We start from the raw sequence: 54,308 nt of genomic DNA, 5'->3' as shown, positions 1-54,308 counted from the left end.
AAATTTCCTGTAACTGTTGATGTCTGTAATTTACTTTGGCTTCCAGTAAAGTTTACATTACATCTCGCTTCCAGTACCACCAAAGTGCGTGAACTTTTCTAATATTCATATCAAGCCCAGCTTGAGTTTGATTCGAGCCCAAGACTAAATTACACTGGATGTCCATCCAAAAAAAGAAATATAATTACAATCACTACCTTTGGACCTGAAGGACCTGGTTTCAAATCCCACCTCCTGCTACTATTCTCTTCATCAAAGTACTTATACTGAACTGAAACAGTAAAAAATACATTTTGTATAAAAAGGTAATTCAGTGTAAGTAGCTTAACAGTAAAAGTGACTTTGGTAGAAAAGTGTCATGAATAAATGTAATTAAGTTTAATCATTTAACATCTCCTTTGCTTACTTTCTGTAAAAGGTAAATGTGTAAAAGCCTTAAATTTATTCAAGTTTTCGAAAGATTGTTGTATAGGGCTTATTACTGGTCCAGAAAAGGATGGTGTGAAAACCTTAGTGGGACCGGCTAAGAAATCATCTGACCGTAGCAAACCGAGCAGAGCGGGAAGCGCGTTGGACGTTTCGCAATTTCTTGTAAACTTAAGGTGCCCACAGTCGGTGCCACAGGTCAGAACCCTTTTTGATGCTTCAGTCACATCAAACTCATGGTTGTGTCAGAAACGTGGCAGGATCATCAAGAAGTACTCCTATCCGTGGGACAAAGCAGAATAATCATCTCCATCACGGTGATGCCCAGCTGTGTGTTTCCTCAATAGGTCAGAGTCGTCAGCCTCTATGCCTTAAAGTGAGTGTGTGTGTGAGAGAGAGGCTGGAACACACTCACCTCAAAGTTCCTATGGCAGCGAAGGGTTCAAGCTTTGAGTACACACACACACACACACACACACATTTTCAGAACCGCTTGTCCCATATGGGGTCACGGGGAACCGGAGCCTACCCGGCAACACAGGGCATAAGGCTGGAGGGGGAGGGGACACACCCAGGACAGGGCGCCAGTCCGTCGCAAGGCACCCCAAGCGGGACTTGAACCCCAGACCCACTGGAGAGCAGGACTGTGGTCCAACCCACTGCGCCACCGCACCCCCTGAGCTTTGAGTACTTATGTAAATAGCATGTTTCAATTTAAAATGTTCTTTTTTTCCAATTTCCTTAATTAAAAGTGTTTTCTAATAAATTTTAAAATAATTGATTTCAAAATAAATTCTAATAAGAATGTCACCTTAAATAGTTTAAGTGTTTTTTTAGATGAACTATCAAAGAGAACAAAAAATTAAAGAATTGGTTAACAGCGCGAATACTGTTCCAAGGCTCTATATACTGTATATAATCTGGCCAAGTTATCACTGAAAATCGGGCAACGTACACAGAAAATGGGCGGGCAGCAAACATCTATTCGGAGCATTGTGCAGTAAAAGAACTGAACCAAACACCACATTGTCATCATTTTATCAAGTTGCAGTTTTATCATGTGTTTCTTTCCTGATATGGAGGTATGGAATTCCACCATATGTTCCCACAGAGCATCTTTGGTTATCGGTTCCCTGGTGACGAGCATCCAGCACACAGAAGGGCCTCTTCCCTCCCTTATTCGTGTGAACATTTACATTTATTTAGCAGACACTTTTCTTCAAAGCAACTTCCAATGAACTCTGTGTAGTGTTAGCAGCCCTCACACCTTATTCACCATGGTGACTTACACTGCTAGATACACTACTTCCGCTGGGTCACTCATCCATACATCAGTGGAACACTCTCTCTCTGTCACTCACACACTGTGGGGGAACCTGAACAACATGTCTTTGGACTGTGGGAGGAAACCAGAGCATCCAGAAGAAACCCATACATACACAGACAGAACATGCAAACTCCACACAGACTGAGCAGGGATCGAACCCACGTCCTCTCGCACCACCCAGGTGCTGTGAGACAGCAGCACTACTCACTGCACCACCATGCTGACCTATGAAAACATTCTCAAGAACATGGTGCTGGTACACCTTTCCCAGTTACATTGTGTTCAGGTATCACTGAACATTTTTACCGAGGACCTTATGAAAAGTGTCACAGTTGTAAACTACTTAAGAGTAACAGCAGACAATAATGTCTTAAACATGGTAGATCTAGACACAGTCCACTATCTGCTGAATGGGTACCATCCTATATTTGTACCATGTATTAAATTAGGTATTTATACGAGGTCTTCGGATTGTTTTTCGCACAAGGGACGTGTGGGTTTGTCTTCTAGCTTCTCGGCTTTTATGCTATTTTTAATAAGCAGGGAAGAAAGGTGATAAAGGAGGAGTCGGGCAGGACTTGGGGGCTCGGCGGTTCGTCCCTCTCCGCCCTCGAACCTTTCCGTCTCCTGCAGGTTCCTCGAGGGTGCGGATATCCACCTTGGGAGCCTCTATCGCAGTTTCTCCCAGCAAGCTGACGCTTCCTGAAGTCACCCGGTGACCGAAAACACGTGCGGGTCCGATCGCCTTTTCGCTAACATTGACACATTTTACAATTGTGCCACCGAGCTCATGAGCGACATTTCTATTTACTCTTGCTGAAGATGCTGTGTTATATCCTTTCAAGCTTAAACTCACCTGGGCTCATGCTCATGTGAAGCTTCTTGGTTGTGAGATGAACTTAAATATGGAAATATGAATTGCGCTTTAAACATAATTTGAATTTTATCGCCTTGGTTGTGTCTCTTGATGCTGAAAAAGGACCTGAGATGTTTGATGGAGCTTCTTATTTCCTCTTACTATCTTTATTGGCCTAGTTAAGCTCTTATACTCAGCCAAATGGCTCACATAGTATATTATGATTCATACAGTATGTTCCTGGTAGGAAGAGCTTTTGAGTCTGCAGGTCCCCTTTCTCCGTTATTATTTACGCTCATGTCTGCAGCTCTGGCAGAAGCTCTTTGGAGGGATTAGGCCATATCCTCTCTTCGCAGATAATACCACACACCATTACGTTCATCTTCCTCATTTTCCAGAGAATGGGTTGAGCAGCAGCCTTGCGCAATATTTCTTTAATTACTGTATGACACGTAAACTTCGTTGTGATGGAAGGGCAACGAGGTGTGAGCTTCGGCAGAAGTTTTATTGCGGCACCTCAAGGATGAGCGGCCAGGACTGGTCTAAAAAACACTCGTAGTGTTGGAAACATATCGGAGTAGCTTTGCACGGCAGCTCGAGCTCAGCAAGAGTCACGCGTCGTGAGAATACTGCTGATTTACGTTGCTTTCACTCCCTTTCCTTAGCCGCTCCTCCTTGTCTGGGTCGCAGCGGTCCGGAGCCTGTCACGGAGTTGCTGTGCACTAGGCTAGGACAGGGCACAAGACAGTCCATCACAGGGTTATCGCTCTCACACACACACAATGGAGCATACTAGTACACCTGAAACTTGTCTTTGGACTGTGGGAGGAAACAAGAGCACCTGGAAGAAACCAACACGGACCGAGTGCCATTTGAACCTGAACCCAAGCAGCCCAGGTGCTGCGAGGCAGTAGCGCTACCCACTGCACCACCATGCCGCTCGCTACTCTTTTACATCTCCACAAAAACAGAACGATCAGTTTTGCTCTAGACGAATCGTGAGACGTCCTCTTGGCGAAACTCTCAGTTCCCCTGAAACAACAGCCACGGTCGGGCAACAGGAAGGGCGGCTCAGCTCCGGCTTCCAAATTTGCCCCCTGTCCTGCGGAGTGCAGTCACCTAGAGACAGAGTTCAGAATAAGCAGGTCAGAACCTTGTCTGCTGCCCTTGTGTCCATCTTCTGTCCCCTATATGGACACCTTTAGCAGCACAAACATTGTAGATACAAGTTGACAGTTTTTTTACACTTATTGAGTTAACTGACACTTTTCTCCAAAGGGACTTACAACAGCAAACAATTACTATTTTTTTTTTTTTTACGGGAGCAATTTAAGGGTTAGTACATTGATCAAGGACACTGCAGATGGGAATCAAACCTGTGGGTCTAAAGGCAACAGCTCTAATCACTACGCTAACAACTGTATTATACTTACATAAATTCATTTAGCAGACCCTTTTCTCCAAAGCAACGTACATCTCATAGAAAATACAAAGTGTGCATTACATTAGGAGAAAGAGAAATATCGACGCAGACGTGTGATTCTTAAGTACAGTTAGTTTCTTACCACCATATGCGCCAATGTTCATCGCACGAGTAGCTGCATAAAGGTGATCCAACTAATCGACAATTCCTGAACATGGTTTTTTTCAAACAAACATTTACATCACAAGTACGTACACGAAAGTCTATCTGTTATTCAGCTGTCATGATCTCAAAGTTATAGAGCATAAGCATTTACACATTAACATGAACATAAGAGATCATGGGAGAAGTGAGTGTGGAAGAGGTGAGTTTTAAGACCCTTCTTAAATTTTTTTATTGTGCTATTGGGGGCCTGCGTTTAATTTGTCATCTAATCTTTTGGGGTTGTTTTTTTTTTTTTTCTGAAACAGTGTTTCAGCATGTTTTCTTGTTCCCTTTTTCAAGTAGAAACTAATTATATTAGCCAATCCAGGTCCCAGCAGGAGGGCCCAATAAAGGGCTGCGAATTGCACAGACAGAAGAGAAGAGAAGAGAAGAGAAGAGAAGAGAAGAGAAGAGCTGCGCACGAAATGAGTGCGGTGACATTGAGAGCTGTGGGACTTCTGCTCGCTGTTCTTTATTCTGTCACAGGTGAGAGGAAGAAACACTGTGAGTTAAATGACAAATGTGCAGGGTGATGCGCTTTTCCTAACCACCTTTACATATGTGTCTTAAATGAATGCGGGTCCTCGCCAAACTCGAATGAGACTTTTTTTAAAAAAAAATATTCAGTGCTCTCGTTCTTTTCCCATACAGCTCCTTTGCACCAATTCTTCTCCTGCCGTACAGTTGATGTACGATTCTTGGAACACGCTCTCTGAAACCGCAACTTCTCCTCTTGCGGTGTCCGCACTCGTCTCACTCTACGTTTACTGTAACGGGGCGAAGATCCTAGAGCAGTGGCTGCTGTGCGCTTCTTAACTTTGCTCACTGTAAAAACTTTCAAAACTCAGATACATTATACGATGTAACAGTGTATGAAAAACTGCTATTTACACAATATTTTGTAACAGCACTAGAGGGAGGGGCTGATGTACAGTAGATTAATGTAAATAGTTAGTGTCTATTTATGTACATAGTTTTGTGTTCCGTTTTGATTGGCTGTTATGTGGCTTCTATGCAGTTTTCCACAGGGGGATTCTGGGAGGTTCGAGGGGCAACCTCCTAACCATTGTGTGGAGTGGAGGGGCTTAGAGTGAACTGGGGGAGCGCTGGGGGGTGCAATGATTGCCTTGTACTGTGAGTGGTGTGATTAATAAAGAACATGACAAAAACTCTCATGTTAATTCCAATATTGGCTATAATGATTAAATACATATTTGAAACAGCACAGCAATGCCATTGAAATTAAAGGAAAGTATTGTGCTGGGCCGTCAGCTGTAGAAGGACTGTAATGTAAAGAGTATAACATAAGCAATAAAGTGTTTATATGAAAACATTATTAACATTTTTCCCTTAAAGTACAACAGGTCGTTGCGTTTCTGGGCGCATTTCCAGATTGTTCACCCTCCAGTGAGGGGTTTGGTGAGCCAAGTGCTGAACTGCACACATATATATGTGTGTGTGGCAAGCAGAGAGCAAACAGGACCCGCTTCCAGCTGTTTTACCTGCCTCTGTGACCGACGCCCACTTTTCACCTGTTTTTCTACTGATCTCAATAACGAAACGCTCGTGTCTCTAGGCCTCTTTCGAGCTGAATGTGCTCGGTTTGCTGCATTCGGCTGTTTTCTCTCTCGCAGGCGCTGTTGCGGACAAAACGGTATACTCCAGCGTCGGCAGCGGCGTTACGCTGCCGTGTACCCAAGTCCCTCATGCGAACTGCTCCTCAACTACTTGGCTGTATTCCGAGGATTTTCGGACAACTCGTACCGTGTTTGAAGATGGGACGATGAAACTGAGAAAAGAGAGACTGAGTGTGGACAGCGCCTGTTCTCTGCGCATTGCTAATGTGAGCGTGGAAGACCGAGGAAAGTACACCTGTCGGAAGTTTGTCAACGGAGAGCGGCGTGGAGCTGATACCCGGGTTCTCCTTTGTGTTTTGTCCGGTACGTTTCCCTCGGTGATGTCTGCTTGAAATGCTTTCGCAGCCTCACGAAGGTGATCGTTATGACAGTTTACTACACGGCCATGTTGAGCGAAGTATGAGAAATTCACGAAGCATGATGAATGACTAGAACTGCGCCGGAGCTGCTGTGTTAACGGTGATGTTTTGTGACTGTCTCAGTGTCCCGGGTGGCACGGCCGAGCGCCGACAAGACCCTTTCGGCGCTGCAGTGCGTCCTGCTGCCCTGTGGTGGCCCTGCGTCCTGTAGCGGGCACAACACAATGAGTCTGAGGTGGGTGGACGGCACAGGGACCGAGATACAGAACGACTTGAGGTACGAGGAACAGAAATCCTCCTGTAACATCACCCTGTCAGTCAAGCAGAAGCGGGCAGACAGCAACGGGGAACGGACATGTCAGCTGGTCGATGGGTCCGAAGTGAAGACGTCACGCAGCTACCCTGGTAAGATCATTTGGGCTCCTCTTGGCAGAAACGGTGCAAGAAAGCAACACGTTTTGAAAGATGTAGCTCAAGAGATGTTTATTTCCAGGTTATTGTCAGTTTATGACAGCTGGTAGTGTAGCGGTTAGAGCTGCTGCCTCTGGACCCACAGGTTCAAGCCTCACCTCTGGCTGTAGTACCCTTGAGCAAGGTACTTACCTTGAATTGCTCCGGTAAAATTACCCAGCTGTATAAATAGGTAAATAATTGTAACCTTAACATTATAAGTCACTTTAGAGAAAAGCATCAGCTAAATGAATACATGTGATGACATGAGTAGAATATTCAAAGTACAATAATATGTTGCGGTAAGGGAGCTCTAGGGCTGGTTGTACCTGTGTTGTCTACAAAGATTGAAGACACAGACAACAATCGCAGTTTTTTTTCTCCAAACAGACATACTGTTTTTTCTTATGTTGTGTAGACAAAATAAACATTTGAATGAAGTGCACAAAGAGCTGTCTTTCCATACTGAATCCGTGAGTTGTTTTTTGTCCCGTGGATTTGGAGGCTTGTTGTAACATGAAGAAAGGAAAGGATACAAAGATCGACTAACAAACCATTTCCAGATCAGTCAGACAAATGACGAACTTGATCAAAATTGGATGGAAGAGGCTTTTAAAACAGGTGAAAGGAGGAGGAACGCCAAAATTAGCTTTCCGAAGACCGAGAGGGCTTCAGAGAAGTGAAATGGGAACGAGGAATGCTTTCGCATCATATCCAAAGAACCTTTTTTTATATGCTCCATTAATATGCACTAATTAATCATGCATAAATTCATATCTTAGAATAAATTCATTATTTAGAAATTATGAGTTCTCAGACTTTCATCTGGTATTAATCAAAGCTGTGTATGAAATGGCTAGAAAGTGTGAAAACCACTCTTGACCTTCCATACACTCTGGTAGAGAGTGATTAATAAAGTTTATTGTCTATGCAAGCAGTGTAAGCTATACTCTTTTAACATGCTTCAAATGAGCCAACTAACACTGTATGTGGTGGACACGCTCACCACTGATACCGCTTCTTTTCATGTGTACAGGATAGTTTACATCATGCATAATAAATCTCCAAACACCATGAAAAGTCGTGATTTGTTCATATTAACCTCAAAACATGGTTGCCTCAGTCACAGTTTTGCTCTTTTCCCTGAGACACCCGTGTTTAGTGACACTTCCTTCTTCTTTGGACCGACAGATGACGAGGGCAGCGGTTGCCATGACGAGGAAACCACAGGTACTTCTCTGTCAGCGGTGCATCCTCCGGTCACTTTCGGGAAAACTGGGTGTTGCCCGTCTCATCTCTGTGTCACGCAAATTCTAATGACTCTGGTTTCTGGAGAGTAAAACACCAGCACCTTTATGTGATGCTTTTCTCTAAAGCGACTTACAATCATTTGCCTATTGATACAGCTGAACAAGTTGGAGTAAATATCTTTCTCAAGGGTTTTACAGCTGGAGGTGGCATTCAAACCTGTGACCTTTAGCTCCAAAGGCAGAAGCTCTAACCACTATGCTACCAGCTGCCTGAAAAAAATCTGCTGCAGTCAGCAAATTTTCTATTTTTTCACACTACATCCCAAACATTATGAACACAGCTTTGAAATCGATATGTCCCCCCTCCCCAGCTGTGTTAAGTACGTGTGTTACATCTGCGCTCCCCTGCCCATGGTGATGTGGTAGCAGAGCCACTTCACGCACGCCGTACCTACGTCCCTGAAACTCTCCACCCTGGAGGCTCATAGGAAATTGTGCAGGGCTCAGGCTTCGATATCACCTGCAGTCCAGTGTGTCTCAAATCACTGTAGCTATTATAATAGTTATTATAGTTATGATTCTCTCTGTACACCGAGTGCTCTGTCTGTGGACTACATGTGGACTATATTTACATGGCTACACTGTGGCAGCCAAACACTGTATAAATGTCTCTCAGCAGTTGTCCTCGCTGCCTTTCCCTCTCCTCCAGGTATAGTAACTGGTGTAGTAACTGGTGTAGTATCCGGAGTGGCTGTGCTTGCTGCTGTGCTTGTCGCTCTCGTTGTTGTGGCGATGCGATGCCGAAGAACAGGTGAGCCCCGTCTCACTCTTCACTGGCTCACAGTATTAGCTGTCACTCGACAGCTGCTGCATCTCTTCTTAAAATACCATCTATAATTTAACATCAGTTACCTTATACCTTTTTTTCCCCATTAGAACAAATTCAGGTTGTTGTCTTATTTGAAATATAAATATATAACAGGAGGGGGGTGTGGTGGCACAGCGGGTTAGGCCTGTGCCTGCTCTCTGTTGGGTCTGGGGTTCGAGTCCTGCTTGGGGTGTCTTGTGATGGACTGGTGTCCCCTCCTGGGTATGACCCCTCTCCCTCCATCCTCATGCCCTGCGTTGCCGGATTAGGCTCCGACTCCACTCAGGAGAAGCAGTTTGAGCCTCTGTGTGTGTGATGTGCAACAGGTCATGTTTAGCCTTGCATTAAAGGAAATCGGTGAATCGTGTCGGCAGTGCTGCTGTTTTCATGCAACAGTTCCTGTTTCATAAGACATACAGAACTAAATTAAGATGCTAAATGAAAGTAATGTAAATGCAAATCACTCACCTCACTGATGCATGGGCGTATACTTTGAGTGGAAAAAATATCGTGAAAACTCCTAAATGTAGTCTCATTTCATAAGCAGGCATTTAAAAGACTTCTGTGAAGCCTCCCTGAGATGTATTTTCTTCACACTTATCATTATGTTCTCGAGCTCCTCTATACCATTTCTTCACAGTTGTTTTAAGTGTGTTATTCTGTGGGCCAAGCTGTTTTAAATCATTATTCAGTGTATATATTACTCAGATTTATCATTTTAGGAGTCGTAAGATGTTGCTTAATAGATGCTGCTCAACAGTGTTATAAATCATTTGGGTTTGTATGAAAATAATCATTTTATTTATTACATAACTTAGCACATATTTTTTTTTGTCTGTCACCTGAACATATTCCAGCCTCTGAGCAGCGTGAATCCGGGAAAACAACCACTCCTCCCAGCTATGAATACGAAACAGTCGGTGTGAGTAAAGGAGCAGTAATATGAGTAACATTATCACATATGAAATTATCTTTTTCTTACAGTAGTTTTTGTGTCTGTAGGAAAAGAGTGCAGATGCTGTGATTTACTTGGAGGTGGGCCACACCGTACTGTCGAAAATGGAGCAAACGGGAGACACTTCCAGGATCAGGACAGAGTACGTCGTCATCAGAGCAGTACCCAGAGCACAGCCACATACAGTATCCGATTTCACACAGTGATCAGTGTCCCCTGGCTCTCAGATACCCCACGAGACCTCGGTAACATGAAAATAGTTGTCAGTTGTGGTACATTGTGTATTTTCATTATTGTTGGATGAAAAATGTACTTCTATATTTTGAACTGTTATGTTTTTGATGTTTTGTGCAGGGTGATTGTTGCAAATACATATATGTATATAAAACCTATTTTCTCTGTTATTATTGTGAGATGGTTGATGATCTGGAGGGCGATGGGAACAGCAGTGCTTCTTTTGTCCTCTGAACTTGTGGAAGATCATTTTATTGATCCTGTTGCCCTTTGTTATGGGAATGGTTTTAATATTATGTTTTAATTGTGCAATGTTTTTTTATGTGGAGTTGTGTACTTGGTGTTTTCTAAAAACTTCCTCAAACTTAATTAGACGAAAAATGACAATAGTTGCTGATGGGCTGGAAGAGCGACACATAACAAACAAGGGCTGGCGGAGCTCTTTGCTCCAGTGTGAAACTAGTGTCTGGTAACTTCACGTGCGCTGGACACTGCTCTCTAAAACATGTCTTCAAGTGATGGCGATAGACTCAGAAGACACACAGTTATTCAGAACAATTAAAAGACACATCATGATTACATCATCAACAATTCATGGCCTAATGTAAAGAATGAATGTTGCTGCAATACACAGAATTTACTCCTGGCAGTAAATCACATCTCATTGCCCCTGACTAATATGGCTTTTAAAAAGGCACGACCAGAGTTGCACCTGAAATTCTTGTTTCTCCACTTCAAGCGACACGTTACACTTCACAGAAGTTTAATGACAAAACAACTCGATCAAGCTCGACATCGCCGCTAGAGCCCTCGGTGTGCGCGTGCACGTGTGACGTAGGACGCTCTGCGTCGCTTCCGTCTGAACGCAGTGACGTTGAACGCACGCTTTGTTCCTGAAGCGATAGCTGGCTGGGTAAGAGACACGGGGAGGATTGTTTCGTTGCGAATAAATAACGTTACGTGCTATCGCTGTTCGACGTGAAACGATGAAATTGTTCATATGTATGTATTCTTGTATGGGCCTTTAGATGAGCTCTGCCAGTAGGCGGGCTCGCTGCGCAGGAACGTGGGCCGGCGTCTGTGTGTGAGCGCGGCAGAGAGAGGCCTGCGCTTCGCTGGCCAACATCATCATGTACCCCTCCTGGGGAAACTATGGCGGGGGGCATCATCACCCTCCGCCGCCACCTCACAGCTTCGGCATGAGACCTCCTCCGCCGCTGCGCGGCCCGCCGCCGCCCGGAGGGGTGTTCGGGGGCTACGGCCCTCCGCCTTCGGCGCCCCCTTCCAACTTTTCCAGCCTGCGAGAGCAGCACCTTCAGCAGATGCAACAGCTTCAGCAGCTGCACCAGAAGCAGCTGCAGTCGGTGCTGCACCACAACAGCGCTCCGTACGGCAGCTCGTGGCACGGCGGCCCGGGGGGTCCTCCGGCCGGCTACCAGGTCCAGGACCAGCAGCAGCAGCAGCCCCCGAGATCCGCGCCGCCCCCTGGGCACCGCGACGTGCAGCAGCAGCACCCGCCGCCACCGCCGCCGCCGCCGCCGCCTGAGCCCGCCCAGCCTCCGGGGCACAAGAGTGGCTCCAGTGCGGCGCTACCACGGCCCGGCGAAAAGCAGGAGGGCGGCGCGAAAGGTGGTTCTGGTGGCTCTAGTGGTTCGGCGGCGGGAGAGAAGCCCGATTTCTCCACGATGACGCTGCAGGTGAGTGTGTGTGAGAGAGAGAGAGAGAGGGTGAGTGAGAGTGTGTGTGTGCGCGCATCTAATTCATAAGCCCGTTTCCTTACACTAATTCACTAAACGGACGCTTTCGCCAAAACCACTTGTACTGTTAAGCTGCTCATGAAAGCACTTAAAAAGTAACGTGACAGAACACAGTAAATTCGCTTAATTGCAGAGAAATGATTTACGCGCAGCGCAAGGCAACATGGGAGAAGCGAGTCCTGCTTCCGGTCGCAGTGACTGACGGTCTCAACCAATGAGAGCCGTCTGTTGTCCCGCGTGAAGTCATTAATGCGTCTCCGAGGCCGGGAGCACCTTGTATTGTGGGGGGGACTAATTAGTGCGCTGAATTACGTACAGCTTTCCATTCACACACTCAATTAGGTAAAAACACCAAATACAACATAATACAAAAAAAAAAACAAAACACAAAGACCTTTAACTAATAATCCATTCACTTAAAATACAAGAGATTCAAGGCGCACAGGAAATTTCGCACCTGATCTTATTGTACACGGTAAATTTCAGTCTTTTACTGAATGTTGTCTGTCTGGACATCTAGGTGCATGATAACTTCCTAAGGGAAACTGCATGAGGCTACAGTGCCCACATATGACAGGGTTGTTACAGAAGACAAAAATAGACACACACAAACGTTGGCTGAAACCACTTGTCCCAAGTGGGGTCGCAGCAAACCGGAGCCTAACCCGGCAACACAGGGCGAAAGGCCGGAGGGGGAGGGGACACACCCAGGACGGGATGCCAGTCCATCGCAAGGAAACCCAAGCAGGACTCGAACCCCAGACCCACCGGAGAGCAGGACCCAGCTCAACCCGCTGCGCCACTGCACCCCCCTTCAAGACAGAAATAATTCAATTCAGAAAAAGTTCAATTATAAGAAATATTTTAAAAAAGATTTGTCGGAACACCCTAAAACAACATGAACAGAAACTAATTCTGTAGAGTAAAAGTTTGGTATTTTTGTTTCGGATAACTTACAGAGAGAGATATCAATTTTTATCTGCTGCTACCTCAGTTATGTAATGTCATATAGATTGGTTGATATGAGTAGCGAAAGGAAACCTGATTTTTTCATGCTGTGGGTTACTAGGAGCAGCAGCAGTATTGGTATAGACAGCACCTTCAGAACCTGCAGAGGCTGAAAACTCAGAAGACAGCACTGAATCAGAATCAAGGGGCAAGCCAGCAGGCACCCAAGAATGACAGCTCAGGTGCCCCTCCGCCTCCAGTGGAACCTCCCCGAAACGCACCACCTCCTCCACCCCCCACTGAGCAACCCCCGCCTCCTCCACCCCCAGAGGATTCAAAGGTTAGAGAAGGCAGCCCTAACTGGACGTGAAGATGCTTTCCTATGTCGTTATTCAACATTAATAAGTTTTGAAAATGCATCTGTTCCTTCGAAAACAGGGTTAATTTGTTCCGTGAAATCACCATTGGGCGAAGTCTATTTGTGAAGGGGGGAAAAAAGCTTTTTCTGGAGACAACTTGTTCTATAAAATTAATCAAAATATTAAAATAAAAGGTGGAAGGTAGTGATTTTGTGAACGTTAGTCCCTTGCATCATTAACACCCACAAGCCAAATAATCAAAACATCTCTTAGAAAATGAGAAAGCAAAATGCAGAATGCAATTTGAAAGGCTGCAAAAGGCAGAGGAAAAATATTGAAAAGGTAAAAATTAACACTGTTCCTTGCAGTACTGTGGTGCCACGTGGCCTGTGCTTCTGGGATGGGGCTGGATGACTGTGACCTTGCATTGCACAAGCAGTTTGACAGTGAATGATTTAATGGAAATAAAACAGCTGAAAAGCTAGATAGAAATAATTGTTGTTAGAAATATTATGAAGTATATTGGTGTTGTAATGGCCATTCAGAAATATCTTATTTTTGTAATTTGTGTATTGATACAACTTAATTGATTTTGAGTGTCATTTTTTGTTCAGGAATCAGTTTTTCTCACTATGAAAATAGGGGTAATGAGACCTCCCTACAGTGGGAAGCAGCTTAATAGGGTGATTTCACAGGTCAAATGAATGTCATTACCTGAGGAACAGGTACAGTACTGAGCTTTGTTGGAGGGGAAAGGCCTTCCATGCATTGGGTGCCCTCTGATTTCTTGTTTTGGTGCTCTGTCGTGCACAGTCATCCATCATCTCTTCCTCTGGAGATCCGGTGGAGGCGGCCCGTCTGCAGCAGCTGCAAGCGGCAGCGGCACAGTGGCAGCAGGCCCAGCAGCAGAGAGCTGGTCTCCAGTACCAGGCCCTAATGCAGCAGCATGCGCAGCTCCAGCAGATTCTTCAGCAGTACCAGCAATTTGTTCAGCAGCCCACACACTTGCAGGTATCTTTTACCCCATTGCTTATGATTCATTGTTTCTTGACCTTCCTACGGAAATGTTGGAAAAGCAAGAAGATGCACTGTAATGCTCTGGTTTCCTCTCCCTCGCTGCAGACGATGCCTGTGGAGATGCAGCTGCGACACTATGAGCTACAGCAGCAGCAGTTTGGCCCAGTCTACCAGGAGTGGGAGCGCCAGTTCAAGCTGTGGCAGGAGCAATTCCAGGCTTACCCTCACAAGGATCAGCTGCAGGACTATGAGAGCCAGTGGAAGCAGTGGCAGGAGCAGATGAAATCCACATCTGCTCATCTGCAGGAAAGAGTGACCACTCTGCGTGCCATGCAGGTCCAGTACAGTGGTGCTCCCTTTGGGGGTGTGATGGGCGTCACACCCTATGGGCAGTATCAACAGCCCGCGCAGGACCAAGCAACGGCTCCTGCCCTAACGCCTTCAAAAATGGAGCCGGTTCCTTCCTCCGGCCCAGCGGCACAGAGCCCTCAGCCCCCAGTGCCCCTTGGCCCACCACCTCCGCCGCCAACACAAGGCCTATCTTCTGTACTGCGTGTATCATCCCCAGCACCTGTTGAACCTTCCCCAATGGCTTCCCTGCCACCCGGAAAATTTGCTTCTCCAGCTTCAGCTCCAACTTCATCTGTTCCAGCTGGACCACTGCTGCGGGGTTCCCGGCCACCTGGGCCGCACTCCCATTTTGAAGGGCCAAGAGGACCAAGGTACTGTTGTATATTAAATAATATGGTGTATGCTGCCTGTGTGAAGCGGTGTTGTGAACAAGTATTAGCCCCTTTCCAATTTTCTCTGCTTTTGTTGCTCTTTGTCATAACAGTTCATCAGATATTTTTGTCAGTTCTGCATTGAGGGAGTGGATCCTGTGAATTTTTTTATGTGAAAATAAATAGAACTATTGAACACGTATGCTGCTGTTACAGGTTTGAAGGACTTCGAGGAAGTACTGTCACAAGGTTTGAGCAGCAGAGGTTCAGCGCCCCCTCACGGTTTGAGCCACATCCAAGGTTTGGGCCACCAAGGGGAAACCAGCCGGTACGCTTTGGGCCACCAGGAAGATTTGAGCCTCCACCAAGACAGTGTCCCCCATCAAGGTTTGAACGACCCCCTGGACCTCATCAGGCCCAAGTACACGAAGCTCAGTCTACACCCAGTCCTGCCACGGATGTAAAAGCACAGAAGGCTCAAGGTGACGCTCCGTCAGACTCGCAGACTCGTGCCAACCATGTCAAGCCGTCCACTCCTGGACCAGATGGTTCACAGGAACCCGGGAACTTGGCTTCCCAGGAACTAATGTCAGATGACATTTTGGACACGGCTGATGGCTTTTTTGTCCAAAGTGACCCTATTCCTCAGACTACAGTAAAAGTAGAACCTCAGAAAAAACCAGACCAGCCTGTTGAGGACACTGACAAGAAGGAGAGTCCAGCACTGGATTCTGCTAAAGCCCCTATATCTGAAGCAGCCCCAGTTTCCTCACAACAGACCCCTGCCCCTGAACCCAGGGATTCTGTGAGTGAAGTCCAAGCTCCTGTTAAAAACAGCATTGGCACTGGACTGCTTCAGAAGCCAAAGATTCCTGGGCCAGCTCCGCCCAAAGCCGACATGTCCAGACCTCCTGGGTTCCCCTCAATGAACAATGACATGATGCCTCCAGCTGTAGTGCGTGGAAGGGGGAGGGGCCTCTTGCCAGGACCTGGTAGAGGGCGGGGTTGGGGCAGAGGCCAGCCACCAGGACCTCCCCATGGCTTTGTTCCCAGCAACAGTCAGCGGATGGAGGATCCTGAGCTGATGCACCATGGCTACCGGGGGGACAAGGAGGCCCACGAGTGGCGGGTCACAGAAGGGAGTGGGGATGGCCACTTACCTTCACAAGAGGAGGAGTTATGGCCAGGTGAGGACGAGGAGCACTATCGGGATGAGTTCTATGAAGACCCTGGCCGACGTGGGCCTCCCCTGCGAAGAGATCCCCTGGAAGGGCCCCCCAGAGGGAGGCACTGGGACGAGCGTGAACCTGAGTACTATGAAGAAGGAGAACCCTACTGGGGGGACAGGAGGCCCCCACTGCGGCACTGCCCTTCGTTTCCCCCCGAGGAGCACCGGCGCCCTCCTCCTCCACACGGTTTCCTCCACCGTGGCCCGAGACGACCCCCTCCACCTCACGAGGGCATGGATCCGCGAGGGGTGCCTCCCCACCGAGATGTCATGGACAGAGACACCATGGGCCCTCCTCTCCACCGTGACCACGATCCACGGGGTCCACTGCTGCACCATGATATGCTGGAAAGGGATGTAAGGCGACCGCCTCCCCCACCTCGTGAGTTTTTGGAAAGGGACCACAGGGGTCCCCCTCCATTCCACCCCGATGCAGTGGACAGAGAGGCAGGGTGGCCACGTGGGCCTCATGAGCGGGAGATGAGACGGCCCCTGCACTCTCGTGAGATAGCAGAGAGAGACTCGAGGTGGCCACCCCCAGGCCATGATCCCATGGACAGGGATCTGCGTAGAGCCCCGCCCCCTCATCACGAAACACCAGGAGACCGGCGATATGACCAGGGCTATAGGGATGAGTTTGGCCCGGAGCATGAGGACTATGGCCCGTCGCAGGACTACCAGCCGCGTGATTACGAGTCCGAGGAAGACCGCTACCGTCCGACTGGCCAATGGAATGTAGAACACCAGGGTCGCGATTACCCAGCATACCCTCCATACGGCTCACGGGGGCCGCCCGAGCGCTTCCATAAGGGCCAGTGGGCCGAAGAACATGAGCGCCCATACCCCTGCGAGGGGGAGACAGGAGACAGGGGAGACTTGAGGGTGCGAGAGTACCCAGGGGAGCCTGCGTACCGGCGTGATGGACCACCATACACTGCTGCCCCGCCCCAGGTGGCACCAGAATGGGAACGGCCCCCGCCTGAAAGGCCATTCCCTCCAGAAGTAGAGGAGCCGCAGCCCCATTTTGAGGCTGCTTCCGAACCCCGAGCTGAGCTGCTTGCACCTACTGCCCTCCCTGCAGCCAGCAGTGGTGTGACAGAGGCATCGGTGGCACAGACACCACCAGAGCCTGGGAAGGGCATTCTGGCACTTTCCCAGAGGCAGCATGAAATCATCCTGAAAGCTGCCCAGGAACTCAAGATGATTAGGTAGTATTAAGGAGCGTTCTTGCAATTCTAGACCAGACGGAACATGTACAACTGTCACTGGATGTTTTGTTTAAAATATCTAATAGTTGTAAAATAATGTTTTGAATACATGATTTTTAAGGCTTTGTAATAAGTGTTCATGGGATGAAGTGGAAAAAATCTAAAGTAGAAATTCCATTTTCATACTTCCATTGTGCTTTTGAATTGTTTAAACTTTATATTCAACAGAAGCGTCTATGGGAAGGTATTTTACTGATTTAGCAAATTTTGTGCAGGGAGCTTCAGGAGAACAAGAATGCATTGGCTGAGTTTAAGCCGGAGAATGCAGAGGGGCAGACTGAGATTGCGGATGGCCTCATGGGTCTGGAGATCCCACCTGTAGTGAGGAGTGCCCTGCAGGTAAACTATTTATTAACCTTTTGCATTTTCCATATGTTTTATGAAATATTCCACTCTCTTGTGATTTGCTTATTCATGATGTGATTCTTGTATTTTAACCATATGAGCTTTTGTCTGCTATGCAGTGGTATAACTGTGGACCTGGTTTTGTGCCAATTTGATTTTTCATAATGGTTGTCTGCATCAAATCCTTACAGATGTCAAAATTGTAGTAGTTACTAATTGAAAAGTTCAGTGCATTTACTGATGTCCTCACTCTCTGAATACTTCGTAGAGTGCAAGATAAATTGTTTGTACGGCATGGTCGTTTTTACTGGAATAATTCAAAGCGTGTACCTTGATCAGGGGAGTTACAGTAAATGGGGATCAAACATTTGCTGGTAATGCTGTATTCATTGTAGTCATTGTCACAATTAAATTTGTTTTTCTGGTATTTTAATCAAAATTAGATGACTTCTTTGTGCAGGAACAGATTCAGATTTATGTGGGAAGTAATGGTAATTTTACCCCCGCTCACAATGGGAATTTGGATGAACAGAATGGAGCAAATGGGACCCCATTATGTGAGGAATGAATGTGTTATTAGAAATAGCAAACAAGAAAAGTTGAGATGTACTGTATAAAGCTACACCTCACACACACACACTTTATTTTGTTTTTCAGATAAAATAATGAGTACCCTGTTTCTTAACTGGTTGTAGAAATTTGACTATTCTTTTAAATTCTTTGTCAGACTACCAGCCTTATGCCTGATACCAGACAGACCCCTGCAGGCCCAGTGGCATCTTGGGATACTGGACCTCCAGCCTCATCCTCTGATACAGGATTTCTGTTAACGCAGACATCAGCACCAGTACCCTCCAAACCTGCTGTCATCCCTAGGACAGTGGACTATGGACATGGTCATGGTGAGCGCACTGGATTGCTTTTTGCAATGTTCTTAACATGTGAGATTGCTAAGTCCTGTACAATGGCTTTCAGACGCCGGTTCCACGGTGGAGCGCATCTCATATGGAGAGAGGATCATACTGAGACCGGACCCGGTGCCGTCTGACAGGCCGTATGAAAAAGGTTAGTGCGGTTGCATCTCTGAGTTCCCTCTCTCTTTTGTTACACTTCTCTTGTAGCTTTTTGAGTTTTCTCTCAGAAGAATTGGAGAAAGGTGAAGGTTTCAAGTGTAAACTGCCACAGATGGACATTCTTTGCCTTCATAAGTTTTTTTTTTTTTTTTTTTTTTTTTTTTTTTAAATTTGACTGTAATCAGAACCCCTTGGCCCCCGAGACGCTTATGAGCGAGATCCTTACTACGAGCGACGGCCAGATCCATACCTGGAGCGACGGGAGTATGTCCGAGAACGCGATCCGTATTGGGACAAGCCACCGTTGGACTATGAGCGAGAGCGCTACGAACGAGAGCGCTACCCGAGAGACGACAGGTGCTGCTCTTCTTTATTCTTCATTAGGATGGCAGGTGTGGGAGGCTTTATCACCTTGTTTTGGTGTCGTCCAAGCTAGCATTTAATGTTGATTGAAGCCCTGTTTTTTGTGATCTTGTGTAGGAGATTATGGCTCTTTGACATGTTTGTACTCTGTGAGCGCAGGCTGCCTCCAGGGCCCCCACCTAGACCTGGCAGCTTTAGGGAGAGAGATCTGAGGGATGGTCGAGAGGGCCGCAGCAGCCGAGACCGGGAGGAGCATTACGCAAGGCATCCATATGACCGACCGGTCTATGAACGCCCACCGGAGCGACCAGGATTTGAGCACGGTCCCCCAGGATATAGCAGTATGAACTGTTCTGCTCTTCTGTATTGTCACACACTCTTCTACACTTCGAGGCTTAATGAGCTACTTGTAAATACAACAGCAAGACATCTGAGTCTGTGTTCCTGATTGCAGGCACTCTAGTACACCCTTATACAAACATTTACTTATGTGGTCCTTCAAACGGGGTCCTTATCTTAGTCCTTAGGTTCTTCAGTCATACGAACTCCAAGAGCTGCTGACTCAGGTCAGTAACTAGTCCCAGGGTGGATGGGCTGAAGATACCGGAAATGAGTTTGTACATGTGGAAGTGACAATGCGCATTGAGCACAGCGAGAGAAACAGCTGTGATGATACCTGTTTTCACGCTTGTTTTCCGACGTTTCGTCATGGGCCAAGTTCTCACTGAGGCTATTGGTCAAATATTTGTTCCACTGTGTCTGTTTTCCACTAAGATACTTCTGTCACTGTCCACTACAGCCATGCATTCTTTAACACCTGATGATGTTAAAAATTAGTGTCTATTTTCATGTAACAGTGGAAGTTGTCATGTCACTTCGTTAGTGGTATGTTTATAACAACTGTCTCAATCGCACATGTTTTGGATATTTTTTGAGTGCTCTTTTGTCGGTCTCTGACTGGATTGATATTTTTCCATGTAGAAATAATGAGAGCATCTCCTTTGTTCTCCCAACATTAATGGCTTTTAGAAGAACAAAGTAGGTTTGGATACTGGGAGATGGAAGTCAATATTTTGGTTATGTAAAACAGCCTGTGAAGACCACACTTAAGCCCTTTGTTGTAGATGTTCATTCTATCACATAAACATTTGTGCTACTAGTTTTCTTTCCCATCAGCACTATAAACCCCATCACTGGAGGAATAGGATGACCCCGATGCTGCATTTTCAGTTAATTCTGAAGAAAATGCTTCTCCCGTGTGCCTTTGACTGCTTTGGTGTGACCAGTAGTAGTCTCTGTGCTCAGTGTTGCGTGATGTATTCTTTGACACTGCCTCATAATGTTCTCTCTTCTCTTCCAGATGACAGGAGGAGCTACCCTGAAGAGCGGCTTCCTGTTCCTCCCCCTCCGTTGCCGCCTCCACCCCCTGTAGCACCACGGGTCGAGAAGAAACCTGAAACAAAGAATGTGGATGACCTTCTGAAGCCTCCTGGCCGCGAGAGCCGGCCAGAAAGGGTCTGTATTGACGTGGGCCCAAATCTTCATTGTTCCTTCCCCCCCCAGATGTTTCACAGTATACTGTGAACAGTTTTCCTTAAAAACGTTTGTTTGCTCTTCAATGTCTTTTTAGATTGTCATTATAATGAGGGGCTTACCAGGAAGCGGCAAAACCCATGTTGCTAAACTGATTCGAGTAAGTGGCCTGCTCTGTTACCCACTCCTTCCTCTTCATGGTTTTATGTCTCTGGACTAGAAAACTGATCGCTTCGCGCAACAACATCCAAATTATGGCATATCTGCAATTAATGTTTGTATTTAAAGGACAAGGAGGTAGAGTGTGGTGGGGCGCCCCCTCGTGTTCTTGGGTTGGACGACTATTTCATGACTGAGGTAGAAAAAACGGAGAAGGACCCTGACACAGGAAAACGCGTCAAAAAGAAGGTTTGTGCCAAACATTTTCAAAAGTCTAAATGCAGATGTTACCATGAGCCATGGACTGCACAAATTGGAGTTTTACTGTCCATCAGGTTATGGAATATGAATATGAACCAGAGATGGAGGAGACATATCGCAACAGCATGTTGAAGACCTTTCGGAAGACCTTGGATGATGGATTTTTCCCCTTCATCATCATTGACGCAATTAATGACCGTGTGAAATACTTTGATCAGTTCTGGAGTGCTGCGAAGACCAAAGGCTTCGAAGTAAGTTATAAATGGTTTGAGTTTGAATGATCAAAGTATCAGTGAATTTACATTGCATTATTTATTAGCTTTTTCTGAAATACATCCAGAAAATACAGTGACAGTCCCCATTTTTGATGTGAACGTTCAATATTCTCACCTTGCCAAACTGTTAACCTTTATGATGTATTTCATTTTGCATTTTGAAATTGAGCCTACGATTAGATGGCTCATAATATAAAATATTTCACATTCAGGTATATTTGGCTGAAATTACTGCAGACAATCAGACCTGTGCAAAAAGGAACATCCATGGGTGGAAGCTGAAGGATATCACCAAGGTCTGTATCAGATCATAGTTGAAAAATGATAAATATTTGCAGCAGTGGGTTTAAGACAGACTGTATAGCAGTTCTTATTCTTTTATTAGTTTTTTTAGACAATGGAGAAGATTTTGAATGAGAAACTTTTAGAATTTGGAGCTGGTTTAGATGATGATCAGAATTGTGATGTGCTGTTCTGGTGCCTTTCACAGATGGCGAGTAACTGGGAGGCGTCTCCCCGCCACATGGTGCGCCTCGACGTCAGGTCCCTGCTGCAGGATGCTGCTATAGAAGAGGTGCGGGCTTTGAAGGCAGCCTTCAGGCCAGATCCTTACACTGACAGTCTGAAAAATGAGACTTCTTGCAGTGGTAACATGTCGCGAACCCGTCCTTATGTCATGCAGGTTGAGATGGAGGATTTCAACCCATCTGAGGAAGAGGCCAAGGAGGAGCCCCCAGGAGCTGCTGCTGAGGAGGAGGAAGGAGATCTGGTAGGACTGAATCTTGCTCTGCATGTCTTTCCATTTTCATACATCTCCCCAGTGTGTCAGATACTTAAAGTTCTTAGTTCAGAAATTTAGTTTCAAGGTTTTTTCCATTTTTTAATAAATGGCAGTATTTGCATCGTTATGTCTGTTTGTTGATGAATTGTTCTCAAAAAAATTTGGTCAGAAAATTTATAAAGTTTGTTGTGGTGCCAAAAACTTTGATCTTAGTTGTGTCATTGTTACTACAGGAAAGTAAAATTCCTGAAGAGTATTACAATAATTCTTATTGTATCATGAAGATGACATGAAACTATTTTGGAAATATGCTTCAGAGGAAAGGCTAACTGAAGTTATAATTTAAAAAAAATTTCTATAAAAAATGCCTCGCTTGCAGCCATCTTGCTAAAATCTGTGAGGACTCAGTAATTAAAGAAGTGTGATATACAAAATATGAATTCTGTCAAAGTGGTGGTGAAAATACTATTTTGGTAAATGAATCCATTCAGAGGCCTGCTTCTGTTTTACGTATTGAGCTGACACTTTGCTAAAGCAACTTAGTCTTATACCACTTATACTAACTTACCCATTCATACAACTGTATAGTTTTTACTGTGCCAGTTCAGGGTAAGTACCATGCTCAGGAATACTATTGTAGGAGATGAGATTGTAACCTGTGACCTCTGAATCTAAAGAACTTAACCACTGCATGACCTGGTCCACTCAGTATTTTGGGTTTGCTGCAGATCTCCACCTTTGTCATTTTCTGATTTGCTGACACTTTGTGTACTTGTTGTCTGTAGTGATACTTGTCCAGTATCTGAATAGCATCGCTGTCATCATTTAAATAAGTCTAAATGTTGTGCTACATTGGATGGATGTAAACATTATTTGACAGTGCAAGTTAAAGGACCGACCTTCAAGGTAGCGGATACACTATGAATCCTCTTTCTGGTGTTTCATGTCATCTTTAAACACTACATTCACAAAATAAGTATGGTAATGCACTAGACCCCTTCTTTATACTATATGTGTCAAAATGTGACCTGGATTTTAAGATATTAGCACAGGGAGTCTACTTTTGTACTGCATAACTGTTTACCATGTATCAGTGCATGAAGTTCTTTTTCCAGTGAAATCAAATTGCACTAGTTTGTTTTAACTGGAAAAAAACTTTTAAGATTACCACCCTAATGTATTATGAGTTGATACACATTTGTTGCTGCTCTTTACATTTTAATATACCTTACAACATATATAACTGATTCCTAAACCATTTGTTTTTTTTAATATATATGTTTTTCACACTCAGCTGTTTTATTCTGCACTGCTAGACTCATTATGAATTAACAGAATTAAACCTTGAGATAGACAGAACCTACAGGAACAAAGCAATAGAAAAAGATTTAGACAATAGTGTTTTCCCATTAATTTCCAACTTTTCACAACATTAACGTAGTGATGAATTAATTGTACTAAACTGTACTCCTGTGACAGCGTAACTCAGTAATCAGTTTTAGTCCATTCTGTAATGCTGACTTCAGACATGTTTTAACTGTATTCGTACTTGAACTGACTTGCATGTCTTCGTGATTTTAATGGAAGTTTACGCACGATCATGCTTTTTAAACATGCACCAAATAAACCCATAGATTGCTTAGTAAGCATGCCAGACAAAGTATTAAAATAGTAGTAGTAGTAGTAGTAGTATTTGAATTATTTGATGCACTTGTAAAGTTTCAACATGATACTGTGTGTAATTTGAATCTGTTTCAGCAAAATTTTATTCTGTAAATATATGGGTACATTTTGAAAAAAACATGCATATTTGATGTTTTCAAGAGATGACACATTTCTGAGTTCATGATAAATTTGTGGTTATTTGTGGGTTGTTTAACAGCACTTTTCATGTAAACTGGTTTTGCCATTTCTGCAGTCAGCACTATGTGCTTTCAGTGGGCAACAGCTCCGCACTGCCGTGGATTCCTTCTTCCGCTCTCCATGAGCGCGAAACCTTTTCTTCCTTCTGCATAGCTCCTGACTCCTCCCTTTTTAAACTTGGCATTGCAGACTGGGATTTTTTATTAAAAGCACATGATACTCAGGTTCAGTTGGAAATTTTAAATCTAAATTAACATCAATCTTTGATATACTTACAAAAAAATTCAAAACACAAAACATTGTTTGTATTCAATAATACTACAGTGTGCATTTGTACAAAACTATTTTCAAAGCTTTTTGTAGCTTGTCACAGGTTTAGTTGGGTGGCTATATATTCTGTAATTCACAAGAACACTAACTGAAATTTAGGTAGCTCGGAAAACATCTTATTTCTCACATAATGGGGTTAATTAATTTCATGAAACGGCTCAGTCGTTGAATTCCCATTGTGAGCATGTTCAGTTACCATTATTCCTTCTGGAGGGGAAAAAAATAGTTCCTGGATGAAAAGTGTTTTCTTTAATTAAAATACCAAAATAAGTGGTCTGGAGTCTTATCCTGGAAGCACAGGATGTGAGACAGGGTACCTCTTAGACAGACATACTGATAGTTTGGCTTGCTGTAAGATTGCTACCTGTGTCTTTCACTGTGCAGAGCACACAGACACTGTGCCTAAAGTCTGAAACCTCCAATGTTAGTACCCTTCATTAAGGTACTTAACCTGAATTGATAACAGCAAAAAAATTACCCAGCTGTATTAATATGGCAGCAGGTGGCATAACAGTTAGGACAGATGCTTCTAGACTCAAGTCACAATCTTTGCTATACCCTTGAGGAGGGTACCTAACTTGAATTTACCTGCTAAAACTTGCTCAGATGCATAAATGGGTAAATCACTGTAACCGTTTTAACCCACTAAGTAGATTTGGAGGAAAAATGTTGCTTGGATGAATAAATGTAAAGTAAATAATTGTAAATGACTCAGCATTAAGAGTCACTTTACAAGGTAGTGTGTACAGTAGTTTTGTTACAGAAGAAGCACGGTGTCCATGTGCTTTGCAGAGGGAAGCACATAGTAGGCAGTGAATAAAATACCTGTTGTGCAAGAAAAATGACAGCATAGCTGGGAAGGAATGGTGTTGTACTGAATAATAGGTCAACTGTGTAAAAAATAGGTGTATATTTCCAGAACCTGTATGTGTGGGAACCCTGCTATATGAGGGCTGAGTCTATAAATTTTAACAAGTATTTATAATTGGACTCTCTTCAGTCCTTAACGTCTGTAGTTTCATGATGACAGGAAAATAAGTGTCATTATTGTATACATTCTGAAAGCTATAAAGATACAGTTGTGTGTTAATGTAAGCATTTTAAATTTAAAGTGTTCTTGACTAGCTCAACCTCTTGCTCACAACGGTGCATTTAGATTTAGCGAGTTGTAGTTTCCTTCCGGTGTTGTCTTCATGCTGCAAGCCGTGGAGACATAGCTTTGACTAAGAAGCCCTTTAGATGGGGAAAAGTCCAGTGCAAACAGATCCGCGGGTGAATTTGCCACCAGGGCGGGTTGCAAGTCATGTAAGGTGCCATGATCCGACTGCATGCTGGTGTTTCTCTTGCCACCTTGTGCTGAAATTGTCCATTAACTTACCTGTTTTCAAGCTTTGTTGTGCTGCCCTCGCTCCCCTGGTGCCCCACTGTGCTGAGGTCTAACTGTTGGAGTCTCTCTCTATGTATAATATAGGCTTACATTCCAAAAAGCAAATGGGAGATGGATACTTCTGAGGCCAAACTGGGTAGGTATTGCTTGTTCCTTTTTTTGTCTTTTTGTATGTTTACTTTGTCTTGTTCTTTGCCACTGTTTACATGACGTGATTACTTTGAACACTTGCCATATTTAAAATGAAATGTTTTGTACTACTCGGACACCTTACAGCTCAGGTCCGAGGCAATCGTGTATTCAGTAAAGTCTTTTAAAGCAGGCTACTGTTACTTTTAATTAAGGTAACGTGATTGTTTAAGAGGAACTTTTCAGTCTTTTCAGTCAAGGTATGACGGAACAACTTTAGTATAGATCAGAGCAACATAGATGAAATTTCCAGAAAATATAATGTAACATGCAGTATAACTTCAAGCACATGTAACCTTTATAACTGGAAGTATTAATTCCTGTTTCACATGTAAACGATGCATATTGCATCATTTTTCATGTACACTACTCCCTCACTATACATACAGTTGTGCTGGAAGTCCCTTTGTAACTTCTTCATCAATCCAAAGTCACTTTTAGTATCAGTAAAAGTTTAATAATACAAATTCGTAACTCAGCTTTCATTCAACGCATTCTGTTAAAACTGTAGATAAACCATAATGAATCTAGAAATTGACATTTAATTTTTATTAAGACAACAAAATCAATTTAAAATTACTGACAATCTTGCATTTCCACAGTCTGCTAATAAAGCTTAACATTTGGCCAGTTAATTCCATAAACATTAATCCTTTTGGTCACTTTCAGTTTTCGTTACTGTTTACACAATGAAATGGTTATTTACTGGTTAGGTTCATAAAAGTCTCTCTTCAGTTTATAAATTTTGAGAACAAAAAACATTGTCTTCACAAATTTCGATGGCAGTGGTTGAGTCTTCTGTTCTCATAAACATGTATCATGTTCATCTTGTTATTGATCTTTGACACCGAGGAATGCCAGACACAAGCCATAAACAGTGTAGAAGTAAGATGGATGAAGGTGGTCCCACACTCCTAAGTGTTAATGCCAAAGCAGCTAGTGCGCTTCCCTTTCGCTGTGCAACAGAGAAATTTGAGAAAAGTTTCCTGGCAGGATTTAATAAAGCATTATTCATGAAGTATGACTCATTAAACATTTTTATTTTTATTAAAAAGGATAAGAAAAATTCAGTCCGATAATAGTATGGAAAATGTATTTCCAAAAATTTGTAGCTGGAACATTCATATCGCAAGTGGCTAGTGTATGTTTTAAATGAATTCATTATTTTAGGTCATTGTATTGCTTTTTTTTTGTGTGAGGAAAAACCTCAAATATATATATTTTATAGGTATATTTCTGATTTTTATATTTATAAAATCACGTATATACGGGTTTGCTAAAGTGATAATGTTATAGCCATGATTGTGTATTTTTTACTTTTATCTCACTTCTGTAGGAAGCTACATGATTAACGTAAAATGAGTGGAATGGAGTAAAATGCCGACGTCAAAGTGTTTTAATTGTGTGTTTATTTATAAAGCGCTTCCATTGTCGATGTGCGTTTGTTTACTTTGAGTTGTATGTCTCTTTGGAGCAACATGTCTGATAAAATGTTCTACAAGTTTTAATTAATTTAAATGCCTGACAGTACAGAAGTGCGTCACAAAAGTGATGTGTAGTGTTGACGCATGTAGCCAGCAGCTGCCATGTGATAAGATTGGGCTTGTCCTGCTCTTAGGAAGAAGTTAGGTTTTGATCTTGAAGAGCACAATCATAATTGGCATTCTTTTTGCCTCAAATGTAGTCTTCAACGTCAAAACCTACCAGCATGTTGGACTCTTGATTCCAGAAATTGTTTCGGGGGGAGGGGGGTGTGTGCTTTTTTAGATACTGCGGATGGACAATATCACAATAAAATTTCAGTCAACAAACATGAGTCGTTTCTCAGTTGTGTGTGTGTGTTCCTCTTTCAAACCATTGTGGAGCTCGGCAGTCAGCACTTGAACTGCGCTACATGCGCCGCTTTAGATGCATTTTCAGTTGCATTTTGGAATTGGCGGATCTTCAGTGGAGACACATTTTAGTCCAAGGTCTCGTCCTTGAAGAGTCTCTACCTTTTTCCATGTGGCTCTTGCTCTCTCGCTGTTTGAGTGTATCTCAGCCTTTGTGATGCTCATACCCCAAAATGCCACTCACATATCTTAAGTCGTAAAGGAGGATCCTTGTCAAGAGTAAGTAAGGACTTTGTTTTTGTTTACCAATATAGACTTGAGTTGTGTTCAGTGCTGCTGAATTTGCCATGACTTGGGCACATGGCAAAGGGTAGTTTGTTGGGCCTGATCTTGACCAAAACGGTGCTCTTTCTTTCTAGACAAGCTTGATGGACTGGTGAGCGGCGGCAAGAGGAAGCGGGATGGGGCCAGTCTGTCGGGCATGGAGGACTTCTTGCAGCTTCCTGACGACTACGCTACGCGCTTGTCTGAGCCTGGCAAAAAAAGGGTAATAAATTCTGCCTCATGCCCCATTGGCTTTATTTTATTGGCAGATTTAACATCACTCCTGACTTCTGCCACGCTGGTGTACGTGTGTCCACAGTAAACGACCAGGATGTCCACAAGACCGACTGTTTAACGGGCTTTGATTCCCTACACAACCCACCCAAGCCTCTCCCCCGTTGTGCTTTAGGTGCGGTGGGCCGATCTGGAAGAGAAAAAAGATGCCGATCGAAAACGTGCAATCGGCTTTGTAGTGGGACAAACGGACTGGGAGAAAATCACCGATGAGAGTGGACAGCTTGCTCAAAGAGCGCTCAACCGCACTAAGTATTTTTGAGAAGAGTGTTTTTAAGTCCCTCGCATTGTAATGGTGAGTTACCAGTGTTTTAAATGCACAAACTGGCATTTATCAAGCAACAGTCATTTAACACTGAATTAATATATGTATTTTGCAAATGTTTTAAAATGTATTCATGTTTATAAAATTGCACCTTAATACCAAGTCACATGTTCACCTACCTAAAAATAGCTGTTAAAAATGAAATTTAGATTTCTGAAAACCAGTTAGGTAGGGTGTTCTGAAAGCCCTTTGTAAAATGTTTTCAAACCTGCTTTCTTAACATGCCTTTTTACTTTTTTTGCAGGTTCCTTGCTGAAAATGCAGACCTTGTCTCTACAGATTCTGGGGCTAGAACTGTAGTTCAGAAATGAAAGGGTTCCTCAATGTTCATAGTAGAATTTTCCTGATTTATTATTTAAGTTTTATTTTTTCCGTTTTGTGCTTTTGTTGTAAATTCCAGATCAGCAGATCCTTTAGTTGTTAGTTGTGTTTCTCATTTTATACGCTGTATATTGTATGTAAACCTGTTAGCACTGTCACTTATTTTAACAAAAATAAATGTATTGAAATAAGTTCTGGAGTATCTCATATGGGGGAGAGTATGGGCTGTATGTTTGTCTCTTTGGTGTTCTACACTTTCTGTAACATTTTTTGCACGAACTTCTAAACTGAAATTAGAATTTGTTTTAGTAATTTAATTTGCACAAGATATTTTGTCTCAGTCTTTAAGCTAAAGAAGGATTTAATGTTTTCTGGGGAAATTCACTTTCTCCACTTCAGGTATTAAAGCATCAAAAAAAGCTTTATTTTGAAAAGCATTTCTTGGCTAAACTTTTTAGGAACTGTATTTTTGAGAACATAACTGCCATAGTTATAACAAATGAAGGTTAATCCTGCTGCAGAATCTGCTTTAAAATTTTAATGAACATTTATATGTAAACAGTAAAATATTAAATTTTAGTTAGGAATGACTGTCAATCTAACGGAATGGAAATTATCTAGAGATCAAACTTGAATGTTACTCCAGTTTTGGACTGCTATTGCCGATGTATGACTAGTGTACAAACTAACATTTCTGAAATGTATGTAAAATTCATCCTTGGCGTATGCGTTCTTGTTCTTCAATGTATTTCGTAAGAGATATTGAGAAATTGTCATTGGATTTTCAGCAGGTGACATAAGTTTAATCCTTCTGGAATACCTTTTGCTTATTCATAATTTATTCAATTTATTTTTATAGAGTGCTGTTCTCACGCAGTGACAAAGCACTTTAACACAGGCATAAGGCAAGAAAAGCAGATGCAAAGAAGACCATCAACTAATAATTTATGGAAAATACAGATTAATTTAAACAGTTCTATAAATTAAAGGTGTTAATTTTTTAATTAACTTTTCATAACTGAATTCAGTTAACTGGAATTCTGGGACACATGACTTATCCTGTAAGTAGTTTATTGGAATGACTATTGGCAAATTTTTCAGGTGCACATTGTGAATAGATAGATATTCTGTAGTTCAAGACAGCACAGGTTTCAACTGGTTTTCTTGAATTTGGTTAGAGAATCCATTGACAGCATTTTTTTTTTAAATGAAGGGTAAGTATGTTGTCTTTCAAAAAAGTTAAAAGCAGCAAATTTTCACATTAAGAATACATAGTTTTTGTTAATGCTGTTAAATATCTTGCTTTAGCAAATGTATTCAAGATCATATGATGCAGTAATTGTGCTGTAGCTACATGAAATATAGAATGAAAAACACCCAGTTTTTAAAAACAAAAATATGTTTAAAATGTATTGAAAGTAGTGCTTTTTTTATAAACAAAAGGTTCTATCTACTGCCTTCAAGCAAAACAAATGTTTACAGGACCTACAGGATACAGAATTTTAATCGGTGCCTTTCCAAAGTGTTCAGACTCCTTTTATAGTGCCGTTTGTAAAAATGTAAAATATTGCTGTAGAAATGAATACTGATTGGGTAGTTTTAAAATATGTACTAATGTAGTAATGATGACGTAGTGATCAAAATTTGGAAAAGCGGGTAATGTTGGCACAGGTATACGGAAAGGTTTGTAGCTGTTTTTGCTTCATTTTCTTCCACCAACTATTGTGCTCAGGAACCTGAGTACTGGTACTGCATTCTGGCTTTTGGCACAGTTGGATGTCTGTTGAGTAGTTTTGATCATAACTCTGAATTTACTTTTACCATGTGATGATAAAAGCTTAATACAGATATTCCCAGATTTTTATTTTAAGGGTTAGGTTCTATAAAAATCGGATACCACTTCAATAAGTACATTTTGATATATTTATTAGCTTCAAGCTACATTAAAACTAAAATGACACAAATGTCTCCACAAATTTCTATTTGATGCCAATTGTTCACTGTATTATGTCATAAATGCATGCAACGTTCCTCTTGTCATTAAATACAAACACTGAACACAAAGCCAAACACGGGGTCACAAAGACTGGACACAAATCCAAAATGCTGAAAATGTGTTGAATTAGTCCAGTTTCACAGTCCTGTTTTGTCTGGGTACTCTTTACTGACATCTCTTGGCTGGGTGTGTAAACATAAGTTGCAGTCGCTACATCAAATTCTACTACATAGATACTTTAGCTCCCAGCTGAACTCTGGCTGCTGCGCAAGCCACAGCGCCGGCCCCGCAACGAGCCGAAACCCTTAGCCGGGCTCCAGCACTTGCCTAGCCCGAACCCTAACCCTAGCTCCGGCCTTAACCCTACCTCCAGCCATAGCCCAGGCTCCGGCCCCGACCCTAGCTCCCAGCTGAACTCTGGCTGCTGCGCAAGCCACAGCGCCGGCCCCGCAACGAGCCGAAACCCTTAGCCGGGCTCCAGCACTTGCCCTAGCCCGAACCCTAACCCTAGCTCCGGCCTTAACCCTACCTCCAGCCATAGCCCAGGCTCCGGCCCCGACCCTATCTCCAGCCCTAACCCTAGCTCCCAGCTGAACTCTGGCTGCTGCGCAAGCCACAGCGCCGGCCCCGCAACGAGCCGAAACCCTTAGCCGGCTCCAGCACTTGCCCTAGCCCGACCCTAACCCTAGCTCCGCCTTAACCCTACCTCCAGCCATAGCCCAGGCTCCGGCCCCGACCTATCTCCAGCCCTAACCCTAGCTCCCAGCTGAACTCTGGCTGCTGCGCAAGCCACAGCGCCGGCCCCGCAACGAGCCGAAACCCTTAGCCGGGCTCCAGCACTTGCCCTAGCCCGAACCCTAACCCTAGCTCCGGCCTTAACCCTACCTCCAGCCATAGCCCAGGCTCCGGCCCCGACCCTATCTCCAGCCCTAACCCTAGCTCCCAGCTGAACTCTGGCTGCTGCGCAAGCCACAGCGCCGGCCCCGCAACGAGCCGAAACCCTTAGCCGGGCTCCAGCGCTTGCCCTAGCCCGAACCCTAACCCTAGCTCCGGCCTTAACCCTACCTCCAGCCATAGCCCAGGCTCCGGCCCCGACCCTATCTCCAGCCCTAACCCTAGCTCCCAGCTGAACTCTGGCTGCTGCGCAAGCCACAGCGCCGGCCCCGCAACGAGCCGAAACCCTTAGCCGGGCTCCAGCACTTGCCCTAGCCCGAACCCTAACCCTAGCTCCGGCCTTAACCCTACCTCCAGCCATAGCCCAGGCTCCGGCCCCGACCCTATCTCCAGCCCTAACCCTAGCTCCCAGCTGAACTCTGGCTGCTGCGCAAGCCACAGCGCCGGCCCCGCAACGAGCCGAAACCCTTAGCCGGGCTCCAGCGCTTGCCCTAGCCCGAACCCTAACCCTAGCTCCGGCCTTAACCCTACCTCCAGCCATAGCCCAGGCTCCGGCCCCGACCCTATCTCCAGCCCTAACCCTAGCTCCCAGCTGAACTCTGGCTGCTGCGCAAGCCACAGCGCCGGCCCCGCAACGAGCCGAAACCCTTAGCCGGGCTCCAGCACTTGCCCTAGCCCGAACCCTAACCCTAGCTCCGGCCTTAACCCTACCTCCAGCCATAGCCCAGGCTCCGGCCCCGACCCTATCTCCAGCCCTAACCCTAGCTCCCAGCTGAACTCTGGCTGCTGCGCAAGCCACAGCGCCGGCCCCGCAACGAGCCGAAACCCTTAGCCGGGCTCCAGCGCTTGCCCTAGCCCGAACCCTAACCCTAGCTCCGGCCTTAACCCTACCTCCAGCCATAGCCCAGGCTCCGGCCCCGACCCTATCTCCAGCCCTAACCCTAGCTCCCAGCTGAACTCTGGCTGCTGCGCAAGCCACAGCGCCGGCCCCGCAACGAGCCGAAACCCTTAGCCGGGCTCCAGCGCTTGCCCTAGCCCGAACCCTAACCCTAGCTCCGGCCTTAACCCTACCTCCAGCCATAGCCAGGCTCCGGCCCCGACCCTATCTCCAGCCCTAACCCTAGCTCCCAGCTGAACTCTGGCTGCTGCGCAAGCACAGCGCCGGCCCCGCAACGAGCCGAAACCCTTAGCCGGGCTCCAGCGCTTGCCCTAGCCCGAACCCTAACCCTAGCTCCGGCCTTAACCCTACCTCCAGCCATAGCCCAGGCTCCGGCCCCGACCCTATCTCCAGCCCTAACCCTAGCTCCCAGCTGAACTCTGGCTGCTGCGCAAGCCACAGCGCCGGCCCCGCAACGAGCCGAAACCCTTAGCCGGGCTCCAGCACTTGCCCTAGCCCGAACCCTAACCCTAGCTCCGGCCTTAACCCTACCTCCAGCCATAGCCCAGGCTCCGGCCCCGACCCTATCTCCAGCCCTAACCCTAGCTCCCAGCTGAACTCTGGCTGCTGCGCAAGCCACAGCGCCGGCCCCGCAACGAGCCGAAACCCTTAGCCGGGCTCCAGCGCTTGCCCTAGCCCGAACCCTAACCCTAGCTCCGGCCTTAACCCTACCTCCAGCCATAGCCCAGGCTCCGGCCCCGACCCTATCTCCAGCCCTAACCCTAGCTCCCAGCTGAACTCTGGCTGCTGCGCAAGCCACAGCGCCGGCCCCGCAACGAGCCGAAACCCTTAGCCGGGCTCCAGCGCTTGCCCTAGCCCGAACCCTAACCCTAGCTCCGGCCTTAACCCTACCTCCAGCCATAGCCCAGGCTCCGGCCCCGACCCTATCTCCAGCCCTAACCCTAGCTCCCAGCTGAACTCTGGCTGCTGCGCAAGCCACAGCGCCGGCCCCGCAACGAGCCGAAACCCTTAGCCGGGCTCCAGCGCGTGCCCTAGCCCGAACCCTAACCCTAGCTCCGGCCTTAACCCTACCTCCAGCCATAGCCCAGGCTCCGGCCCCGACCCTATCTCCAGCCCTAACCCTAGCTCCCAGCTGAACTCTGGCTGCTGCGCAAGCCACAGCGCCGGCCCCGCAACGAGCCGAAACCCTTAGCCGGGCTCCAGCGCTTGCCCTAGCCCGAACCCTAACCCTAGCTCCGGCCTTAACCCTACCTCCAGCCATAGCCCAGGCTCCGGCCCCGACCCTATCTCCAGCCCTAACCCTAGCTCCCAGCTGAACTCTGGCTGCTGCGCAAGCCACAGCGCCGGCCCCGCAACAAGCCGAAACCCTTAGCCGGGCTCCAGCACTTGCCCTAGCCCGAACCCTAACCCTAGCTCCGGCCTTAACCCTACCTCCAGCCATAGCCCAGGCTCCGGCCCCGACCCTATCTCCAGCCCTAACCCTAGCTCCCAGCTGAACTCTGGCTGCTGCGCAAGCCACAGCGCCGGCCCCGCAACGAGCCGAAACCCTTAGCCGGGCTCCAGCGCTTGCCCTAGCCCGAACCCTAACCCTAGCTCCGGCCTTAACCCTACCTCCAGCCATAGCCCAGGCTCCGGCCCCGACCCTATCTCCAGCCCTAACCCTAGCTCCCAGCTGAACTCTGGCTGCTGCGCAAGCCACAGCGCCGGCCCCGCAACGAGCCGAAACCCTTAGCCGGGCTCCAGCGCTTGCCCTAGCCCGAACCCTAACCCTAGCTCCGGCCTTAACCCTACCTCCAGCCATAGCCCAGGCTCCGGCCCCGACCCTATCTCCAGCCCTAACCCTAGCTCCCAGCTGAACACTGGCTGCTGCGCAAGCCACAGCGCCGGCCCCGCAACGAGCCGAAACCCTTAGCCGGGCTCCAGCGCTTGCCCTAGCCCGAACCCTAACCCTAGCTCCGGCCTTAACCCTACCTCCAGCCATAGCCCAGGCTCCGGCCCCGACCCTATCTCCAGCCCTAACCCTAGCTCCCAGCTGAACTCTGGCTGCTGCGCAAGCCACAGCGCCGGCCCCGCAACGAGCCGAAACCCTTAGCCGGGCTCCAGCGCTTGCCCGAGCCCGAACCCTAACCCTAGCTCCGGCCTTAACCCTACCTCCAGCCATAGCCCAGGCTCCGGCCCCGACCCTATCTCCAGCCCTAACCCTAGCTCCCAGCTGAACTCTGGCTGCTGCGCAAGCCACAGCGCCGGCCCCGCAACGAGCCGAAACCCTTAGCCGGGCTCCAGCGCTTGCCCTAGCCCGAACCCTAACCCTAGCTCCGGCCTTAACCCTACCTCCAGCCATAGCCCAGGCTCCGGCCCCGACCCTATCTCCAGCCCTAACCCTAGCTCCCAGCTGAACTCTGGCTGCTGCGCAAGCCACAGCGCCGGCCCCGCAACGAGCCGAAACCCTTAGCCGGGCTCCAGCACTTGCCCTAGCCCGAACCCTAACCCTAGCTCCGGCCTTAACCCTACCTCCAGCCATAGCCCAGGCTCCGGCCCCGACCCTATCTCCAGCCCTAACCCTAGCTCCCAGCTGAACTCTGGCTGCTGCGCAAGCCACAGCGCCGGCCCCGCAACGAGCCGAAACCCTTAGCCGGGCTCCAGCGCTTGCCCTAGCCCGAACCCTAACCCTAGCTCCGGCCTTAACCCTACCTCCAGCCATAGCCCAGGCTCCGGCCCCGACCCTATCTCCAGCCCTAACCCTAGCTCCCAGCTGAACTCTGGCTGCTGCGCAAGCCACAGCGCCGGCCCCGCAACGAGCCGAAACCCTTAGCCGGGCTCCAGCGCTTGCCCTAGCCCGAACCCTAACCCTAGCTCCGGCCTTAACCCTACCTCCAGCCATAGCCCAGGCTCCGGCCCCGACCCTATCTCCAGCCCTAACCCTAGCTCCCAGCTGAACTCTGGCTGCTGCGCAAGCCACAGCGCCGGCCCCGCAACGAGCCGAAACCCTTAGCCGGGCTCCAGCGCTTGCCCTAGCCCGAACCCTAACCCTAGCTCCGGCCTTAACCCTACCTCCAGCCATAGCCCAGGCTCCGGCCCCGACCCTATCTCCAGCCCGAACCCTAGCTCCCAGCTGAACTCTGGCTGCTGCGCAAGCCACAGCGCCGGCCCCGCAACGAGCCGAAACCCTTAGCCGGGCTCCAGCACTTGCCCTAGCCCGAACCCTAACCCTAGCTCCGGCCTTAACCCTACCTCCAGCCATAGCCCAGGCTCCGGCCCCGACCCTATCTCCAGCCCTAACCCTAGCTCCCAGCTGAACTCTGGCTGCTGCGCAAGCCACAGCGCCGGCCCCGCAACGAGCCGAAACCCTTAGCCGGGCTCCAGCGCTTGCCCTAGCCCGAACCCTAACCCTAGCTCCGGCCTTAACCCTACCTCCAGCCATAGCCCAGGCTCCGGCCCCGACCCTATCTCCAGCCCTAACCCTAGCTCCCAGCTGAACTCTGGCTGCTGCGCAAGCCACAGCGCCGGCCCCGCAACGAGCCGAAACCCTTAGCCGGGCTCCAGCGCTTGCCCTAGCCCGAACCCTAACCCTAGCTCCGGCCTTAACCCTACCTCCAGCCATAGCCCAGGCTCCGGCCCCGACCCTATCTCCAGCCCTAACCCTAGCTCCCAGCTGAACTCTGGCTGCTGCGCAAGCCACAGCGCCGGCCCCGCAACGAGCCGAAACCCTTAGCCGGGCTCCAGCGCTTGCCCTAGCCCGAACCCTAACCCTAGCTCCGGCCTTAACCCTACCTCCAGCCATAGCCCAGGCTCCGGCCCCGACCCTATCTCCAGCCCTAACCCTAGCTCCCAGCTGAACTCTGGCTGCTGCGCAAGCCACAGCGCCGGCCCCGCAACGAGCCGAAACCCTTAGCCGGGCTCCAGCAGCTTGCCCTAGCCCGAACCCTAACCCTAGCTCCGGCCTTAACCCTACCTCCAGCCATAGCCCAGGCTCCGGCCCCGACCCTATCTCCAGCCCTAACCCTAGCTCCCAGCTGAACTCTGGCTGCTGCGCAAGCCACAGCGCCGGCCCCGCAACGAGCCGAAACCCTTAGCCGGGCTCCAGCGCTTGCCCTAGCCCGAACCCTAACCCTAGCTCCGGCCTTAACCCTACCTCCAGCCATAGCCCAGGCTCCGGCCCCGACCCTATCTCCAGCCCTAACCCTAGCTCCCAGCTGAACTCTGGCTGCTGCGCAAGCTACAGCGCCGGCCCCGCAACGAGCCGAAACCCTTAGCCGGGCTCCAGCGCTTGCCCTAGCCCGAACCCTAACCCTAGCTCCGGCCTTAACCCTACCTCCAGCCATAGCCCAGGCTCCGGCCCCGACCCTATCTCCAGCCCTAACCCTAGCTCCCAGCTGAACTCTGGCTGCTGCGCAAGCCACAGCGCCGGCCCCGCAACGAGCCGAAACCCTTAGCCGGGCTCCAGCACTTGCCCTAGCCCGAACCCTAACCCTAGCTCCGGCCTTAACCCTACCTCCAGCCATAGCCCAGGCTCCGGCCCCGACCCTATCTCCAGCCCTAACCCTAGCTCCCAGCTGAACTCTGGCTGCTGCGCAAGCCACAGCGCCGGCCCCGCAACGAGCCGAAACCCTTAGCCGGGCTCCAGCGCTTGCCCTAGCCCGAACCCTAACCCTAGCTCCGGCCTTAACCCTACCTCCAGCCATAGCCCAGGCTCCGGCCCCGACCCTATCTCCAGCCCTAACCCTAGCTCCCAGCTGAACTCTGGCTGCTGCGCAAGCCACAGCGCCGGCCCCGCAACGAGCCGAAACCCTTAGCCGGGCTCCAGCGCTTGCCCTAGCCCGAACCCTAACCCTAGCTCCGGCCTTAACCCTACCTCCAGCCATAGCCCAGGCTCCGGCCCCGACCCTATCTCCAGCCCTAACCCTAGCTCCCAGCTGAACTCTGGCTGCTGCGCAAGCCACAGCGCCGGCCCCGCAACGAGCCGAAACCCTTAGCCGGGCTCCAGCGCTTGCCCTTAGCCCGAACCCTAACCCTAGCTCCGGCCTTAACCCTACCTCCAGCCATAGCCCAGGCTCCGGCCCCGACCCTATCTCCAGCCCGAACCCTAGCTCCCAGCTGAACTCTGGCTGCTGCGCAAGCCACAGCGCCGGCCCCGCAACGAGCCGAAACCCTTAGCCGGGCTCCAGCACTTGCCCTAGCCCGAACCCTAACCCTAGCTCCGGCCTTAACCCTACCTCCAGCCATAGCCCAGGCTCCGGCCCCGACCCTATCTCCAGCCCTAACCCTAGCTCCCAGCTGAACTCTGGCTGCTGCGCAAGCCACAGCGCCGGCCCCGCAACGAGCCGAACCCTTAGCCGGGCTCCAGCGCTTGCCCTAGCCCGAACCCTAACCCTAGCTCCGGCCTTAACCCTACCTCCAGCCATAGCCCAGGCTCCGGCCCCGACCCTATCTCCAGCCCTAACACTAGCTCCCAGCTGAACTCTGGCTGCTGCGCAAGGCACAGCGCCGGCCCCGCAACGAGCCGAAACCCTTAGCCGGGCTCCAGCGCTTGCCCTAGCCCGAACCCTAACCCTAGCTCCGGCCTTAACCCTACCTCCAGCCATAGCCCAGGCTCCGGCCCCGACCCTATCTCCAGCCCTAACCCTAGCTCCCAGCTGAACTCTGGCTGCTGCGCAAGCCACAGCGCCGGCCCCGCAACGAGCCGAAACCCTTAGCCGGGCTCCAGCGCTTGCCCTAGCCCGAACCCTAACCCTAGCTCCGGCCTTAACCCTACCTCCAGCCATAGCCCAGGCTCCGGCCCCGACCCTATCTCCAGCCCTAACACTAGCTCCCAGCTGAACTCTGGCTGCTGCGCAAGGCACAGCGCCGGCCCCGCAACGAGCCGAAACCCTTAGCCGGGCTCCAGCGCTTGCCCTTGCCCGAACCCTAACCCTAGCTCCGGCCTTAACCCTACCTCCAGCCATAGCCCAGGCTCCGGCCCCGACCCTATCTCCAGCCCTAACCCTAGCTCCCAGCTGAACTCTGGCTGCTGCGCAAGCCACAGCGCCGGCCCCGCAACGAGCCGAAACCCTTAGCCGGGCTCCAGCGCTTGCCCTAGCCCGAACCCTAACCCTAGCTCCGGCCTTAACCCTACCTCCAGCCATAGCCCAGGCTCCGGCCCCGACCCTATCTCCAGCCCTAACCCTAGCTCCCAGCTGAACTCTGGCTGCTGCGCAAGCCACAGCGCCGGCCCCGCAACGAGCCGAAACCCTTAGCCGGGCTCCAGCGCTTGCCCTAGCCCGAACCCTAACCCTAGCTCCGGCCTTAACCCTACCTCCAGCCATAGCCCAGGCTCCGGCCCCGACCCTATCTCCAGCCCTAACCCTAGCTCCCAGCTGAACTCTGGCTGCTGCGCAAGGCACAGCGCCGGCCCCGCAACGAGCCGAAACCCTTAGCCGGGCTCCAGCGCTTGCCCTAGCCCGAACCCTAACCCTAGCTCCGGCCTTAACCCTACCTCCAGCCATAGCCCAGGCTCCGGCCCCGACCCTATCTCCAGCCCTAACCCTAGCTCCCAGCTGAACTCTGGCTGCTGCGCAAGGCACAGCGCCGGCCCCGCAACGAGCCGAAACCCTTAGCCGGGCTCCAGCGCTTGCCCTAGCCCGAACCCTAACCCTAGCTCCGGCCTTAACCCTACCTCCAGCCATAGCCCAGGCTCCGGCCCCGACCCTATCTCCAGCCCTAACCCTAGCTCCCAGCTGAACTCTGGCTGCTGCGCAAGCCACAGCGCCGGCCCCGCAACGAGCCGAAACCCTTAGCCGGGCTCCAGCGCTTGCCCTAGCCCGAACCCTAACCCTAGCTCCGGCCTTAACCCTACCTCCAGCCATAGCCCAGGCTCCGGCCCCGACCCTATCTCCAGCCCTAACCCTAGCTCCCAGCTGAACTCTGGCTGCTGCGCAAGCCACAGCGCCGGCCCCGCAACGAGCCGAAACCCTTAGCCGGGCTCCAGCGCTTGCCCTAGCCCGAACCCTAACCCTAGCTCCGGCCTTAACCCTACCTCCAGCCATAGCCCAGGCTCCGGCCCCGACCCTATCTCCAGCCCTAACCCTAGCTCCCAGCTGAACTCTGGCTGCTGCGCAAGCCACAGCGCCGGCCCCGCAACGAGCCGAAACCCTTAGCCGGGCTCCAGCGCTTGCCCTTGCCCGAACCCTAACCCTAGCTCCGGCCTTAACCCTACCTCCAGCCATAGCCCAGGCTCCGGCCCCGACCCTATCTCCAGCCCTAACCCTAGCTCCCAGCTGAACTCTGGCTGCTGCGCAAGCCACAGCGCCGGCCCCGCAACGAGCCGAAACCCTTAGCCGGGCTCCAGCGCTTGCCCTTGCCCGAACCCTAACCCTAGCTCCGGCCTTAACCCTACCTCCAGCCATAGCCCAGGCTCCGGCCCCGACCCTATCTCCAGCCCTAACCCTAGCTCCCAGCTGAACTCTGGCTGCTGCGCAAGCCACAGCGCCGGCCCCGCAACGAGCCGAAACCCTTAGCCGGGCTCCAGCGCTTGCCCTAGCCCGAACCCTAACCCTAGCTCCGGCCTTAACCCTACCTCCAGCCATAGCCCAGGCTCCGGCCCCGACCCTATCTCCAGCCCTAACCCTAGCTCCCAGCTGAACTCTGGCTGCTGCGCAAGCCACAGCGCCGGCCCCGCAACGAGCCGAAACCCTTAGCCGGGCTCCAGCGCTTGCCCTAGCCCGAACCCTAACCCTAGCTCCGGCCTTAACCCTACCTCCAGCCATAGCCCAGGCTCCGGCCCCGACCCTATCTCCAGCCCTAACCCTAGCTCCCAGCTGAACTCTGGCTGCTGCGCAAGCCACAGCGCCGGCCCCGCAACGAGCCGAAACCCTTAGCCGGGCTCCAGCACTTGCCCTAGCCCGAACCCTAACCCTAGCTCCGGCCTTAACCCTACCTCCAGCCATAGCCCAGGCTCCGGCCCCGACCCTATCTCCAGCCCTAACCCTAGCTCCCAGCTGAACTCTGGCTGCTGCGCAAGCCACAGCGCCGGCCCCGCAACGAGCCGAAACCCTTAGCCGGGCTCCAGCGCTTGCCCTAGCCCGAACCCTAACCCTAGCTCCGGCCTTAACCCTACCTCCAGCCATAGCCCAGGCTCCGGCCCCGACCCTATCTCCAGCCCTAACACTAGCTCCCAGCTGAACTCTGGCTGCTGCGCAAGCCACAGCGCCGGCCCCGCAACGAGCCGAAACCCTTAGCCGGGCTCCAGCGCTTGCCCTTGCCCGAACCCTAACCCTAGCTCCGGCCTTAACCCTACCTCCAGCCATAGCCCAGGCTCCGGCCCCGACCCTATCTCCAGCCCTAACCCTAGCTCCCAGCTGAACTCTGGCTGCTGCGCAAGCCACAGCGCCGGCCCCGCAACAAGCCGAAACCCTTAGCCGGGCTCCAGCGCTTGCCCTAGCCCGAACCCTAACCCTAGCTCCGGCCTTAACCCTACCTCCAGCCATAGCCCAGGCTCCGGCCCCGACCCTATCTCCAGCCCGAACCCTAGCTCCCAGCTGAACTCTGGCTGCTGCGCAAGCCACAGCGCCGGCCCCGCAACGAGCCGAAACCCTTAGCCGGGCTCCAGCGCTTGCCCTAGCCCGAACCCTAACCCTAGCTCCGGCCTTAACCCTACCTCCAGCCATAGCCCAGGCTCCGGCCCCGACCCTATCTCCAGCCCTAACCCTAGCTCCCAGCTGAACTCTGGCTGCTGCGCAAGGCACAGCGCCGGCCCCGCAACGAGCCGAAACCCTTAGCCGGGCTCCAGCGCTTGCCCTAGCCCGAACCCTAACCCTAGCTCCGGCCTTAACCCTACCTCCAGCCATAGCCCAGGCTCCGGCCCCGACCCTATCTCCAGCCCTAACCCTAGCTCCCAGCTGAACTCTGGCTGCTGCGCAAGCCACAGCGCCGGCCCCGCAACGAGCCGAAACCCTTAGCCGGGCTCCAGCGCTTGCCCTAGCCCGAACCCTAACCCTAGCTCCGGCCTTAACCCTACCTCCAGCCATAGCCCAGGCTCCGGCCCCGACCCTATCTCCAGCCCTAACCCTAGCTCCCAGCTGAACTCTGGCTGCTGCGCAAGCCACAGCGCCGGCCCCGCAACGAGCCGAAACCCTTAGCCGGGCTCCAGCGCTTGCCCTAGCCCGAACCCTAACCCTAGCTCCGGCCTTAACCCTACCTCCAGCCATAGCCCAGGCTCCGGCCCCGACCCTATCTCCAGCCCTAACCCTAGCTCCCAGCTGAACTCTGGCTGCTGCGCAAGCCACAGCGCCGGCCCCGCAACGAGCCGAAACCCTTAGCCGGGCTCCAGCGCTTGCCCTTAGCCCGAACCCTAACCCTAGCTCCGGCCTTAACCCTACCTCCAGCCATAGCCCAGGCTCCGGCCCCGACCCTATCTCCAGCCCTAACACTAGCTCCCAGCTGAACTCTGGCTGCTGCGCAAGCCAGAGCGCCGGCCCCGCAACGAGCCGAAACCCTTAGCCGGGCTCCAGCGCTTGCCCTAGCCCGAACCCTAACCCTAGCTCCGGCCTTAACCCTACCTCCAGCCATAGCCCAGGCTCCGGCCCCGACCCTATCTCCAGCCCTAACACTAGCTCCCAGCTGAACTCTGGCTGCTGCGCAAGGCACAGCGCCGGCACCGCAACGAGCCGAAACCCTTAGCCGGGCTCCAGCGCTTGCCCTAGCCCGAACCCTAACCCTAGCTCCGGCCTTAACCCTACCTCCAGCCATAGCCCAGGCTCCGGCCCCGACCCTATCTCCAGCCCTAACCCTAGCTCCCAGCTGAACACTGGCTGCTGCGCAAGCCACAGCACCGGCCCCGCAACGAGCCGAAACCCTTAGCCGGGCTCCAGCACTTGCCCTAGCCCGAACCCTAACCCTAGCTCCGGCCTTAACCCTACCTCCAGCCATAGCCCAGGCTCCGGCCCCGACCCTATCTCCAGCCCTAACACTAGCTCCCAGCTGAACTCTGGCTGCTGCGCAAGCCACAGCGCCGGCCCCGCAACGAGCCGAAACCCTTAGCCGGGCTCCAGCGCTTGCCCTAGCCCGAACCCTAACCCTAGCTCCGGCCTTAACCCTACCTCCAGCCATAGCCCAGGCTCCGGCCCCGACCCTATCTCCAGCCCTAACACTAGCTCCCAGCTGAACTCTGGCTGCTGCGCAAGGCACAGCGCCGGCCCCGCAACGAGCCGAAACCCTTAGCCGGGCTCCAGCGCTTGCCCTTGCCCGAACCCTAACCCTAGCTCCGGCCTTAACCCTACCTCCAGCCATAGCCCAGGCTCCGGCCCCGACCCTATCTCCAGCCCTAACCCTAGCTCCCAGCTGAACTCTGGCTGCTGCGCAAGCCACAGCGCCGGCCCCGCAACGAGCCGAAACCCTTAGCCGGGCTCCAGCGCTTGCCCTAGCCCGAACCCTAACCCTAGCTCCGGCCTTAACCCTACCTCCAGCCATAGCCCAGGCTCCGGCCCCGACCCTATCTCCAGCCCTAACACTAGCTCCCAGCTGAACTCTGGCTGCTGCGCAAGGCACAGCGCCGGCACCGCAACGAGCCGAAACCCTTAGCCGGGCTCCAGCGCTTGCCCTAGCCCGAACCCTAACCCTAGCTCCGGCCTTAACCCTACCTCCAGCCATAGCCCAGGCTCCGGCCCCGACCCTATCTCCAGCCCGAACCCTAGCTCCCAGCTGAACACTGGCTGCTGCGCAAGCCACAGCGCCGGCCCCGCAACGAGCCGAAACCCTTAGCCGGGCTCCAGCGCTTGCCCTTGCCCGAACCCTAACCCTAGCTCCGGCCTTAACCCTACCTCCAGCCATAGCCCAGGCTCCGGCCCCGACCCTATCTCCAGCCCTAACCCTAGCTCCCAGCTGAACTCTGGCTGCTGCGCAAGCCACAGCGCCGGCCCCGCAACGAGCCGAAACCCTTAGCCGGGCTCCAGCGCTTGCCCTTGCCCGAACCCTAACCCTAGCTCCGGCCTTAACCCTACCTCCAGCCATAGCCCAGGCTCCGGCCCCGACCCTATCTCCAGCCCTAACCCTAGCTCCCAGCTGAACTCTGGCTGCTGCGCAAGGCACAGAGCCGGCCCCACAAAACCCTGAAACCCTTAGCCTGGCTCCAGCACTTAGCCTAGTTCGAACCCTTACCCTAGCTCCAGCCTTATCTTATCTTTCAGAAAGGATGCAGTCTTTGCCAGTTTGAAACAACACACGCACACACATTGTCTGATGCCCCCGGAGCCTATCCAGGTAACACAGGGTGCAAGGCTGGAGGGGGAGGGACACACCCAAGACGGGACACCATTCCATCGCAAGACACCCCAAGGGGGACTCCAACCCCAGACCCATCAGAGACCCGCTGCGCCACTTCACCCCCCAATTGGACACCACTTCAGTCCTTCTATTATATACTGTAGTTTGTGCTCATCCTACTGCTTGACTGTCATAACTGATGGGGTAGAAAAGTTAGTATATAAGCTAGTTTTTACAGAAAAGATTACCTTGTTTTTCATTTCAGTCCTCTTCAGTTTCCCCAATCTGGGCTTTTGTTTGAACTCTCATTTGAAACCTATTAATGATACAGAGTGTCCAGCCCAGTAATGTCTGAGCAATTTAGCTGTCTGTCAGATTATACATGGAAGGTATGAAGAGGGCAGGACACAGAGAGGGTGATAATTTATGCAACCAATAATTCACACACACACACACACACACACACACACACACACACACACACACACACACTTTCAGAACCGCTTGTCCCATACAGGGTCGCGGGGAACCAGAGCCTACCCGGTAACACAGGGCGTAAAGCTGGAGGGGGAGGGGACACACCCAGGACAGGACGCCAGCCCCTCACAAGGCACCCCAAGCGGGACTTGAACCCCAGACCCACCGGAGAGCAGGACCTGGCCCAACCCACCACACCCCCTCCATAATTGACATTTTCTCAATTTTAATTTCTGTATATTTTGCTCACTGTATTAGGAAACCCAGTAATTGTTGTGTTTTTTTTTTTTTATTAATACTCACTTTATAGTTTTTTACAAATGTTCAGTTCAGATCATATAAATATAATGGATGTAAAAAGAGACAAAATATAATGGATGCAATGGAGACAAAAATAAGTAGTATATTTATCTACCATTTACTCTTATGCAGCCATGGCAAATATAACAATGAGGTAAGGCCTATGTTTCAGTCACAAGTGCAGTTCCATATCCAGTACATTCCTTATTCATGATATCTTTTTCTCAGTAATCTTCAGTAACAGCAACCCAGCTTTTTGGGTACTCCTGCCCGTTAGCTTGTGTAGCGAGTTCGCCGATTTTCCAATTTAAAGTCATACAGCCACAGTTCCAGGCGTTACTCTCCGGATATGCGTGTATGATTTCCGCAGCGTAACACTGCCATGGTGGGACACACCACGGGGTAGCACACACTCCTCTGTCAGCTTCTTTGTGCCCGGGTCCCAACACAGCACTGTGGCGATCACCTGATTCCTTTCATCCCGCCCTCCTGTGATGAAGAGCTTGTCATTACATGCTGCAAGACCACAACTGGCTCTCTCATGGCTGAACTGTGTCACCATACTCCAGGTGTCCTCCAAAGGGTTATAGCAGTAGAGTGCCTTCATTGCGCCACCTAGCCAAGGAACAAGCAGAGTGTCAGAAACGTCAAACCGCAGCTTCTGTATGACCTGATCTGACCACTATATCACAGGGACAGAGACAGCTGTCTATTACAGCTGGTACGATACTAACCAGCTACAAAAATGCAATCTTTGAAGGTTACAGCATTTATACACTTTGCTTCAGTGGGCATTGGGGACCGGAGAGTCCATTTGTTGGTGCAAGGGTCAAAGCACTGGGTCTTATCTGTGGCCAGTTTGCCATTTGGACCCCCTCCAATCACATATAGCTTGTTGTTGTGACTGGCTGTGGCAAAGGAGCTCACACTCAGCATGAGGGGTGCTGCCTGCAACACACACAGAAGAGGAGAATGTCATTAGCATGTTACCAAAATGTTCCAGATCGAGGGAAAGGCTCGCAAAACTGTAATTCTTATTGTTGTCACTCCTTTTGTATTTGTGTGAAGCATTCTGTGGCATACCCTGTCAATAGTCGTATAACACCTATAACAATATGAAAAACTTTAAGCAATGAAAATATCTGTGGGTAGTAGGTGATAACATATAGGCAAGGTGAAACGAAAGGATGAAATCTGTAATATATGTGATGCTGTTGGTGTAGCAAAAGAGTGCAGATGGAATTAATATTTTCACTGGGCTGTCATGGCTAAGGGGGTGTGGTGGCGCAGTGGGTTGGACCACAGTCCTGCTCTCCGGTGGGTCTGGGGTTTGAGTCCCGCTTGGGGTGCCTTGTGACGGACTGGCGTCCTGTCCTGGGTGTGTCTCCTCCCTCTCTGGCCTTATGCCCTGTGTTACTGGGTTGGCTCCGGTTCCCCGCGACCCCGTATGGGACAAGCGGTTCTGAAAGTGTGTGTGTGTGTGTGTGTGTGTGTGTGTGTGTGTGTGTGTGTGTGTGTCTTGGCTAACTCTCCAGGGGTTCTACATGCTGTGCAGGTTGTTCTGTTCATCTTCTATGCAGCTTACACATGCCTATGTTATCAAACAACTCTAGTGCCTATTACTGGCAAAATGTAGGGTACTACAGATATGGAATGATAAATGGGTGATTATTAAAATGAAAAAAAAAAAGACAGCTCTGTTATCCTGACCATCCCAGAAAAAGCAGCACTGTTTATATCCATTTTGCTGTCAACTGATGGTGGCAAGCAAAAAGACAGCTCATTTTCCCTCTACAACACAGAATTTTACAAAACAAAATGGTGAAAATACTAAATTAATAAACTTCAAAATTTTTGTATCTTTGAAAATTCAAAACTCTGAAGTTTATAACTAGGGGTAGCCTACCAGTAACAGCAATAACACTTAACAGCACTTCATGCAGTCACACCTCAGGCACACACATACACATTTCCTAAACCGCTTATCCCATACAGGGTCGCAGGGAACCGGAGCCTAACCTGGCAACTCAGGGCGTAAGGCTGGAGAGGGAGGGAACACACCCAGGACGGGACGTCAGTCCGTCACAAGGCACCCCAAGTGGGGCTCGAACCCCAGACCTACCGGAGAGCAGGACCCAGTCCAACCCACTGCACCACCGCATCCCCTTCACACCTCAGACATTTAAATTAAAAGCATAACTACACCTGATGCAACATAAAACTAGACCAACAGGTAGCATGGCGGTAAAGGCAATGGACCTGTAACCTAAAGGTTGTGTCAAGATCCCCGATGAAACCTGCTGTACTAAATGAATTAAACTTTAAGCTGCAATGGATAACTGTTAGCTCAAGAACATGATGAAACTGAAAATGAGTCTAGAGTTAGCTGGTGATCATCTAATCAGGAAACTGACCTCTGTCCAGGTGTTGTGAAAGGAGTCGTAGGTCTCCACACTGCTGTGTCTCTGGGTGCCATCGAACCCACCCAGCACATAGACCTTCCCTGCCAGTACTGCCATTTTATGCCTCCAGCGCCCATTGTTGAGATACTCGATTTGGATCCACTTATTGAGGGCAGCATTGTACTTCCATGCTTCATGCTGGGTCTCCTTTCCCCCTATTCCAATCACACAAGCAAGCAAGGTGAAACTGGAAAATATGCTGAAACTGTGTAAAATCTTTATAATATGAATATAGCACAAGAAAATGCCTACAAGAAATATAGAAATCTTATAACATATGAATTACTACAAGAAAAACTCCACTTTCAGTCTAAAAATCTGCAAATGAGAAATTCATTTAGAATAGCTTTATGATAATAATCATTTTACTTTGAGATAAAGTAGTATGGCTGATTCAGTTTCTGCTTTTCGTGATGAGTTTCTGCTGCTCACATTTATGTACTGCACTAGAGGAATCTTACAAAGTAGTTCAGACTAGTTCATTTCAAACCACATCCAGGAAGTCTAAGATCAGTTATTTGTAATTTTTAAAGCCGTAAGATATTTAGAGCGTGATTGTCGGAGATGCTGTACGGTGTGGAGTTCACTCACCAGACAGGTAAACTTCATTCTGGAATGTGATGCAAGCAAACTCCACCCACTTTTTGTTGTCGGTCTCTGCCTCCATCTCAGTTATGGGTAGCTTGGCTACTTCCAGTCGACTCCTGCGTAGGGGGTCCAAGCAGGTCACCTCCGATACAAATTTTTCATCCTTAGTGCATCCGCCAATGATCATGAACACCTCCGACTGGAACTCCTGGACTCGTGGCTTGGTGCGCTCAGAGACAACCTGATTTGGCACACAGTACAGCCTATTTATGCCTGCAGATGCGCCACTGTGTAGCATGTAGTACATCGCTAGTGTATCATGTTTCATTATGTTGTCATTACTTTATTGCATTTCTCAGCAAATAGATATTTGCAGCTTCAGGACCTTAGAAGTCCAAATATTGACAATTTATTTTTCCCAGTTAAACAATTTAATGCTGCTCGCAATGCTAACACAAAGAGCAGCAGAGGTACCATTCCAAAGACCGGAATAACCCATGACAGTGACAAAAGCATCAACAGCAGGGCTCCTGGCACCTACCTCAGTCCCAGAGAGGTGGTACCTGCGAGCCTCCTGCAGCAAATTAAAGGCCTCAGGGCTCCTTCGCACAAGGGGGTCCCCTTCCACTTTTTCAACAAAGTACCATGGATTTAGGAGGGGCAGGCGTATGTGCTGCAACAGGCGTGGTAGGGTAGGCAGCCTTTCAGTTTCACGTGCCCGCACCCAGCGAATGGCTGCCTCAAACACCTGCTCCTCTTCCGTCACGCTCAGGTCATCGCGCTTCAAGAGGTTCACCAGTGCCTCCTCTGGCAACTCCAGAAACTCTTCATGGAGTGCTACATGGGAGAAGGCTTGGGAGATGTAGTCTTGCACGCAGGCCTGCAAGGGTACTAGCGAGTGGGCGTCAGCCAGCCTCAGGACACCAACACAGTTGTCTGGGAGGAGGGCGTTGGCCAGAAAGCTGGAGCAGGCTTCAACCATGCGCAGGAACTGTGGTCACAGAGAACTGCAGCATCACTCTGGGGTTTCCTTCCAATTTCTTTGTTTTGCTGCTTGGAATACTACTGTTGTAATTCTGTTAGCATTGCTCTACTGTCAGTCAGCAAAAACCTTGCACAAGTACTTTTTCAGACAATATTACCACTACTCATCATTAATCAGTCCTTATTTGTGCCTGAAAATAAACCAAAAATCAAAAAAACCACACACACACACACACACACACACACACACAGAGTCTGAAACCACTTGTCCCAAGTGGGGATCATAGCAAGCCACAGCCTAACCCAGTAACACAGGGCATAGGGCTGGAGTGGGAGGGGACACACCCAGGACGGGACACCAGTACTTCGCAAGGCACCCCAAGCAGGACTCGAACCACAGTCCTATCAGAGAGTAGGACCCAGTCAAACCAGCTGTGCCACTGCCCCCAAAAAACCCAGATAATGAAATTATTTTTTTCTGGGGAAAATTTCCAGCTTGTTCCAACTCCATCCCAAGTTCACTCTAAAATCATCCTAAATGATGCCTGATATCATGAAAAAAAGTAGTAGTGTAACATTAACCTTTTAAAGAATTCGTTCTTGGTTTGTTCCCAGAAAAGAAAAAAAAAAAATCAACAAATAATTTTTTCAACTCATCACCTCCACAAAGCTGATATTCATACTGGTCCAAAGTAATTCCCCCTTTGTTTTTTAAATGATCAGTTCTCTGAAGGATGAGTAATAAACCAATCTGAGATCCACTGGGTACATGGCATGTCTTGTGAACAATTTTCGAAAACTGTGTACGGTTGTGAAGGGGGTGCGGTGGCGCAGTGGGTTGGACCACAGTCCTGCTCTCCGGTGGGTCTGGGGTTTGAGTCCTGCTCGGGGTGCCTTGCGACGGACTGGCGTCCCTTCCTGAGTGTGTCCCCTCCCCCTCCAGCCTTACGCCCTGTGTTACCGGGTAGGCTCCGGTTCCCCGCGACCCCGTATGGGACAAGCGGTTCAGAAAGTGTGTGTGTGTGTGTGTGTACGGTTGCTAAAATGTGCATACATAACTTGAAAAACTGTCAGCTAAACTTTTCCTTTTAATTGCTCTGTTGTTTCTACAATCATTCAGTGAAATTACACAGCCAGTAAGGCCAACAGACACACCTATGGAATTTCATACACTTTCCATAATGCCCCACTCTCTTACAGCAACACTCACATTTCTAAACACACCAACGGATCAGAGATCTGGATGCAGACACACCAACTACAGCACATTCCTGCACTTCCGTTTCATTCACGAGGCTTTCTATGTTTTTTCTTTTGGACAAGCTTTGTATAAATTTTGATATACCGATTTTTGGTTCCACAAATTGAAAATTGGTTATCAAATCTCAAGAGCTGTTAAACCAAAATTTTGGATAAAGAGACTTCATAAATTGTGGATGCCTGTATTTGTCACCTTATAGTTGCTGTTTTTATATCTTGATCACCTCAGTGTTGCTGATGATGATGACCATGTCAGAACTCCACATTGAGCATGCATTCTGAGTCTATAGGATAATGGTGGGGTTATTTAAGGACATTTAATTCATGAAGGGTCTACTGCCTGTACAATTACTTTTCATAATGACTTTATAAAGTAAACTTACTATAACAGTGTCTGTTGAAAATTAAGGGTATGTGCCACATATAAATGAATAATAAGAAAATTAAAGCATAGTGCATCTCAGAATCTCTCACACAGCTGCTTAGCGCAATTTTCAGATTTGGTTCTGTTTATCACACCCAAATCAAATGTCGCGGCACTGACTGGATCACGCAGAATGAATAAATGACAGTCTGGACCAATTAATGATAAGAAGTATTAATCTCAAACTTGTTGACACAGGGTGTGTGTCCTAGAATTCACTGTCGAACAACAGAGTCCATCATTTGCTTTGATGAAAAACCCAGCAATTTAGTTGTTCATTAAATATAAGGGCTGTTATGATGTAACATAATAAGCATAGTGAAATGAATGACATACTTTGGACAATATTCTAACCTGACCTCATATCTGTTTTATAAGCTTTCTCTACATAATCTGCTAAAAAGAACTCCTTATCAATTCTATTTGCAGCAGCTCATAACCCCTGCTGGCAAAAACAGTAGTGCTGGACTAAATGCTTGTATTTTGAGATTACTGTATCTGCATCATTGTCTCTCCCTCTGTTGAATCAATACACATTTCTTTAGTCTGAGTTATACTTTTCTTAGGAGAAAAGCCTCTGCCAAATGAATAAATGTAAAATATAAAAGATTTTAAATAAGCAGTGCTGTGGAACAGAGATCTGCTTTGTCTTGGCATGCTCAGGTTCTCCATTTTAACCCAACAAGACCAAAATAAAAGCCTTCCCTAGACTGCTGCCTAGCAGTGACAGCTGAAATAAAGTGTAATGGAAAAAGTTCAAATAGTAGGAGATTCATTTTCACTTCCCCATTTTGCGGTTCTTAGACAGGGCTGGTAAGCTCTGTTTATTCTGCTTCTGTCACAGCAGGACACACCTGAACAAAGGGTGAAACTGATTTTTTTTGTACAATGGAAAAATTTTATATAAATATACATCACTCAGTTATGTACCAGAAACCAGTGTGATAAACAGCCTTGTGTGTTAATCCATGCCACATGAACAACGAACAAGAGTGAATGTGAACACACACAAGTGTGGGTTTGTAACCTGGAAAAGGCTTGCAGCTTCAAGGGTCTTCTGAACATTTTGCTTGGTGATGAGAACTTTGCTGGTGTAAGTGTAGTCCAGGAGAATCTTCATGGTTTCTGCCTCAACCCCTTTGATTTGGATCCTGTCTTCATGTTTCTCTCGTAGATTGTTGCAGAACATTGCTCTAAATAGAAAGAAAACAAACAGGTGAAGAAATGTTCCACATAGGAAAATATCGGCTGCAGCTGAGATCTCTATAAAGTACTGATATTGTATTTGTTTAATTTTATATCATTATCTAATAATTAATTAATTAATTGATTGACAAGGTGGAAATGAATCCAAATTGCAAGCAGTACAGAGGGTAATTGTTCGGTAATCCTTACTGTATTTGATTCTAAGGTTGGACTCACCTAAAATACTGACTGGCAGCAGCAAGGACCACTCGGTGGCATGCAAACTCCTGACCCTCCACATACAGTGTCACGTCCGTGAGAGAGCATTCCAAGCGTAGGCTCTCCAGGCCATTCTGGAGCTGCAAGGGGAAGCTTGAGTCATCAAGCTTCACCCGGCCATCTTCTCCATCCTCTTGGCTAGAGGTTTCAAGCATACTTGTTGTCTCCACTGGGCGTTCATCCTCTGACATCTGCTGCTGGTGTCGATCTGCACAGTTCCCGAAAGAGTTGGTCATTAAGTTTGTGGTTCCCCTGAGTGACTGAAAGTTGACGACTCAAAACCCACTTTAATGATGGATGACCATAACCTAACTAAGAGAGCACAGCACTCTTTTTTTCTACAAGATGCAGTCACAGCAGCTGCTCGGCAGACTTCCTGATCTTGTCAAAGAGTGCTGCTTATCTTCAGTCTTGGGTAGGTGCAAAAAAAAACAGGAAGCTCATTTGCAACGCTCATAGTCTTTGTTATGATTTGAGAACTTCTGCCAAAACTTTTCTTTAAAGTAATAAATGACATTTTCAAATATCGAAGTTCAAAAAACAAATATTCTATTAAAACTGTCATCTAAAGACAGATGTGTAATAACCATAACGAAAAGTAACAATGAGGAAAATTTCAACTGCATAAAAACAATAAATGGGCACTTCATGGTTGAGTCATTTGTTGAGTTTTTCAAAAACTTTTAAGTAGCAAAAGGAAGCTTTTCTGAACTTTGCAATTCAAACCATCTTTTGGCCTATTTAAGAATGTCATTGGCAGTAATAAATGAAAAATTAATATCCAGAAGGAAAATGTAGCAGCATACAACATACACACAAAAAAATGAAATAAATGAAAAAAAATGAATAAATCAGTAAATAAATAAATGAACATACTTAGACTGACCGAGAAAGTGTGCCCCCATTAAGTATCAGCAGGAAAATCAGTCATCCCACAAAATTAAGCTAACTTAGTGTGTGCACACAATGAACTAGATATATTTTCCTATCATACATAAATATTCAACACACACAAATACTATGCTTGCCCTGTTAGATTTGTGTTTTGCTGATGTATTACCCAACAACATTTTTGTAGTAAGGTTTTAGTGTTGCACATGTTCAGTTGGAGGTAAATGGGAAATCATATTGTTGGGGAAATTTCTAATTGACTGGTTTTAATTTGTCATTGTATTTTACGATAATGGTGAATTGTAGTATAAGGGAAATGATATTCCTACTCAAATCAAAAGGTTTTGAGTAATTTAACATATTTCATGTAGGTCAATTTGTACTTGGGTTTTAGCTCCATTATTGTCATACCCCTCTTTATGTAATGGTTTAGTCCTTCCAAAAAAAAAAAAAAAAAAAAAAAAAACTGAAAGAAGGCCTTTTAAAGAATTCCTTTGCTCTCTTGCTAGAGGATTGGTATAGATGTATGGTTTGTGTAGCTGACTTGAATATATTGATAGGGTTTCTTTTCCTAAGTATTTTAGCACTAAAAAGGGTTATTGTGACTTATTAATGGGTAAAGGAAACACATTATTCATCTCACACCAATTTATGAGAAAGGGGTAGTGAAATAGAGCAGTGTGAGGAACCTTAGAGCCACTCCAACAGTAACGGACTCATCATGGTGGATATATAATAGCAGAAATAACTTCAGGGAGTGCACTTTGGAGGAGCACAACTTGACAAGTCTGTTGCTGAAGGTACTGCTCTGTGTGGACAAGCTGTTGTGTGGAGGGTAAGAGTCATTGTCCATAATGGTTAAGAGCTTTAGTCTTCCTTTGTACAACTTCCTCCAAAGAGTCCAGGTTAACTCCCAGGACAGAGCCAGCTTTTGTCATTACTCTGCTGCCAGATTAATAACTAGGGGAAATCTATGTTGAGAGTAACAAGAGATCAATATGTTCCTTTAATTAAAAAAAAAATTCTTTACTTCCCAGCTGGCCTATCCTGTCACGGCCTCTCGATCAAACTGGACAACTCACTCATTTCGCCTAGCTCCTTCGCTTAGAGTCTGGGAGTAACGGCTGATGTGAGTCTATCATTCTCTCAACATATCGAAGGCACAACCCGGTTCTGCAGATCCATCCCTACCTCACTACTGACTCCGCCCAACTACTTGTCCAAGCCATGGTGACTTCCCATCTGGACTATTGTAACTCTCTTCTGTGTGGCCTTCCTGCTAATGCCATCAAACCTCTGCAGCTTCTACAGAATGCTGCTGCACGAGTTGTGTTTGATTTGCCACAGCGCTCCCATGTATCTTCTCTACTCATTTCTCTGCACTGGCTTCCTATAGCTGTCCGAATCAAATTCAAAACCCTGGTTATTGTGTACAAATGCATGAATAAAACTGCTCTCAGCTATTTACAAGACTTCATCAACCGGTGCATCC

At 48.5% G+C, this 54,308-nt stretch overlaps 3 protein-coding genes across 5 annotated transcripts; 2 read left to right on the top strand and 1 right to left on the bottom strand.

Annotated features, from left to right (window-relative positions):
* The first annotated feature begins 4,650 nt into the window (after positions 1-4,650).
* On the top strand, positions 4,651-9,746 carry LOC108936710 (uncharacterized). Its single transcript, XM_029250162.1, has 6 exons — positions 4,651-4,722; positions 5,871-6,176; positions 6,356-6,637; positions 7,874-7,912; positions 8,642-8,743; positions 9,658-9,746. The coding sequence occupies exons 1-6, from the start codon at positions 4,662-4,664 to the stop codon at positions 9,744-9,746; spliced, it is 879 nt and encodes a 292-aa protein (XP_029105995.1). The 5' UTR covers positions 4,651-4,661.
* A 1,047-nt stretch (positions 9,747-10,793) lies between these two features.
* Positions 10,794-29,134, top strand: ylpm1 (YLP motif containing 1). Of its 3 annotated transcripts, XM_018756231.2 has the most exons (22): positions 10,828-10,902; positions 11,018-11,686; positions 12,816-13,034; positions 13,867-14,064; positions 14,176-14,792; positions 15,009-17,228; positions 17,504-17,627; positions 18,361-18,535; positions 18,609-18,698; positions 18,892-19,063; positions 19,229-19,410; positions 20,430-20,584; positions 20,700-20,762; positions 20,891-21,010; positions 21,097-21,273; positions 21,510-21,593; positions 21,788-21,871; positions 21,980-22,066; positions 25,743-25,794; positions 28,099-28,226; positions 28,413-28,592; positions 28,867-29,134. In XM_018756231.2, exons 2-21 carry the CDS (start codon positions 11,120-11,122, stop codon positions 28,557-28,559), a joined length of 5,661 nt encoding a protein of 1,886 aa, XP_018611747.2. In that variant the 5' UTR covers positions 10,828-10,902; positions 11,018-11,119; the 3' UTR covers positions 28,560-28,592; positions 28,867-29,134. The 3 variants fall into 3 exon arrangements, with proteins under 3 accessions (XP_018611748.2, XP_018611750.2, XP_018611747.2); XM_018756232.2 differs by lacking the exon at positions 12,816-13,034 and having other exon boundaries at positions 10,794-11,686; XM_018756234.2 differs by lacking the exons at positions 25,743-25,794; positions 28,413-28,592; positions 28,867-29,134 and having other exon boundaries at positions 10,801-11,686; positions 28,099-28,209.
* Positions 29,135-44,885: 15,751 nt separating this feature from the next.
* Positions 44,886-52,296, bottom strand: klhl6 (kelch-like family member 6). Its single transcript, XM_029250505.1, has 7 exons — positions 51,884-52,296; positions 51,489-51,654; positions 48,335-48,784; positions 47,797-48,034; positions 47,158-47,360; positions 45,478-45,691; positions 44,886-45,358 (listed from the first exon to the last, which is right to left on the bottom strand). Exons 1-7 carry the CDS (start codon positions 52,159-52,161, stop codon positions 45,057-45,059), a joined length of 1,851 nt encoding a protein of 616 aa, XP_029106338.1. The 5' UTR covers positions 52,162-52,296; the 3' UTR covers positions 44,886-45,056.
* Between the last annotated feature and the right edge of the window lie 2,012 nt (positions 52,297-54,308).

Source organism: Scleropages formosus, chromosome 3, assembly GCF_900964775.1.
Source record: "Scleropages formosus chromosome 3, fSclFor1.1, whole genome shotgun sequence".
Taxonomy (NCBI): Eukaryota; Metazoa; Chordata; class Actinopteri; order Osteoglossiformes; family Osteoglossidae; genus Scleropages; species Scleropages formosus.
This window is presented reverse-complemented; position numbering and strand designations above follow the sequence as displayed.

Bases quoted from the DNA above. Each gene is read 5' to 3' on its own strand.
- LOC108936710 (XM_029250162.1), top strand. From the start codon at position 4,662: ATGAGTGCGGTGACATTGAGAGCTGTGGGACTTCTGCTCGCTGTTCTT. The intron at 4,723-5,870 runs GTGAGAGGAAGA...TCTCTCTCGCAG, and splicing joins TGTTCTTTATTCTGTCACAG to GCGCTGTTGCGGACAAAACG. The intron at 6,638-7,873 runs GTAAGATCATTT...TTGGACCGACAG, and splicing joins GACGTCACGCAGCTACCCTG to ATGACGAGGGCAGCGGTTGC.
- ylpm1 (XM_018756231.2), top strand. From the start codon at position 11,120: ATGTACCCCTCCTGGGGAAACTATGGCGGGGGGCATCATCACCCTCCG. The intron at 20,763-20,890 runs GTAAGTGGCCTG...TTGTATTTAAAG, and splicing joins ATGTTGCTAAACTGATTCGA to GACAAGGAGGTAGAGTGTGG. The intron at 22,067-25,742 runs GTAGGACTGAAT...TGTATAATATAG, and splicing joins AGGAGGAGGAAGGAGATCTG to GCTTACATTCCAAAAAGCAA.
- klhl6 (XM_029250505.1), bottom strand. From the start codon at position 52,161: ATGACCAACTCTTTCGGGAACTGTGCAGATCGACACCAGCAGCAGATG. The intron at 48,035-48,334 runs GTAGGTGCCAGG...GTGCCAAATCAG, and splicing joins ACCACCTCTCTGGGACTGAG to GTTGTCTCTGAGCGCACCAA. The intron at 47,361-47,796 runs GTGAGTGAACTC...TGATTGGAATAG, and splicing joins GAATGAAGTTTACCTGTCTG to GGGGAAAGGAGACCCAGCAT.